We start from the raw sequence: 70872 nt of genomic DNA, 5'->3' as shown, positions 1-70872 counted from the left end.
TATAATCTGCAACAAGTGGGCCCTTATTCAGCAAGGCTGTAAGGGACTCATTTTAAGAAAGATTCCTGCTATTAATATGCTTTTGCTATTATTATTAAACATGTGTAACAATCACTAAGTAATAGCACACCCCTTTGGAGCAGATCTCTGCAGATCCACAAAGATGTACTGTCTTGTAGTGATGCTATATAGACAATTAGATTGCTTCTTAAGTCTTCGTGATGATCCTATAAGAATTTCTAAAATCATATCAATGATTATTAAGCTCTTTTATAGTGGGACTGCTATTAGGTCTCTTCTGATAATCAAAACTGCAATAACTCTGCCATTTTCCCAAGTGTCACCAGTTAATTGCTCTTAGATGGTAACCAGACTTTCTCCTACTCAGAGCACATCCCAAGAGGTTGTAAAACAATTAACCAAAGGTTATAAAAATGGAACTAACTATTTATTATAGGTGCTAGGACAGAAGATAAAATATTGACTGGGTTTACAAAACTTCACTAATAACTCAGTTATGGTTTTAAACCTTCACTGAACCTGTGGAGCTGAGACAGGTGATAGATGTTTAGCCAGATAATTACTCCCAATGGATATGCATGTAAACATTCTCTGTTGTAAACTTCTATTTCAATTTATGATTTGATTTTTGGTGTGAACTTGTGATGAACTTTGTAACGTGTGATCATGTATTCTGAAGGATGTATAAGTACTGAGGACAAAGAGATGAGAGGCAGATAGAATAGAGAGATACAATGGAGAGGTAGAATAGAATTTTTTACCTTTCCCCACTTAGGATCCTTCTGATTTTTCCCTTAGAAAGCTTTCATAGGAAACTTTTTCCAACTTAGTAATAAACTCTAACCACTTCTCTAAGTGTGCCTTTTTCTTCCTGCAACTTCTGACTAGCAGGTTGAAAGTTAGATCTGCCAAGTTCCTGCTGAGATAGAACAAAGGCTATTTACTTAATCCTTTGCTGTTTTTAGGATGAGGTGCTAAGTGCCAGAAACTGCAGTTTCTGGCCTCAGAGGATCACAGAAGGCAGGTCAGCCACAGTAGCATAGTAACTTAGATAAGTAAACCTTTTATTATACAGCAACCCTAAATATCTCATAAGACAAAGTCTTATTACCCCTCTGCTGATGCTCTTCCCCTTCCGCTGCCTCAAAAAGAACGGACAAGAAAGAAGAATCCCCCACACCTGGGATGCCCCCCTCCCACACTTCTCCCCCTGCATGGAATGAACTCTGAACAGCATTTGTGAGACTCTGGGAAGCATGCCAGGTCTCTAATGGTGTATCATCATGACCTTATTCTGATGATCTGGCTACTGCGTACTTCCCTACCCTCTTTACAAATGCCGTGCATATGAATTAAAGGGGAAGACCACGGTGCAGGGTGAGGAAAGCCTGAATAAGCACACAGAAAGTATATTCTTATAAATATCCTATCAGTACGCTTAGGCTGGGGAAGTGGCTCGGCTGAGAGACTTCTTGTCTGGTTATTTGTGAAGCCTTGAGTTGGATCCCCACAGTCCACAAAGCCAGGCCTCTTTTTCATTCATTGCTGTTACATACGCATACCTTTATGTATATACATATATACTCCTAAGAGATCAAGGAGGGGTATGTGGCAGATTTTGAAGGGAGGAGAAGGAGTGATGTAATTATATTATAATCTGAATACATAAAAGAAATAACAAAAATAAATAAATAAACAAATAAAACCAGGCCTTATAGCATATGCCTGTAATCACAGTCCTTTGGAGGCAGAGGCAGGAGGGTCATAAGTTCAAAGTTGCTCTCCATTACTTAAGTTCAGAGACAGCCTGGTATACTTGGGACCATCTCAAAAAAAAAAAAAAAAAAAAAAAAAAAAAAAAAAGAAGAAGAAGAAGAAGAAGCATGAAGTATTAGATGGCACTAATGTTTCTTCCATGCTTGTGGCTGCAGGACAGTAAACATGGAAGAATATCCCTATGACGCAGAATACTGAAGCTGAATCAGTCCATGAGGCTTCCTCTCTGATGATGCACACCTCACTCCAGGAGTCCTGTTTAAGCCCAGCCTGCCTGACATCGTGAAGTAGGCAAGGCTGTGTTTAAATCCCCACGCTGGACCAGGGACAGACTGTTGCAAGCCAATGTGCCTCGGAGAAGTGAATGGGTATCTCTCCTTCACTTATTTGATCTGACCAAATGTTTGTCAAAAAAAACATCTGGGAACTCTGGTAACATTTGAGGGTATAAAGATAAAACAATAAAGAATCGTAACATTAACAAACATATCCAACACGTTCTGAAGTGATTTTTGAATGAGTGAGCTCACTGGGTCCAACTCTTACCATTCACACTTGGCATGAGAGGAAACCGAGGCATGGTGAAGCCAAGAAGAACTTGCTTGCTTGAGATCTCTTTGCAGGGTGCCTAACCCTAAGTCTCAAAGGAAGGTGCTCTGAGGGGGAGCTCAAGGCAATCTGATGCCCACCTCCTCCTCCCAAGTCTTCTTACCTCTTCTATCACCCTGTGGCTTCCTTGGTCCCTTTTGTTGCTCTCCAACCCTTCCTTGAATTCCCTGTCATGCCAGAGAGTCAGTGCTCATCGGGGAAGAGTCAGAAATCCACAAAGGTCATCTCTGGGAATATTGGGTGGTAAGTGGGGAGTCTGGACAAGAAAAATAATCTATTGTCATTAGCCTGGGACATGTCCCCCTCCCTTTTTTTAAATAATAATTCTTGGAAACATTGCAATCATCTAGAAAGGCATAGAAAAGAATATAAAGGACATCTGGCCACCGCTTTACAAATTTAAAATGCTCACATTTGACCATATTTGCTCCAAATGTTTTGGAAAAAAAGACATTCAAGCACTGTGGTAACCATAGGGTAGAAAACCACGATAGCTTTCCCCTTCCCTGTTACCCACGGTCAGTGTCATGACAGATTGCTGAGTTGTCTTGTCTACTGCTTAGGCGCCTGCTTGCTCTCAGCTCCTGCCTTTCCTCTAGTCGACATGGTGGTAAGTGATTGGAGGACACCTACATCTCCAGGATTCCTGGTCACATGACCTCCTCTGGGATTGCTCAGTGGGAATTCTGTTAGGAAGTCGAAGGGCTGGAGAAGCAAGATGTTCGGGTTTCAGATCCATTTCCTGTAGGAGTCACATTTGCTGTAGAACATCCTCTCTTTCTTGCATCCTCGTCCTGGATTCTGTCTTACCAGTTCACACAGCTTCTGAGATTAGGACACACCACTCTGGCCATTCCTTAGTCTGTCCTTCCATCAAGTTATCGGAATGATTGGGGGGGTGGGGTACTTCTTTTTGAGGCTCTAGTGTTTTCCTCATTGATTCTCCCTACTTTGTAGTTACTTCTTCAAAAGTACTGACTTCTCTCTCTGACTTCCCATATTGCTCTTAGAGGGAAATGAGCCATTAGATTCATGACCCACCCTCACCAAACATGCCAGCGACACAAAAGCCAACAGTGAACCTAGCTGGCTACATTAGTTACTTTTCTGTTGATGTGATAAGACATCATGACCAAAGCAATGGCTAGAACACAATCATCACCACCACCACTACCACCATCATCACCATCACCATCTCATCATCACTATCGTCAATCACCATGTAGCCCTGGCTGCCCCAAAACTACATAGATCAGACTGACTTAAAACTTAAAGAGATCTACCTGCCTCTGCTTTCTGAGTGCTGGGATTAAAGGTGTGTACCATCATACCTAGAAATGTATCTTAATGTGATTAATTCTGTTGGCTAAGACCATTCCTTCAATTAAGGTCGTATTCTGAGGTCTGGGCAGATGTGGGCTTTTGGCTCACTATTCAAGCAATGTCTGGAACGTTATTATACCTTTATTTGACTGCTCAGTATTTGTCACAAACCAGCAGAGTTTAGGTATGAGATCATTGGGGAGGTCATGACTTATCTGTGTCACTTCTGTTCATGAGACAAATGCCCACGTGGAATGTGACAGAGAACAAGTGGAACGCCAGAGTCAGCCATAGTTCCTTTTCATGTCAGTTCACCCAGATTCATCAGTGATCAGAGGCTGAGCTTGTTAGCAGACCAGCTGTCTACCCAGAATCGAGATGAAAACACTGGTGCTGATTCTGAGCAGTATTTCTACTGCTCAGCCTAGACAAGACTCGTTTGCAAGTGTGTGCGCACAAAAATATGACTTTCACAGTGTGTGTGACCCCGCACGTGAGTTAAACATTTTATATTATACTTTATTTGTTAGTTTTTTGAGACAGGGTTTCTCTGTGTAACCCTGGCTGTCCTAGAACTCCCTATGTAGACCAGGCTGGCCTTGAACTCACAGAGATCTGCCTGTGACCTTAGCTGAGCTCTCATACCATTTTTGCTAGATCCTGTGATGTCATTCTGACTCTGTGTGTCTTTAGTTTCTTGTCTATAAGAGCCTGCTCCCCGACGAGGCAAGGGCTATAGAATCTCACAGGAGAGCTCAGAAGAATCAACTTCTCCATACGGCTACCCCATTCTCTCAGGACCACTTTTCTGGGTGTTAGCTGTAAAACACTGTGAGTGATAATGAGCTGGCATGGTGTTGCAAGTGTTTACTCCCAGCACCTAGGAGGCTGAGGCAGGAAAATTGCAGCAAGATCCAGGTTGACTCCGGCAACCTTTGGCTATAGCAACCTAGTCTTTTTCTCTCAATTCCTCTTTTTTGTACACACACATACACACACACACACACACACACACACACACACACACTCGTACAAAAGCGCCATGCACATCACTCACATGGTTCTTAGAACACGTTGTCAGTCAAGTGTCCTCTCAGAGGTACAGAGATAGGAGAGACCTGTAAGTTGGAAGTCACAACTCCCCTGAAGTACATCTTCCAAACTAAGTTTCACTCCTGCCTGCTGCTACTCTAGAGACAGGTTCTTTCTGAACACACACCCTCTACTGTTGAACTAATTACAAGAGTTCCTAAAGGCCCTGGGTCCCTTAGGTGACCATTTCCTTCATTTTTGCCTGAGCTCTGACAGAGAAAAGTGACCTCAGGAAAACGAACCTTCCTGCTCCTCCTCTGATCCCTTCACTAAGGTGCAGCATCTCAGTTCAGCTTCATCTGCTCATGAATGAACAGCACCGGAAGGCCCTGTCTCTGTGGTAGCTCTCAGGTTCCGGAGTCTTGAAACTTACCGCTGTTCTCCCAGGAAGCTGGAAGCCAAGCTTTGGGACAACCATGTAAACACTGACTGCATCCTAGTTGTCAGCTGGCAACACCATCCCTTAAGAATTCACCAGACAAGGAGGTGCACACTCGAAACTGCAAACTCTACCAGATCCGATAAGCTGAAGGGTTTGCTTTACCCCAGGGGAGGCGTAACCTGCTTCCAGCATTGGGATGAGCCTGGGCTGGCAGCAAAGCCATGCATGTCTAACTGCAAGGGCAGGTCTAACTGTGGGCTTTGGGTTGCAGAAGAGAGGATGGGGATGGTTAGGGAGCTGCAGCCTGGGTCAGCCAGCCTGGACTCAGGGATTAGGATGTATTGAAGTTCTCCCAGGTCTTCAGCATTATAGTCTAGCTAAGATCCCAAAACTACTGCCCAGGAATCCTGTTCCCAATAGACCCTTAGGAAATGCTGTGTTTATAAAAGCCAGCCCCATGTGCTTTCTTTCTGTACATCTCAATTCTGCACGCGGCGACACAAAAGCCAACACCATGACTCTAGCTACTTTTCTGTTGCTGTGATAAGACATCACGACCAAAGCCACAGCTGAACACCTCCTTTGGGCTTAAATTCCAGAGGTTTAGAGCCCATAATGGCAAGGCTGAGAGAGCAGGGAGACATAATGGCTGGAGGCACAAGCAGAAAGGGGGAGGGGGGAGAAGAGAGAGGGAGAGAGGGAGGGAGGGAGGGAGGGAAGGAGAAAGAGTGAGAGCAGGAGAGGAGGGGGAAAGGGGAAAGGGGAGAGGGGAAGAGAGGAGAGAGAGAGAGAGAGAGACAGACAGACAGACAGACAGACAGACAGAAAGAGAGAGAGCGCAATGGGTAGGTTAGGAATTTTAACCTCAAAGTCTGCCCCCCCCCCCCCAATTGTGTACTTCCCCTAGCAAGGCTTCACCATTTAAACCTCTAAACAGCATCACCCTGGAGTCCAGTGCTCCAGTGCTCGGTCTATGGAGCATTCTCATTCAAACGCCCCTCTGGCATGTGTCTGTGTTAGACTCAATACTTTTTTTTGTGTGAAATATGTACAGTTAATGGAAGCCGTTGAATATAGCCCATTGATTTCAATTTTATTGATTTATTAGTGAACTATCTTACTAATTTAACAGTTAGCTGACAGATTAAATTAAAGCAATTTAAAAGGTTGGCGTCCTTAAGCTAATTCTGGTGGCTTTCAAGAGCCAAGAAAAGCCGAGTCTTACAGAACTTTAACATGCTGACAGGGTTGCTCTGATACCAGCGTACGGTGTTGCAAATTCAGAATTAATTTTTAAAACTTTCATTTTGCTTGTCTAATCATGAATGACCTTGGAGATAATTCATTATAGTCTAGTTCATAAAAAAATCACTATGATAAAATTCTAATTTATGTCACTATTTTGAGACCGTCCATCAAGCTAGCTAGGACATATGTACACCTGCTTGTCTTAAATTATGTTACTGGTAGGTGGGAAGCTTTTGAAAACCAAGTTTGAAGTTTAGGCACAGAATGAGAACCCAAATATTTAGGAGGCTGAAGCAGTGTTGCAATAATTTCGAGGTCACCTAGACTATGTAGTAAATGCCAAGCATTCAAGGCTAATACAGTAAGAACGGGTCTCAAAAAACAAGCCAACAAGGCACCAAGGCCAATGAGGTCGCACAGTTGGTAAGGGTGCTTGCTGCCAAGTTTGAGGACATGAGTTCAACTCCTGAGACCCACATGGCAGAGGGGAGGATGATTCCCACGGGTTGTCTTATGAGCACACAGCAGCTGTGGCATTGCACACTCATGCGAATGCACACACACACACCAATAAATAAGTAAGTAAATAAATGTAGGAAGATATTCTGTATAAACAAATAATTTTTCAGACTTTAATGCCAGAAGATTAAGAATAATGACGCCTGAGTCAATTACTAATCTCACTGACCAGGACAGTGGAGGACATAGGCTTGTCTGTTCTGGCCAGTGAGTGTCTTTTCTCTTCATAGTGCTTTATAAAGGGACACCTGCCAATTTCACTTGCAGGTTTCCCTGTTGTCAGTATAGGATACCTGCCATACAAATCATCCTTTATCTAACTTCTATATTCAGCACACTGTACAGCGGCTCAGTATCTTGGCTCTACAGTCAGCAAATATGTATTAAATGTCTGACTATATGAACCATGGGTCATTGGAATAGAATACTGTTAAAGTTGTAAGCTTCTCTGTATATATTGTGAATGTACCATCTTTCTGGGGGAACTCTGTAGACGCTGCTACCCCACACCTCTTCCTACAATTTAGGAAAAATTCCAGTCACCAGCAATTGTGGTTCTCCCGAAAGAAAGAGTAAATTGATCCAGAGATTCCCATTGGAGGAGTGTGGGTATCTTCTCCATCTAACTCTGTGGATGTGCCCAGAGGCTGGAGCCCAGCTTGCTCCATCTGCAGTGGAGAAGGGTTTCAGAGGAAGCAGGGCAGATGGCCCCAGACCTGCAGAGAGATGAAGCCATAAGGTCATCTGTGTTGCCTGGGTTGCTGAACTCTGGGAAAGAGGTTTTGGGGAACAGAGAAGATGAACTTCCTCTGTGAGGCCAGAAGGAGCCCAACAGAGAAAATTGGGGGGGGGGGGATGTACAACTTTCATTTTTGAGCATTTTAGAGTTGATTTTAATGCACAGGGTTTTGTAACTCTGCAAAACACTTGGCTGCCGAGGATTGAGATGGGGTTCATCTCTACCATGGGGGATTAGCCAAAATGCAGCTGAGAGCAAATGGGGCTGGAGGCTTGGTATAGAAAAGTGGTTCTTAAACAGAGAAACGGTCCTTCAGTCACCGGCAAGAAATGTGTCAAAGCAGAGGGAAGACACCCCCCCCCCCATGAACGGCTACAGTGAGCAGAGAGCACCTGCCATCTCCCATTGCTTGGGTGTACATGCTCTGCTTTATACTTATAAGGGAAGGGCTCAGTATCTTTTTAACCTCAGCACACAGGTCTCCTTAGTCTCATGGCTTTCTGGTTTTTCTTTATTTCTTGCTCAGTCATCAACACCCATGATACAGTTTCCCAGGCTAGTCTTAAACTCCTGGGCTCAAGATTTCTACCTGTCTACCCGTCACCCTGTACCAGTGCCAGGACTGTAGGCACAAGTACTTTTCCTTTTTTTTTTTTTTTTTTTTAACTTGTTTTGAGCCAGATTTTGCTGTTTGGCTTTGGCTGGCGTATGACTCACTATATAGATCAGATTGACCTTTAGGTCCCTGGGATATGCCTGCCTTTCCCCCTCGTATGTTACCACTCCCAGGAGGTCCATCTTTCTCATCCTTTAGTTGACTGGCTTCCCCTTTGTACTTGGGGCCATTACAAGTATCAACTGGGACATGAGACTTTGTCGCCACCTAGTGGCACTTTGTGACATTACATATCAGTGATGGCTAGTCTAAGAAGGGAAGCATGTGAAACCAGGTTCGGGTGTAAGCATTAGCAGAGTCTGAAGTGCCGGGCCTTGTGCTGTAGGGCCATAGTCCTTACTGTACAGGAGGCCTAGACAAACAGAGTACAAATTCATGGTGAGGGGCTAAGGAGCAAGCTCCAGGCCTTCTCTAGTTACTTAGGGAGAGCTTTCTCAAGGAGTAAAGAAAAGGAAGGCTGTGGCTTTAAGGGAATAGAGCACGTGCCCGGCATGCTCTTGCGATAACTGAACTGTTAGTTGAAGGTTAAGAAACATTTTGGAGTTTGATGAGTTCATATGACTATTGTTTCCTTCAAAGTAGAATTTTCGTAGCCCTGCACTGAGAACGGAGAAAGGGAGGGAGGGAGGGAGAGGAGAAATGGGAATATGAATGTAGACTTGCCAAGTCATACCTAATTATATGTGATCCCCAAACTCTAATTGTTCCCCACCTTTGCACTGGTATGTTACAAATATATTTTTGTATACAGTATACTGGCAGTGAGACACATAAGGGACAACTTTATTTTCAGTTCTGGACATTGAAATTAGGACTGTATACCTGCTAAGCAAGCACACTAACCATGATTGCCTGCAGCCCTTTCAAAATGATTTGTGTATATGTTGCCTGTGTGGGACTTACAGGTGTCTGTGAGTGTATTTATCCATGTGTGTGGCCAAATGTGGAGGCCGGAAGTCTACTGCAGAGATCTTTCTACTGCAGAAATCTTTACTCTGTCTTATTTTCTGAGACAGGGTCTCTCATTGAGCCTGCAGTTTAATGATTCAGCTATAGTGGCTGGGCAGTGAGTTCCTGGGATCTGCCTGTCTCTGTCTCCCAAGCACTGAAATTACAGACATGTTGTTGGTCCTGACTACTTACATGGACGTTTGGGATCAGAAATTCGGGTCCCCGTGCTTGTGGGATAAGTGCACTACTGAATGAGCCGTCTGTCCGGTTATTTTCTCTTTTTCTTTTCCTTTATTCTTTTTCCTTTCTTCCCCCCTGAGTTAAGAAACAGAGAAATATCATCAAGTATGTGTTTCTGGAACATGTCTGTGTAGCTTTGGCTCTGAGACTATAAGGTTTAGCAATGAAAATTACAATGTTTTGGGGTTTGGTGTTCACACTTGTAATCCAGACATTCAGGAGATCAGGGCAGGAGGATCTTGAGCTTGAGGCATAAGCTTTCCATAGTGAGCTTTAGGCTAGACTAGAATATATAATAAGACCCTTAATTTAAAAAAAATAATAATTAAAGCAAGGAAAAGTATAAAATGTGAAGGAAGACTTACCAACAGTTGTCTATATTTTCCTCTTGCCCAATTCCACAACAAAAGCACAACGAAATGCAATGGAGACTCATGTTAATATGAGTGAACTTCTAAAATATTAGTTGAATGTTGTAGCTACATTTTTAAAAAATTCGTTCAAAGCAGGTAGTTTAGCTGTTCGTGGTAACTTTCCACAGGGTCATTATTACTCTGAGGATGATACATAGAAATAAGACAAAGGTAAATCTCCGAAGTGTCTATCCAGGCCACTTGGTCTGGCCAAGATGACTCTTGTGTGAGTCTTCTGTCTTAAAGTACACGGCTCTTCTCTTCATCTTTCTCCAGAGCCTTTGTGTTGAGGCCTGTCCCCCACCCCAGCATAGCTGTAGCCATTTTGTCCCATGCTTGCCAGCTATTTCATATTGTTGCTATGATTTGCCTGCCAGTCATTGACACAGAAAAATAACTTGACTTAGAGCAAAGTCATGCTGATCACATATCCTGTTATGTTCTGTATGTTCTGAGGTTTGTTAGTCTTAAGAATTTCACCAAAGTTTTACATAGGACCCATCAAATGAAAGGTCAATATGAACTATTGTGTCTAAAATGGCTTGGGTCAGAGCTGACCACCGGGCAGCACTTCCAGCACCTATGTATGAGCTCACTGTGGTTTTTGTGGTTGTAATATTTATATTGTGGTTGTAATATTATATAATATTATAAGAGAAAGTTGTTCAGGGTCATAGCTTAGCCCCCAAATTCTGAACTACAGCCCTGATTAATCAATCTTAGGGTGTGAGTTCAATAAACCATCCCTGTCTGACTGAGATTGGTATTCAAGTGGTTTATGGGGTGACTCCTGGATTTCAACGTTATATATATACATATATATATATATATATATATATATTCACACACACACACACACACACTCACACACACACCAGAAGTTCTACACATACCTCCTCAATCCTCCGTTCCTAGAACTTTCCCCTGCCCCTCCCTCTGGCTCCAATACAAACTTCTGAAAGGCAGAAACTGCATCCCAGCATAGAGTGCAGTGGCTGGCACATGATGGACACTGAGAGTGAGAGTCAGGGCTTTGGTTATGATCTGAGCCCTCACTCACTAGCTGCGCTGGGAAAGCCAAGAGGTAAGAAGCTAGAGACAAGGGCAGAGTGGCAGAGGAGCAGAAAGAAGCTCCTGTCATTGGAATCTGCTCGCCACCCAGTGTTATGATGAAGTAACTTCCTTTTTGAAGCCAAGTCAGACTTAATAGAATACCCCAGTGAAGTCTGGAAGGAATCCAGGGGCAGGGTTGAGGGGTTGGAGAGGAGCAAGTGGCGGGATGGTCAAGTCATCTAACCTGAAAGAAAAGCAAAGAAGAATGGAGAAACTTTTCTTGTTGAAAGAAAAGAAGGGAAGGGAGGAGGGGAGCAGGGGAGAGGGGGAGCAGAGAGACAGGGAGAGGGAGGAGGAGGGAAAGGAAGAGAGGAGGGGGAGGAGGGGAAGAGAGAGCAGGGGAGAGGAAAGAACAGGGGAGGGAGGGGAGAAGGGAAGAGTGACCCCTTAGGAAGACCAGCAAACTCAACTAACCCAGACCCCAGGGAGCACCCAGAGACTGAGGCACCAACCAGCATACCCTGGTTGGTCCAAAGCCCCTGGCACGGATGTAGCAGAGGTCTGCCTGGTTTGGCTGCAGTGTGAGAAGATGCACCTAATCCTTGAGGCCCTAGGAAGGGGGAGGTCTGGTGGGGGTGGGGAGCACCCTCTGGAGGGCAAGGGAGAGGAGGAATGGGATGAGGAACCTTGGGAGGGAGGACTGAGATGGGGCCAATTACGGGAATGTAAATAAATAATAAAAATTGAAAGAAAAAAAAACCTGCAAGGACATCAGCCAATTGTTTGATCTCACGCCAATTTCTCTTGTTATTAATATTGTAGCTAATGAAATATTGGTTTCAAAATCAATTGATGTGGCTGGTCTGACAGTAGTGGGCTATCAGTACTAATCAAAATGATTGCTATAATTCTCTTTGTTTGCATTGGATCTTTTTTTCCTAGCTGGAAACTTGTTGGACACCCACAGGGTTCACTAGAGTGTGTCCACTCTCATGGCAATGACCTTCCTTAAATAAACTTACACATTCATCTTTCACAGCCTGTTACTTTTGTCCACACACATGTATGGGCACTGCTGCAGGAGCCTTGCTGCAGCAGGGAAACTTTGTATTCTGCAGTGTTTACACTGATCAGGCCTATGAAAAACCGAAATTCACTTCCTGTGCCAGTGCCCGCCCCTAGGCTGTGGCTGCTTGCCAGTAGGAAGAAGAGCCTGTCTCCTCAAGGACAAGAAACTGGTTGCCAGACTCCTAATTTAGGCTAGAGGCGCCTGTCTGCTCCCTCTGAACCGTTTCTGCAGCAACCATGGCCGCCTTCGTGAAGCTCAGTACCAAAGCCAAGATGCCCATTGTAGGCTTGGGCACCTGGAAGGTGAGTGCACAATCTTTAGACAGCTGCTTCTTTCAAGTGGGGACAGGTCTTGCCATTTCTTCCTCTTTGCACAGCATCTGCTGGGTGGGGGCGGGAATGGGGGTGGGGAAGGCTGGAACTCTACAGCCAGGACCCAAGTTGCTTTCAGCTTTTGTGCTGTGTCAGGCCTCAAAGCTGGCTTATAACTTCCCTAACAAGTGTCTGGTTCCCAGCTGTCCCTGGATTTTTTACAAAGAACAACAAACAGTCCTCTCCAGGCAGTTATTCTCTTTGCAAGCTTTTCCTCAGAATTACTTTACAATTTACAGGTTTGGGCTGTGTATTTATTTCTGGTTGAATTATTTAGAATGAGAACACTGAGCTCCAAATGACCCAGCTTCCCTTGCTACCCATGGTGAAGAACTCCACTACCTACTTCAGAGAAGCCTGGGAGCCTGTGAAAGCGAAGTCTCAGACCCCAGCTCAGGCACCTTCTCTTTACAAGGATCTCCAATAGTTCCCACATATTAAAGCCTGAACAGGATCAGGGTGACAGAGAGATGGGGTGGGAGTCAGCTCAGGTCCCACCCTGGCTGTGTTCATCTTTCCTGGCAAGCTGCTCCGAGGCTCAACCCAATGTTTAATAAAGCAGTTTTGCACCCAAACCAGACATTTCACATCCATCAAAACGACAGCTAATCACTTGCCGATCTCCAGGGAACCTACTCACATGGAAAAACCTCACAGAGATGAACTTAGAGAACTTCACCAGGAGACACAGAGACTGTAAAGGAGTCGGTTCCAGGATGAGGAACTGATGCTGCCAGAAAGAACCACGTGTTCCTCAGTGCGTGTGCAGGAGGGTGGGGCTTTCTGCCTAGACCCCAGTGCTTCTGATGGCTGGCTGGCAGCAACTCCTTGTCCCAGTGATGGTGCCACTGTTGATCTTTGTTTGATGAACTTCTTGATGTTTGACAACTACATAAAGGATCTCTAGACTTTGTGAGAGATGTATGTATGTATGTATGTCTGTATGTATGTCTGTATGTATGTATTGTTGTCTGAGGTAGGCATATGTAACTCTGGCAGACATAGAGCTTAGTGCACAGCTGAAACTGGTCCTGACCTCATACCTCTACCTCCCAAATGCTTGGAATTGCAAGTGTGAGCCACCTCATTGAGAAGTTGAGGTTCCAGTCTGTCCCAAACTCTCTGTCCCCCTGCCTTTACCTCCCTCACACTGTGATTCAGGTTTGCACTATTATGCTTGGCTATCAGTGAGCTTTGAGGTTTTGTTTTTGAGGCAGGGTCTCACTGTGTAGCCTGGCTAGGGTGGAAATTCTTGTGTAGTACAGGCTGCTCTCAAAATCACGGCAGTCAGCCTGCCTCTACGTCTCTACCTCTGGGATTAAAGGCATGTAAAGGTGGTAACCATGCCTGGCCTAATTTTTTTTTTTTTTTTTTTTTTACAGTGGCCTTTGAAAGGATAATTTGCAAGAGTCAGTTCTCTCCTTCTACCATGTGGACTCTGGGACTTGAACTCAGGCCCTAGATTTGGCAGCAAGCCATATTCCATAGATAAAACCAATTATATTATATGCTAACCATATAAATTAATAAAATAAAATTATTTACTCTTTTCTTTTTAAACATTTTCCAAAGTGTGTTTTTCCCCAACTCCAGTTTCCATTGGAACTAGATCTCAGCAAGGCTGTGGTTTAGAGAACCTGGTCCATATGGAGCCTGTCAGAGGAGGACTTGGAAGAATGGCTTCTAATGGTCTTTTCTGTTGCCTTTCAGTCTCCCCCAGGCAAAGTCAAGGAAGCTGTGAAGGTGGCCATTGATGCTGGCTATCGCCATGTTGATTGTGCCTATGTGTATCAGAATGAGAAGGAGGTGGGAGAAGCCATCCAAGAGAAGCTCAAAGAGAAGGCTGTGAGGCGGGAGGACCTCTTCATCGTCAGCAAGGTACAGTGGTCCTCTTGGTGGACATGACCTCAAGGCAGATGGGGGTGTCTGGATGTTCAATAAAGTTCAAGCGCTTTCTTAGCTTTTTCTGCTTGTGTAAGGCCCCCACGAATGGAGGACCTCACCCAAGCCTCGGGAATTCGAGGCCACCCATTAACTGCAAGACACCAAACTTGATGTAATCAGCAAGAGGCATATTTTAATCAGTATACTGAGGTCAAGACCTGTAGCCCACGCAGGGGCAATGGGGTCTGACCCTGGGGCTTTGGAGACAGAGAGAATTTAAAGTCCAAAACCACAACTGGGGGGGGAGGGGAACCACAACCCAGGGGGAGTAAGGGAGGGCTATTGGAGAGCACCTGTGGAAAGTCCCAGCCCATTATTCAGTTTGTGACAGGGTTTAGTTTTGTTCCTGGTATCTAGGATGTATGGGCATGCTGAGAACTCTCAACTCAAACTCTCCTGGTATCCAGGGTGCACAACTCAAACTCTCCTGGTATCCAGGGTACATGGGCACACTAACTTGAACTCTCAGCTCAAACCCTATTCAATCTATCTTATGGTCAGTTTTTAGTTCCTGGTACCCATAGCGCTTGATCACGCTGTCCTGAACTCCCAGCTCTGAACTCTTATCTTATTTATTTTGTCTTGTGGATAGCTAGTTTCCTAGGACCCAGAGCGCAGAACAAGCTGATCTGCACTCTTGACTCCATCTGTGCAAGGTTTAAAAATTTTAACTCTTTCGCTTGTTGTATTCTCTCAGCCCCTCTCTGTCATTAAATCTCTGCATGAATATCCACACCAAGTTAGTACTAGTAAGAAATTACTGACGCTGGTCCCCCTGCCTCATTGGTTCTCTTATAGTTGAGATGGCTCCATTGAACCTCCCTTCCCTGCTTTCTGTTAGTGGAATATACTATCCATGCAGCAGTAAGGGATATAGCTAGGATGGACCCTGAACCCAATTGCTTAACACTGTGGTCTCAGTGACTCTGGTCCTGACATTCTCAGACATGTGTATTTTGGAAATGGTAGGGACATTATTTATTGTCATGTAGGAACTTCCTCTTGTTTCAATTCAGTAAAATGTGTGGATTATAAAGTGTTAGTAAAAACCAGAGGTGTTGAGTGTGAGGTATTTGAGGATCTCTGGCTCTGTAGCAGACACAGCATGCTAAGACACTCTTGTTTCAGGACATTGTAACCAGTGTGACAGATAGCCCCCCTGTTGGAGTGGCATGCCTGATGGGCTTGGAGATCAGAGAGTACTGAAAGGGTTAACTGCTCCCAGGGGCATCAGGATGCTTGAACTTTAAGGGTCACCCAGTTCCTGCTCCCTGATAGCTGACAGCCAAGGAAGAGAATAACACAGGAGTATCAGCTGTCAATCAGTTATCAAATGTACTAACACCAAGAGCAGGAAAAATACCCATGCATAACTTGCTGAGTGCTGGTGACCTACTGTGTACCTTTCTTAACTAACCTTATCTGTGAATGGTTTGTCCCTGGGTTAGAGCAGCTGCAAATCTCAAAGCAGGGAAAGTGACTGTGGTGTGTGTGGCCTTTCTCTCCCTAGTTCTAATGCTCCCTTGTCACAACCTGCAGCTGTGGCCCACCTTCTTTGAGAAAAGCCTGGTGAAGAAAGCCTTCCAGAAAACCCTCTCGGATCTGAAGCTGGACTATCTGGACCTGTATCTAGTTCACTGGCCGCAGGGGTTTCAGGTTTGAGCTGCTCAGATGCCAGAAAACAGCAATTGTGTTGGAGCTGGGGGTGGGGGGTGGGGTGGGGGGGGAGATGGGCTGTAGCAACACAGCTGGGGCAGGGGATGGGCCACATCAGGAGTTTTGGAGTTTTGTGCACAACAGAAAGCCAATGGCCTGTAAAACAATCTAGGGTTGTATGTGTGGAACACGACGTGCTTATGTTTTCTTACAGTTGGCTTGAGAGAAACTGATTCTGGCCAGATCAGACAAACTGTAAACTGGCCTGTCATGTCAGGGTCCAGCTTCAACACAGGATCTGAGTTCTCAACTGGAAGCAGGGATATCTGGAAGGCACATAATAAATATACACAAACTACTCTTTAGGTACAAGCTGACAGGCAAGTTTTCAAGGTTTAAGTTTTTCTCTCTCTTTTCTCTCACTCACTGCTTTCTTTCTCTCTCTCTCTCTCTCTCTCTCTCTCTCTCTCTCTCTCTCTCTCTCATTCGCTTGCAGCTTGAGGCTGCACACACTCTGTATTCTCTTGTGCACTCTGTTTTTCTCCTGTGTGCCCTTCTTTTCTTGAACTCTCACACACCTCTGTGTGTTCCCCTTTCATTCTCACACACACTCTTCACACACATCTCACACACACCTCACACACACCACATGCACTCTCCTTTCACTCACACACACCCACTCTCCATACACACCTCACATTCTCTCTTCACTCTCTCTTCACATGCTCTTCTCATGCTCTCTCACTTGCTCGATCATTTGCTCACTAGCCTTTCTCTTGCTCCAGTCTTTTATTGATACTCTAAGAGCAGATAGAAAAAAAAAGACATTGTACAATCATTGCCATATCAAATTCAAAAGAATAACCATGTCCCACAAAGAATTAAGAATTATAATTGTTTCCCAAAGTTTCAAGCTTTCCCTATTCCCAGGCTTGTAACCAAAATAATAATAATTGCAAATTTATCATATTTAAACTTTAACTTTTGACTTGTTATACTTCATAGCTCAGGGTTCTGGCCGGGGTCAGCTACTTGCATTTTCTTGTGAAACTCTAATGATAAATGACATGGGCAAAGCTGCCAGGCAGTGGCCAGAAAGAATCAAGTTAACCCTTAACTCAGTCGTTCAGCTAGCTTTCTGCTTCTGTACACAATGACTCTAAGAGTCCCAGTGTTTTGACTTAGTTTTACTAGTTTAAGATCTTACATATTTTATACTTGTTTATCCAGAACCACTCTTAAATGTTGTGTAGAACTTCTTTCGTAACTTCAGGAATTGAGCTTTAGTTCTTCAACCCCTGGGGCCCTGCTCCTTCCTGTTCCTCAGAGTTGAAAGGGGTTAGCCAGGGTCTGGAGAGGTGACTGTGCAGTTGAGAACACTGACTGCTCTTCTAGAGGATTCAGTTTGACTCCTAGTACCCACATGAAGGTTCATAACAGTCTGTAATTCCAGTTCCAAAGGATCCAACATCCTCTTCTTGGCCTCCACAGGAACTAGACAAGCATGTGGTACATACAAGCAAAACACCCATTCAAATTAAAAAAAAAAAAAAAAAAGAACTGAAGGGATGTGAATTCTCTGCTGCCAGAGTGACCAGTTTTGGTGACAATAGCATACTCCAAACCTCAGCTAGAAGCTGGGTAGGGTCTCCTGCTACTACTTTGATGGAATCTTTGAATCTTTGTCTAATAACTTTGAAACCAAAATGCCCCCCACATTTCTATGGATTTGGGTGTGTTGGGTTAATTTTCATGATGATGATAATGGATTTTTACAACATATTTAAGGACAGATGGTGAAACAGTGCCCATCAGTGTCAGACACATAGTGGTTATAGCCCACAATGGATTGACACATGCATTTTATTGAAGGTTGCTGTCTAAAGTGTGCTCCCCAGAGTATGATGCAGGTGTATCTTTTTGGTATGCCATTGCCCTCAAACCTTGCTCCAGAGAACCAGGTATCCAGGCTAGATCCTAATGAGCGTTTTGTTTTGCATTTACAGTCTGGAAATGTCTTTTTACCCACAGATGATAAAGGCAATGTTCTCACCAGTAAATATACATTCTTGGATGCTTGGGAGGTAAGTTTCAGCATCTCCAAGTGTGCTCAGAAAAAAAAAATTCTGGTAGGTCCCCTTGCAATTTATAAGTTTTCTCTCTTTAATGGCATTTATCCATTTTGGGGAGGACGGCACTTGTGGAGGTCAGAGAACACTTGTGGGAGTAGGTTCTCTGCTTCAACTATGTGGGCTTTCGGAAATTAACTTCAGTCATTAGTCTTGGCCTCAAACACTGCTATCCATAGAGCCATCCCCACAAAACACTTTAAAGAAATGAGCAGATATAGTGCTGAGATGGGCATGTGGGTACATGTCTTAAATTCCAGTACTCAGAAGGTAGAGACAGGCAGATCTCTGTGAGTTCCATGTCAGCCTGTTCTACATAGCAAATCCCAGGCCAGCTAGAATTATAACTACACAGTGATAACTCTGGATAGATAGATAGATAGATAGATAGATAGATAGATAGATAGATAGTCTTGGTCAATGTTCTATTGCCGTGAAGAGACACCATGACTAAGACAACTACTATAAAGAAAGCATTTAATCGAGGGCTTGCTTACAGTTTAAGGGGTTTAATCTATTATCATGGCAAGCAAGCATGGCTTCACACTGGCGGAAATGGTGCTGGGAAAGTAGCAGAGAGAGACATCCATTGGTCAAGAGAGATTCTAAGCTGGTCATGGGCGTTTGACATCTCGGATACGTCCTCAGAGACACACTTCCTCCAGCAAGGCCACATCCAGTGCAACAAGCACACACCTCCTAATTTTTCTCAAGGAGTGTCACTCCCTGACGAGTAAACATTCAAGTATATGGGGACTGTTCTTATTCATATCATCACAGATACTTAGGTAAGTAGCTAGAGGTGGGTGGGGAAGACAGATGATATAACACTGTAGGTCAGAGGCTTTGGTTAGATACCAGCATGACCAGATATGTCAACATGGGGTGGTGCTGTGGACCTACAGCTAATCCAGTAGAATCTTCACTGACCACAATTAATAATAGAGAAAGAATTTTTTAAAAAAAAAAAAAAAGAAAGAAAACATAAATAGGGGGTGGAGAGATGGCTTAGCGGTTAAGAGCACTGACTGCTCTTCCAGAGGTCATGAGTTCAATTCCCAGCAACCACATGGTGACTCACAACCATTTGTAATGCAATCTGATGCCCCCTTCTGGTGTGTCTGAAGAGAGCAACAATGTACTCACATAAAATAAATGAATAAATCTTTTTTTTTTTTTTTTTAAAGAAAGCATAAGTAGATCAAGATGAATCATAAACCTACTCAGACCTGACCCAGGTCACAGAGTACCATTTATCTTGCTTCCTGCTGAGAAGATGCCGGGACCCTTAGATCTCATCGGTGCTGACTGTCTTGCCTAGTAAAGTCCTTCCTCACTCACCCTGGTGCTTCACACCTTGGTACTAAAATCTCCATTTGAACATCCTAATGTCCATGCTGCATCCCAGAGGAAATCAACAGGATACCCTGGGAGTAGAGTCGGGACATCCATTTCTTTTAGAGCCTTCAGAGGGTGCAGGATACACCCAAGATTGGGAAACACTACACAGTGTCAGCTGAACACACCCTGCTTGCCCCTGCCTCTAAGTCCTTGCTCCTCTATCCTCCCAATTTTACTGCCTTTCTTCATGCTACTTTTCCAGGCCCAACTTAAACTCCCCCTCTAATGTCTATCCAGGGATCGGACAATTCCTTCCTGATGCCTATGCTATTCAAGCTGTCAAGGAATATATATATATATATATATATATATATATATATATATATATATATATATATAATTTTTTAATTGGGTTCTTATACCTCCCTTCTAACCTTTATTCCACCCTGATACCTTCCAAGCCCCCAACATTAGGTAGGAGGGAAAGAACATTAGAGGGCAAAGGGGGTGTAAGTTTCTTTACACTACTGTCTACTGATTAGGGATGTTGGATTCCTTGGGGCAAGTCCAATCTTCGTCAGGTCAGGATATCTTTTTGTCTCCTTGCTATGACCACTTGACAAACTGCAACAAGGAACCAGGAGCATCAGGGGTGAGCAGCAACCACCTCCACAGTCCCTCTGGGGATGCTATCATTTATACCCACTCCAGAGTCCCCCAAATTAAACTACCTGTAGGTGGCAAAAATCACACCCCTGCTAGTGCATGAAGCAAATCATAATCACCTGCGGTGAAGCAGCCTCTTATCCTAGACCTGGGATTAAAATAAAAATATATTCACACAACATAACTGTGTTTTTAAAGAAATCAAAGCTCTCACTACAAAAAGTTCACAATTCAAAGTCCACCTGGCCTGCAGATTAAGGTCAAAACCAGGGCTGGAGAGGTGGCTCAGTGGTTAAGAGCACTGATTGCTCTTCCAGAGGTCCTGAGTTCAATTCCCAGTAACCACATGGTGGCTCACAACCATTTGTAATGGGATCTGATGCCCTCTTCTGGTGTGTCAGAAGACAGCAACAGTGTACTCATATAGGCAATAAATAAATAAATAAATAAATAAGGTCAAAACCAATCTGTTTGACTTAGAGAGATTCCTATCTGAAAATTGACAAATGAAATGTAGAAGGTCTGAAGCTATGAAGTGCTTGTCTAGCTCATGAGAAACTCTAGGTTCAATCTGCAATATCACGAAATAAAACCCCCAAAAGAGCCAATAGGAGTGATTCTTGGCACAGGGCCTATTTCCTGGATAACCAGGTTAGGATGAGTTGAGAACGGAAAGTACGTGAAACCTGCCTTCTCCTTTCTCATTACGTGTGAGCTAGGGAGGAGTAGGAGGGCTGGAAACAGCCATGAGTCCACTGAAGTCTAGACCAAAGTTCTCTTTTAGTGCTTCACTTAACCAGGAGCCATTCCTCCTACCAAGGACTAAGCACACCAGCATCCCTGTATCGTCTTATAAACAGCTAAATCATCAGTTCTCAACTTGTGGGTTGAGACTCCTTGAGGGGAGGGGGGATTTGAACATCCCTTTTACTGGGATAACGTATCAGATATTTACATTACAATTCATAACTGTAGCAAAATTTAAAAGTAGCAACAAAAATAATTTTATGGTTGGGTGTCATCAAAACATGAGGAAGTGTACAAAGGGTTGCAGTGTTAGGAAGGTTGAGAACTAAACAATGTTCTTTCCCATGACAGGGTATGGAGGAACTGGTGGACCAGGGGCTGGTGAAAGCTCTGGGCGTCTCCAACTTCAACCACTTCCAGATTGAAAGACTCCTGAACAAGCCTGGACTGAAACATAAGCCAGTGACCAACCAGGTAAGTTCTGTTTGGTGCAGGGTCCTGCTCCAGGCCTGCTTCAACACTGGGAGGCAAGTTCAATCCTGTCTGCAGAGTCTCATCTCTGAGGTCTGTGTTCAGGATGCTTAGTGAGGTGAGAGGCAGGTCTCTGGGTCTGGATTGTAGCACATCTATCAGTGGGTTGTGTTTGGCCTTTGTGTTGGTCCTTTCTTGTGCCTGGAGTTCCCGCTGAGCCACTCAGGAAGGCCTCCTTCCCTAGTAATGGAGATGTTTTCTCTTACAGGTCGAATGCCACCCTTATCTCACCCAGGAAAAACTGATCCAGTACTGTCACTCCAAGGGTATCACTGTCACAGCCTACAGTCCCCTGGGCTCCCCAGACAGGCCTAGGTGAGGCTTCAGAGTGCTGGCTCTTTCTTTTTATCACTCTTAAAATTGGCATTTCATAATTTGTTGATATTGGTATGTAATTTCCAAGGCACAGGGAAGAATGTGTCTATCTCTGTCAGTGTGTTTGTTGGGTCACCCAAAAGGGAAGGCAACTGAAATAATGTTTGGAAAAGACAAACAATGGTCATGGCTGATGCTCAGAGAACATGCCATTTCTGTCCTGCAGTTCTGGGTCAAGCTTTCCAACCTGTAAAGCTCCTGGTCCTATAGATGGACTCATGGGATAGACACAAAGCTTTCCATTTTTCTGTTTGTCTCACAGATGGAGGGGGCTATGGTGCTCAGCTTTGACACTGCCCTGGCAGTGATGCTCACAGGCATGTAGTAGCCATGGTGATTGTAGTAGCCATGGTGACTTTCACTCCATCCATCTTTCTGCCTCTAGTGCCAAGCCAGGGGACCCTGTATTACTGGAGATTCCTAAGATCAAAGAAATTGCTGCAAAGCACAAGAAAACTGCAGCACAGGTAAAATTGAGTATTTCCTCCTTTCCCCTTTAATCTAGACATCTAGTAATCATGTTTTTTTTTTTTTTAAACAAAATGTCAATCATTTGATTTTACCACTGAAAACTCAGGAGCCAGGTGCTGGGGTGAAAGCCTGCTAGCTCAGAGAGGCAGAGAGAGCATCCGGTTGACCTTTCTTCTCAGCTGATGTACCAAAAGGCAGTCCTCTGCATGTCTCAAAAACCCTTCAAACTGAATGCCCCCCTTTCTACTTCCTGTGTGTCTCTCTACCCATCCTCCCGAAAACTCCTCAAAGTGAATGTCCCTCCCTTCTATTTCCTGTATGTTTCTCTATCCTCCTGACTTCCTCTTACTCTCTCTGTTTTTTTTTTTTCCTATGTTCACTCTCTGTCAACTGGTTGCTTGTTCCTCCTTTTGACCTATGGTTGGCCTTATTTAAACTGTTTACAGTAAACAGAAAACTGAATTAAAGGTGTATGTAAGGTTGAGCCAGACCACAAATAGAAACAGTTGTTTCCAGAAAATAACACAATCTCAGGGTTTACAGTGTGATCAAATACCTGGCAACAGTCTTGCGTTTTGTTTGTATTGCCTTCTTTTAATCTGCTGGAGGCAAAGACAAGAAATATAAGCCTGTTGGGATCTCAAGTAAGTATAGCTGGCATCAGAGAAACACTCTGTCCATCAGTTGCCTGTCACTGACCACAGGCTACCCTCCTCTGTATCTAGAGAAATTGTACTGTTGCTCTCAGAATCAGGGGGCATAAGTTGAGGACTTCTATGTGTCTCTTAATAATAGTTAAAGCCACAAAGAAGTATAGATATATTTTATTATTTGTCTCACTAGTAAGGGTTCTGCATAGGTAAGTGAAAGCTTGCTCTCTCCTCTTTGTGCACAGGTTCTGATTCGATTCCATATAGAGAGGAATGTGGTCGTGATCCCCAAGTCTGTGACGCCCTCTCGAATACAGGAGAACATTCAGGTAAGACCTGGGCTGTTTATCTGATATTCCTCAGTTCAGTAGGTTTAGAGACGATCCTGTCCTTAAGCTTTAATCCCACTCTGTCATTGCCAGTATGTCTTCCCTTCTTCCAACTACTTTATCAACTCCTCGGCTTGGAGGCTGGCCTCAACAGAGATGCAGTGGTTGCTTGTGGGTCAAGGACAGGTTGGAGGCAGGCACACCTGTCAGGTAGATTACAAGTGTGCTTTATTCCACTAAAAAGATTTCTGCCTACCCTCCTTAGACCACAGGCCACACACTGTTCTGGTCAACTGTGGGCTGTCTTGGTCCACTCGCCCACCTTTGTGCAGAAGAGGATAGAATGGATTGAAAGAACACATCTCTGACAGGCCCCTCAGGGATTTCAGTCATTGCACACATTTGCATACCTACAAACCCTGCTTGTGTAACATCAATCTCTCTTAAATAACCCAGTTGTAATTTACATAATAATTTGGATGCAATGTATACATAATGGGAGAAATGCCTAGAACCTCCGATCCCACCAGCCCTTTCCTTGCTAAGGATGGTTTTGGAATTCTTGTCTTTCTAGGTCTTTGACTTCCAGTTGAGTGAGGAGGACATGGCTGCCATTCTCAGCTTCAACAGGAACTGGAGGGCCTGTGGCCTGTTTGCGTAAGTGGTACCAGGTTAAGTAGGAATTTGGTCAAGCCTTTTCTAAAGTTGAAGGGTTAGTAGGAAGGAATGGAAGGCATGTGTGGATTATGGGATGGTTTTGTCTTCAAATACTATGTTTCTGGCAGTTGTGAAAGGTTAAAAACAGGTTGAGTCCTTGGGAATCACTAAGAGCAGAGGCGCTGTCATTTGATGCTCAGTTTCTGGGTCTTACACACAGAGTGAGGATTTTAAAGAAAGGAGCTGTCACCACTGTGTGCATGTCAAGTTCTCCTTCCCTCACTCATTCACCCAGTGACTTCCTGCAGTGTGCTATGGCCAGGAATGGTCTAGGTATTTGGGACATCACACTACAAACTTCCTGTTCCCAGTCTCCAGTCTTATATTTTATAGAGGGGAGATACACACACACACACACACACACACACACACACACATGTCAATGACAAATATCATAGAGAAAAGTGAAGTAGGGCAAAAGGTATAGGAAGTAGCGAACTCTGTGTAATACATACAAGACTATCCAAGGGAAGATGTGCTGACAAAGCCACAGTTGAAGGAAGTAAAGGATGAGCCATGTGCATCTTTAGGGGGACTGTATCTATGCCAATGAGAGCAAGTGTGAATGGCTTGATGTGAGAGGTTTAGAGCACATGAGCAAGGAAGCCAACAATGCTGGGGCCGAGTGAGTGAGGGCACTGTAGGTAGAAGGCAAACCAGGGTTAAGGATGCACAGTGAGTGGCATAGACCATGAAAACGACACTGCTTTTATTTAAGGAGAAACTGAGAAGCCAGGAGAGGATTTTGAGCAGAGGCTGGCATGGGTTAACATGTCTTAAAATGTCACACTGACTTCTGCATTGAGAGCAACAGGAAAGCAGTATAATAATCTAAGGAGGACGACAGTCACTGGACTTGGGTCACAGTGGCAGAGATGAGGAAAATCAGATTCAGGATAAATGGAAAACAGCTACTTGAGTTTGCCATTTTTTTTTTTTTTTAAAAATATGGTTTCGTTTGCTTTTTTCTTGGTTATTGTTAGAGAAACTTCTTCATGTAAGAGAAGTCAGGACTGTGCTTGAGATGGATTTATGATGTTTGTTTGGTGTGAAGTAGGATTGCCACATTGAGTTAGATATGTGAGTGACGTCATAGACTGAAGGACTCATACGTAAAACTAGCTGGCTTGTACTTGAAACTCTTCCCTTTATTCATTAGTGATGGGGCCTTGGGTAGTTTGGGTGATGTCACCAAGTTGCTTTATCTACAAAGAGATGATCTTCAATATTAGTTACAGCCGACCTTCGCTGAATACTCGTTTAGCATACAGCAGACACTTTAAGCTCTTTGCTTCTGTTAGTGTCATATTTACTACTCATAGCCAATCTGTCAATCTCAATAGTATTTCCCGCTTCACAGCAATCTGAGAATAAATTGAGAGAATGGTTCTGAGGCCCGCAGCTGTGTGTCTGCCTGCTTATGATCCCTCATGACGACAATTTACTAGTGACCGCATCACCGATTGCTTGTAGGCCCTCCTTCAAATATCTGTCTCACACTTTAGGGGGAGGATCATGGTCTATGTACCACCATCTAATTTTCTCATGGGTTTATGGGAGAAGAGGCAAAGAGAACACAAGTATGGCTGACTAGACCACCCAAGAGTGCATCTGAGATCATATCTGTTGTCTTGGTGGAAAAATGTCTTCTTCATGCTTGTCGCTGCAGGGCAAGTCATAACGAGGACTTCCCTTTCCATGCGGAATATTGAAGCTGAGTCACCTGGTACACTTGCCTGGAGGACACTCTTCACTGGTTTGCAACCCAGTCCTCCTGACTTCTAGTTTTTTTTTTTTTTTTTTTTTTTTTTTTGCCAAGCCTATTGAATATCATACCAGGCCAGTCACTATAAGGCAATTCTGCATTTAAATTCTCGTGTTCAACTAGAAGTAAACTGTCACAGGAAAATGCAACTCAGCAAAGAACAATGTTTCTCACTAATTTGACCTGGCTGAATGTTTGTCAGATACCAGGAGCACTAGTAACACTGAAGATTAAAAAGATAAAATAATAAAAATAGCAATAGTCATAGACATTTTTAACAGTCAAAGTGCTTTTCTTTCTTTCTTTCTTTTTTTTAAGATTTATTTATTTTATGTATGAGTGCTTTATCTGCCTGTATATCTGCATGCCAGAAGAGGGCATCAGATCTCATTACAGATGGTTGTGAGCCACCCTGTGGTTGCTGGGAATTGAACTCAGGACCTCTGGAAAAGCAGTCAGTGTTCTTAACCACTGAGCCATCTCACCAGCCCCCAGAGTTCTTTGTGAATAATGACCTCATTGGGTTCAACTCTCATTAGTCATATTTTGCAGTGAGAATACAGAGGCATGGGGGAGCCGAAGATCTGCTGAAGCTCTCAGGTAGTCCACAGCTAAAGCAAGTTTCAAAGGAAGGTGCTCTCAGGAGACCTCAGGGCAGTTTGAGGCCCTCATCTTTCTCCTGTGACTCTCTTGACTCTTCCATCTTGCCTTTAATATGCTATCATTTGAAAGGGTCAAAGCTGTTGGTTGGTTTAATAGCCCTTAAAATTCACAAGATGCCTATTCCTTGAGAGAAGTAGGGCAGAAAATGAGGACATCTGCACATGAAAACATTTACTATTGCCATAAATCTGGGACATGACCTTTTTTTTTTTTTTATAGAAAGCTACTTTAGAAACTATTTTTAGAAAAAGAATTTAGGAACTATTCCAATCATCTAGAACTGTCCAAAAGAGAGCATAACGAGTGACCGGCCACTCAGTTTACAAACTAAACTATACTAACAAATTTTTTTTTAATTTTTTATTAATTTATTTTTTTACTTTTCAAGACAGGGTTTCTTTGTGTAGTCTTGGCTGTCCTGGAACTCACTTTGTAGACCAGGCTGGCCTCAAACTCACAGAGATCGGCCTGCCTCTGCTTCCTGAGTGCTGGGATTAAAGATGTGAGCCACCATACCCAGCCCCAAGTGTTTTTGTTTTTTTTTTTTTTTTTTTTTTTTTTTTTAAGAAATTTATTCAAAGAACTAAGTGGTAGCCAGGACAGTGGGTGACTACTCTGTAGAGCCCCATGCCTGTTTCCCATAATCAGTGTCCACTGAAGAACATGATGTCACTCCATTCTCTGCTGACCATAGGCCAAGTTATGGTCATATAACTTGGCTTTTCTCCAGGGCCCATGGTGCTAGGGCATGTGTGCACACTTGCAATCCAGCCTTCCTAGTCAGATGGCTCCCTCTGCAATTGCTCAGTGGGGGCTTCTGGTAGGAAGTTGAAGGCCTGCAGAAAGAGAAAGGCAGGTGGTACATCTATCTTCTCTAGTGGTATTTCTCCAGAAGTGACATTTCCTGAGTAACTGCAGCTCTTCCTTCATGCCTGCACATAGATTCTCATCCTACAGTTGACACCATTTCTGGGGTGAGGGCATCCCTTTTCCTCCTGGATCCTCTCATTCTTAGGTCTGGCAGTCTCTTCCTGCTGCTGCCAACCTTGGAATGACCTCATACCCTCCTGATTGACATCCCTGCTCTTCCATCAAGGTTTCAGATGGGTGGTGCTCCTACTGAAGCTCTGATGGGTTTTTCCTTGACCTTTTCTGACTTGTGGTAGTCACCAGAATCCCCAAGGCCCTTGGCTTTGTAGCTGCTCCCCTTTCATGTCTCCATCTGACTTCTCATGACATTCTCATGCCAGTCAGTGGACTTATGAGCCACTCTCACCGTTCTTCTGTCCCACCAAGACAAGAGCTGTGATGTCTTAGAGGGAAGCAGGTTTGTGAGAATAAAGCTACCCTCAAGGCTAGCCCCTTCTCTCTTTAAGAACCTTGTTTCCATTGGGCGATGGTGGCACACACCTTTAATCTCATTAAATATTAATCTCATTAAATATTAACCTTTAATATTTACTTGAAGTATTATTTCTTTGTCCTGTTGTAATTTAACTTTATATTTCTTCTCAAATGTTGCCAATAAAATTATAGAAAAACTGACGTGGAGCTGAGAAAAAAAAACTGAATACAACTTGTAAATTAAAATTCTTCCAGGCATAGAGGCACACGCCTTTAATCCCAGCACCTGGGAGGCAGAGGCAAGTGGATCTCTGTGAGTTTGAGGCCAGTCTGGTCTATGTAGTGAGTTCCAAGATAGCCAGAGCTATGTAGAGAGACCGGTCTCAAAAGTAAATTCTTACTTTAGAATTCTTGGTTTATGAATCAAGGACTCTTTGGACAATCTGGAATCTCAACTTCATCATAGATAGATCTACTTTGATGAGTCCATTTTAACATTTTCAAGGGAGTTTCTTTGTAGTCGAATCATTCAAATTGATAATAGCCAATCTTGAGATTGTGTAATTTCAAGATTATGGAACTTCTGGGGGCCAGCCTGGTCTACACACTGAGTTCTAGGATAGCCAGAGCTACATAGAAAAACCTTATTTTAGATAACAATGGCAACTATAGTTATTGAACTTCTAGTTGAAGGTTAAGAAATCCTGCTGGGCAGTGGTGGTGCATGCCTTTAATCCCAGCACTTGGGAGGAGGAGGCAGGCAGATTTCTGAGTTCGAGGCCAGCCTGGGCTACAGAGTGAGTTCCAGGACAGCCAGGACTATACAGAGAAACCCTGTCTTGAAAAAAAAAATAATAATAAAATAAAATAAAAAATAAAAAAAAAACCCAAAACCCAAAACCAAAACAAAAAACCCAACAACAACAACAACAAAGAAATCCTAGTTACATCCCAAATAAAACCTTTCTGGATTTTGAAGAATTTACATGACTACTCCTTCTCCTAGAGTAGAACTCTCTCATCTCCACACCAACCCTGGTAGAATCTGTGAACAATTAAACAGACTAAGGCAAAAACTTCAAAAGAAGGAGGCCTCCTGGAACTGATCGTGGAACTCTCGCCCAGAGCAAAATATTGAGCTGTAGTTCTCATGGCAATTTATCTGTTTTATTTTCTTTTTATTCCCTTTCTTATTTACTGCATGTTCCTGATAGCCTCGGCCAAGATCTCAAGCGAGAAAAATGGGTAAGAAACCGTCCCTTGAGATGGGGTCACTAACCATGGCCTTATCTCTGGGGAAACCAGTGCTTTACTATATAAATCATTTACAAAATTGCATAATAGTAGTATGATAGATAAAAACTTTCCCAACAATAAAATTTCATATGGCTACACGTGTGCCATCAGAGGTGGGCTTTGGTATATGGTAAAGAAAGCCTTAAATAAAAAGAATTAAAATAGTTTAAATTTATACATTAAAGATTTATAAAAAAAAAAAGGCATTAGAGGTTAAATAATAATTAACCACAAATATTTGTTAACCTGTTCTTGGAAATTTGGCAGTAGCCTTGGATACTGCCCTACTGAATACACCCTTTGAGAGTGTATTCACTATTTGAGAGCCAGATAACAATGATGTCACCTGTTCTATTTGTGATTTGCTGAATACATCTTTTCAGAGTTGTAATGTTTGGATGATTTTTTGTGCTTTACTGTGCCAAATGATAATGACGGTGTTTGTGACTGCTTCACTGAACACATCTTCTAAGAGTTGTAACACTTTTTTTTTTTTTTTTTTTTTTTATGTATAAAACCCCTTGCTTGAGAGCTGCAAAATACACTCAGACCCAAACTGCCTCTGTGTTTGTTTCTGTTTGTCACCACTGAATCCTTCGAGGACTCTCATCCCAGAGACCCCCATACCCCGGCTGGGGTGGTCCGTGGCACTTATCCCTGCACTGAATGAGGCATAAGAGAGCATGGCTTACCTATTTAGTGTTTTAGATGCAGCTAATTTATGTTTTTAGACTCTGAAGACTTGTAGTGCCTGGGGTCTGCATGGTGCTTTCAGGGATTTTATGAAGCTGAAATGTTTTCTGAAGCTATGGCAGCATTTTCTTTTATTCTTATTCTCCCGGAAGTGAATAACAGAGTTTCTAGTCAGAGCCAAGAGAGTTCCTAGCCACCCATAGCTAGTGAGTTCCTGGCCATCCACAGCTACATACTACTGTTGGGTTTAAAAATATATAGAGAGGCACAGCTTTCCTATTAGACTTGTCTGATGAGCTCCCCAGAACCTCACTTGCTAGCTCACCCCAGTCCTAGATCCAGTCCTATAGCTCCTACACTGCCTTCTCTGGTAAGCATAGCTTTCACCCTCCTCATAGAAACTTCATTTTGCAACAGACAAAACCATTACAAAAATCTACAAGTGATCAAAACAAAGTGAAAAACTGACCATGGGGTACCCAACCCCAGTAGATACATCTACAACTCAGCTGCCCCAGTGAAGGCTCAGGGAAGATGATGGGGAAAGATTGTGAGAGTCAGAGGAACAGGACTTCTGCTGCAATGTAGTATCTTCTAGACATGGCACGGAAGCTGCACCCATGAAATCTTAGCAACATGGTCGTCTAAGTAAGACCTGCATAATGACACCACCAGTCGACATGTCAACCCGAGTAGGGGCAATCTCACAAGGCCTTACCCCTTAGACAAAATGCTATAAGCCATCAATGGTTGCTGAGAAAGGGAGAATCAGTCTTCTTCAGGGATGAACCCTCTAGTAGGTTATCCACTTCCAAGTGGTCAGCCCTACACACACACATATGTATATATGAGCAATGCTAAGTGGACTTAGTAAGTTTTGTGTATAGGCATATGTATGTGTACACACAGACACACACACACACACACACACACACATAAACAAAAATAATTAAACAAAAAGAGGCCATGAATTTGAGAGGAAATGGAAGATGGGAGGAGTTATAGGGGTGAGAAAGGAGGGGTAAGAATGATATAAATATAGAACTCGGGTGAAATTCTCAGAAAAAAATTAAGAATAAATGGAGTTAGGGTATGCGGAGATCTAGGTTGTAGCCGTACTTAATCAAGCTGGATATATTCAGAAGTAATACATAATGTTCTTCCAAAAGGCTGGAGTTCCTAGCACCCATGTCAGGCAACTCACCATCCTTTGTAGCTCCAGCTCTGGTTCCTTCAGGCACTTGTGCTCATGTGAACATGTCTCCCCACACAGGTACATAGCTAAAAATATTAAATTAAGAAAATCAAATATTAAGCATTTTTCTAACTGTAAACTGATGCCAGTCTTACTGAGTTTTGTTTTGGAAACATTAAAGTTTTATGTGAAAATCTTACATGTAAGGATGATCTTCTGATTCTTAGCAGTATTGGTCCACCATGTTATAATTGATGTCCTATGTCAGGGACCCAAGAGTCCTGTGTGTGCCTTCACCTCATCATTAATGTCTCACATAGCTCTTTTTTTTTTTTTTTTTTTTTTTTTTTTTTTTTTTTTTTTTTGAGACAGGGTTTGCTTTAAAAACAAAACAAAACAAAACAAATATACTGGTGGATGGAACACAGAAACAACTTTTTTTCAGTTCTAGGAATGAAAATCACACAATTTCCTATTGTGTAACAAAACCTTTGCTGGAGAGATGCAACACACACGTCTACTCAACCCCAGTGAAGGCACTCACGACAGACAGACCAAAGTCCGATTTGGTGAATCAGTGAGTTTTATTAGGGTAACTTACGGAGATATAATTTAGGGGTTATTTGCAAGAGCAGAAATGACTCAAAGACAGCTGCATCACAGTTACCACCTTAGCATGGGTAACAACTCACAAAGCTGGGAACTAGGAACACACTGCACAGCCTGCAGGCAGTTCAACAGTTTGGAGAGTGCCCTTTTCAGGTGGTTGCTTGGCCTAAACTTCTCTCAGGCAGCTCAGCTGGTTTCTGCTTCTTCCAGGCAGGTCTGGTCTCAGTCTTCTTTATAATTTGGATTCTCTGAGCGTCTTACTGGCTGCTCTGTTCTTACTGCTTACTCTGGTAAGGAGGGGTCCAGTGAGTTTGGTCAGTTTTTAGGAACTGAAGCTGTTGTGAGTTTTCTTTTTGACTTTTTTTTTTTTTTTTTTTTTTTTTTTCCCTTCTTGCTGAAGGAGCTTCCCTGCAGAATGGAATGCTTCAATCTCAGAGGAAAGTAACACAACATTTCCTTGCCAGGCCAGTCCCCTAACACAAAGCTTCTGCAACTTTTTCAAAATGATTTTTAAAATTTCGAGGCAGGTTCTCACTTCATTGCTATGTCTGGCCTACAGCTATCTTTTCCCACAGACCAGTATGGCCTTGATCTTTATTCTTTTGAGCAAAAGACTTTATCTCAGGCTGACCTTACACTCCCTATGTAGCAAACAATGACCTTGACTCTAATCCTCTTTGATCAGCCTTCTAAGTACATAGCATCATATGAGCCAACATATGTGATAGAATGTCATTTGCTTTTTTGGCAAAAGCAAAAAGTAAATTTCTACTGTAGCCGTGGTCATTCCTAGACCGCCACTAATTACAGGTCATTCAGACTTGGCTCAGAATAAAATCTTATTTCCTTTAAAGCAGAACTGTTATTTCATCAGCTCTACAGATGAACAGCCAGAAACGTAGCAGAAAAGTTTCTAAAGTATACACTACCTGGCAAAAACGGTTACACCGTTTCTTCATGCAACAAATGCCTTCAGTTTTACTTACAAAAAAAAAATGATTTCCATGCTGAAGTGAGACTTGGAATGTGTCTCACTGTGTCTCCTTAGCTTGGAATGTGTCTCTGGGAAAGTAGAAGGTTTACTCTGACTACAGGAAGTGATCCGAAGGCCTAGGTGAGACGAGAAGGCTGCTTCCTGTTAAAGTGAGAGGGAAATAGCAGTGGCTGTTGGGAAAAGAGCTGGCACATAATTACTCTCCAGGAATTGTCTTTATTCAGAGAAAGGGCCCGGAGGCTGTAATCCAGCCTTGAGCAAGGAGGGCACTGGAAAGAAAGGATGACATATCAAAAGCAGCGTAACAGGGACCTATGCTAAGCTGCTCTTTACAACCTGGAGAGGAGCTTCATTACAAGAAAAAGTTTAAACTGAGAATAGAAGACTAAGACAGAGATGTCTCCCACAAAAGCAAGGGTGGGGGTGAGGGCAGAGGGGCTATGTTGGTCTGAATGAAAATGGCCCCATAGACTCATAGGGAGTGGCATTGTTGTAGGTGTGGCCTTCTTGGAGAAAGTGTGTCACTAGGGGCTTTGAGGTTTCAGAAGCTCAAGCCAAGCCTAATAGTTTATTCTCTGAAAGGAAAAGTATCAGCTTAGGATGACCAAGACCAAGTTCTCAGCACAAAGAGATTTATTTGCAGAGGGCCCGAGAGCTGGGAATAAGAGACAAAGACAGGAGATAGAGGATGAGGGAGAAGAGGAAAGGAATAAGGGAGAGGAAGGAGGGATATTTGCCTTGGAAGAACAAAGGACTACCTCTTGCTGGGGAGCCAAACCCATGAAATTACCTGCTGTTCTAAGAGAACCTCATGAAATTACCTGCTGTTCTGGAAAACCTAGCCAGCTAAAGTACAAGGTTAAGAAAGGACGTTCTCGAGTCTCAGGTCCCAGGAACTTAAAGAACTGTCTGGCATTTCCTGGGAGCCAGTTACGGCCCTGGGATGGTCTTGGGCAATGAGGATAGTGGGATAGCCTTAAGCAATGACCCTTGCCTAAACTTCCCGTTCCGCTGTGTCTTTTATAACCTGCCGCCTGAAATTAAAGTTTGAGAGCTTGATCAAAACCTTCTACTTGCTCTCCTTCTTTGTGTCCCTTGTCCCTTCATTCTTTCGCTCCCTTCCCTAGAGTCTCGTCGAATCCCCCAAGGGCCAGGGCAGCCTCTGAATACAGAGAGGAGACAGACATGGCATATAGGCAAATGACAGTTTATAAAGGTGAAATGGGAAACTCCGTGTTAGGATGAAGTGTTTAATTTTAATTGGGCTCGTTAATGAGATGAGCCAAAGAGGGCTTTTGATTGCGGGACTGCAATACTTTGATAGCTGGGCTTTGGTAGTCAGCGTTAGGAGGAAGTGACTAAATAAGGGAAGGGACCTTGGTGGCTAGCTTTAGAATGTCATCTATTGATTGTTAACAAGGCAGAGGAGCTGGGGGAAAAGTAAAGGCCTGCCAGAGCCGTGCTGGAGCTGGCCAGAGTCCCTTCACTCTCTTTCTTGTTGCTTTTGGATCCAGATGTAGAACTCCCAGCTGCCTCTCCAGCACCATGTCTGCCTGCAGGCTGCCATGCTTCCTGCCATGACAATAGTGGACTGAACTTCTGAACTGTAAGCCAGTCCCAATTAAATGTTTTCTTTATAAGAGTTGCCATGGTTGTGGTGTCTCTTTATGGCAAAAAGCAACTCTAGCTAAGACAGAAGTATCAGAAAGAAATCTGTGGTAAAAGTGCTAACGCCAGGGGCAGAGATGAATAGCACATGATTTAGTTTAGCACAGTATATGTGACCAAGAACATTGAGGTGCCGGGTACTATAAATTAAAAGCTGTTAGTCACAGCTCTGTAGCAGACTTCTAAAGGGAATGATAATGGTAGTGATAATGATAAAAATGTATGCTTTCACGCAGTTAGAAACTTTGCTCTTGGTCATCATTAATTTTGAAAACTTGATACAAGAATAGACACAACTTAAGGATTTTAATAACAGTTTTTGACTTGTGTCAGTGTTCTATTGCAATGAAAAGACACCACAATCATAGCAACTCTTATTATTATTATTTTATAAAAAAAACATTTTATTTGGGCTGGCTTACAGTTTCAGAGGTTTAGTCCTTTATCACTGTGGTGGGAAGCATGGCAGCACACAGGCAGACATGGTGATGAAGAGGTGGCTGAGAGTTCTAGATCCAGATTCACAAGCAGCAGGAAGAGAGATACTAGGCCTGTCTTGGGCCTTGAAAATGTCAAAGCTGACCGAATCCCAGTGATACATTTCCTCCAACAAAGTCACACCTCCTAATCCTTCCCAAGTAGTGCCACTCCCTGATGACCAAGTGTTCACACCTGTGAGCCTATGGGGGTCATTCTTATTCAAACCACCACATCATGAAAGCACTTTCTTGTATTGTCTGTTTTGGGGGCTGACAAGATATTTCATTTACTGGTTCAAAAAAAAGAGGCAAGGACTGATCTAAGCCAAAGCGACTCATTTTTGTCAGTGTGGAAACAAACACGTGCAAGAGGAGACTGTCTGCCAGGAATGCCTGGCAGAGCCTCTCCCCTGGCATCCCACATCTTAGGAAGCATCACCCGTCTTTCTTTCCTTTGGTCCCAGCTTTCAGTAATATATTTATTGTGCTGCCTAAGTATTCCCTGTGGAGTGAATACCCTTAGTCCCTCTCCTCCCAGCTTCCCACCCAAATTAGAAAACAAACTAATGCAATTCCTACTTTGGTTTTTTAACTATCCTTACTGCTTTAACTTACTCTGAGACAATGTAATTCAGACCTATTTTCTCTTAACAGGTCAGATTTTATTAATTCCACTGGAGAGAATAAGACCACTACCACAATTTTGAGCCAAATTTGAAGCAAGTTTTAAGAAATACTGGTCAGGATGATAGACTTTGGCCAGTTCCATCCCAGAGTTCCCCCAAAATGGCCATGAGTTTCACTCTGGAGGCTATGTGCTTCCCACCTTTATCCAGTCAGGAGCAAGCATACATCCTGATGTACTTCCAGCCTACATATGATCAAGTGCATCCAGTGCAGTTGGGTCAACCAAACTTTTCACGGGAGTGAAAATATAGGCTTGTCACCTTATATGAACAGTCTCCAGCATCTCAGGAAGTATTGTTCTTGGGCAAGGGAATTGCAGGTTAGAGCATTTTTGTTTTATGGATCTCTTAGGAACAGTAATTAAAATTTAAAACATAACTTTGGCTTTCACAATTCTGTAGGAAGAATGGTCCTTCCCAATACAATTTTAGCCATATAGCAACGTATACTCTAGCTGGCTGGTGTTATGACACCCCCAAACATAGCCAGGATTAGTTTAAGACACCTGGATTCTCTAAAAGATTTTTTTCTTCATGGACTCTCTACAATCTGGATCTAGAATGTTCCTTGAAGGGCCAGATGTTAAAGACTTTGTCTTATATTTTGCTCTGTTGGAGGATAGTGGAAATCTTAAGAGATGGGCATCTCTTAAGATAACATGTACAAAGCTCTAAACTTGTTCTCCAGCATCCCCCAAACCAGTCACGGGGTGCGTGCTTATCCTCTCAGCACTTGAGAAGTGAACATAAGACCATCAAAAACTTCAAGGTCACCCTGAGCTACATGGTAAATTCTAGGTCAGCCTGGTGTACATGAGACCCTGTCTCAAGTAAATAAAAACGTTCAGGAGAGAAGGCTCAGTTGTTAAGAGCAATGCTGTTCTTGTACAGGGCCTATATTTGATTCCTGGTACCCATATTAGGTTCACAACAGCCTATAACTTGAGCTCCAGGGGAGCTGACATCCTCTTGAAGGCTCCACAGGTACCTATACTCATGAACATGTATACACATACACTTAATTTAAAAATAAAAATAAATCTTACAAGTTTAAACAAGAAAGCCAGAAATCAAAGCAACAGCAGTTACATAGGTAAAATAGGTGAGGGAAAAGCAGAGAGTTCTCTCCCATAGGATTCAGATGTTCTTACATAGTCAGGAGATGACTGGAGCCTAACTAGGTGTCCAGTCTAGAGATTCATTCCAGGAGTCTTATCAGAAGTTCATGAAGATGTCAGAGCAGATAACAAGAAGACAGCAATGGGGCTCCGTGTTGTCCAGCATTCCCTCTACCCACAACCATGATGTCCTAGTCAGTCACGGCAAAGCAGTCTGCAGGATCTTTAGTGCTGATGAAGCTTCAACCTAGCTCACTTGCTGACCCTGCCTCCTTCTGAATTTCATTTTATTCCCATTTACTTCTGAATTAAATATATGGCATTTAGGATCTTCTCTCTCCATGTGCAGTGGGATTTCCGGGGAAGGGGAGCGTGTAGAGATATCGCAGAGTGAGACGGATCATGGCTGTGATTTCTACCTGATGTTTAGTTCCTGTCTAGTATGTCTGGTCTTTGATGGGGTGAGCCCTGTGTGTGGGCTTCAGAGATGTTCATATCACTATCCAGTCTCTATCCACAGAGCCTACTCCCCGAGTCCAACTTATCTGACCATGACAAGTGTATGCTAGCACATTATGCTGTTTTACAATTCTATCTGTATTTGGTGGCTAGCTGGTCCTCTTCTTTCAGACAGATTCTAGAACACACATAGACAATCTCGTGTGCGGAGACTTCATGGAACATAGAGGGAACCCTCTGCACATACCTAGGCATCTGTGGCAGTACTTGTCAGTGTCCTGGGATGTGGAACTTCCGTGAAATGCCTACAATGACATACTTAGGAATATTACTTATTCCTATTATAAATCAGTTGAAAACCAACTGAATACCTAAGAATAGTGTGAATAACCAAATAAATGTTCACAAAGCCAAATCTTTTGCTACCATTAAAATGTATGTGGTGAAAGTAATTTGAAATGGTATTTTAGGGCTGGAAAGAAGGCTCAGCAGTTAAGAGAACAAGCTGCTCTAACCAAGGACCCAAGTTCAATTCCCAGAACCCACATTCAGTGGCTCACAACCACCTGTAAACCTCCAGGAGATTTGGTGTCCTATTGTGGCCTATACAGGAACCTGCACACATCTGCATGGACACATGCAAAAGTTAAAATAAAAAACAAAACATTAAGTCAAAATGGCTTGTTGTAGATGCTTAGAAAGTTTGTTTTATGAAATTAACTTCCAAAAAATATATAGTATGTAAGAACTAAGACGTATCTACTCAGAGACATTATTAATAATACACATATGCAAAGACAGAAGAAAATAGCACTGTCAATTTAAGTGCTGGGAATAGTCTGCTTTATGTTCTCACCTTTATAAACCATCTTTGCTTTTCATACTTGAGTACATGACATTTCATAATCACAAAAGATTTTTTTCAAATCAGGCACAGTTTTTAAAAACGTTATAAACACGATTGGTCAAATCCCCAAATCTGAAAGAAAAGAAAAGGAGGAAGAAGAAAAGTAGGTAATGAGGAAAGGAGGAAAAACAAAAGAAGGAGAAAGAGAATTTTATTAGAACAGATTCTGTCCAAATGGCTAGCAGGTAATTTTCATCCTCAGGGAATTTTCTTGCCCAACAATTGGACAGAAAATGCATAAATACAAATTAAATTACAGGCATTTCCAGAGAGGTGTGAGTGACCAACATTAAAACAAAAACAATCTTTCCATAAGGTCATCTGCCAGTTTCCTCTGTAACATAAATCCCCTTGTTCTTAATTCTGTGGCCAATGACAGTTATTGCAAAGTAGTTACGGCAAGACTGAAATGTCTCATTTTTCCTTGACATTTTCCCTTGCCTCAAACTGTTTGAACGCACACTCAGTTCACTAGAGTTAGATCCACTCCCAGGGCAATGACCCTTCCCAAATAAACTTACCAATTTACTTTGGATAACTTTTTGACCCTGTTATTTAGATTCACAAATTTCTGAGCTGCATTCCCAATAAAACATGCATTCTGCACGAGGGAGACTTTGCACTGTACTGAGTTTAATCTTTGCTCAATCTAATCAAAGTGACAAAAGATTGGAATGGAGTTCCTGTTCTCGTGCCCCAACCCGTGGCTATGGCTGCTTGCCAATGTGGTAAGAGCCCGCCTCCTTTATCCAGGACATAAAAAAACTTCACCAGCCTTCTTATAGAGAAAGCAGGCATTTCATCTACTCACTCAGAGAAGTCCCTACAGCAACCATGGCCACCTTTGTGGAGCTCAGTACCAAAGCCAAGATGCCCCTTGTGGGCCTGGGCACTTGGAAGGTGAGTGTGCAATCTTGAGACACCTGCTGCCTTTGAGGGGGGGTCTTGGGGCATTTTTTCTTCTTTGCAGAGCAGCTGCCTTGGGTTTGAAACCCCAGAATTATCACCCAATATCCGTTCATTTGGAGCTGCTTTGGGTTGCAGAGCTCCAAGATGAGCATTTCGCAGAAATGATGATAGCTGCCTTGGCAGGTATCAATCAGGTTTAAACTGGTACTTCAGGGAGAAAGCTGTTTTCGGGGGAAGTTATTCTCTTAGAAAGCTTTTCCTTGGGACTCTGAGGGTCTGTGTTGGTTTGTTATTCCTGGCTGAGTGACTGAGAGAGGATAGAGTTCTGAATGACCCTGCTCCCACTCCTGCTCATGATGTGAGACTATGCCAACATCTGAGTGGCCTGGGAGCCTGTGGGAGAGGCAGAATCTCAGGCCCCAGCCTAGGCTATTGGACTGGCCCCTGCAGTTTACAGACTCCACGTGATTCCCTCACACATTAAGACCTGAGCAGCGTGGGGGCAACAGAACAGGGAGTCAGCTCAGAGTCTGCCCTTAATCTCTGCTGTGTTAATCTCTGCTGACAAGTTGCTCCATGGCTCATCCCAGCGCCCAGTGAAATAAATTTCCCACGAAATCTTGGGACAAGTCTGACATTGGTCCATTTTCTTCTAACTCTGCCTTCTTTGCTGTTTATGTTACTGACGACATGACAGTAACCAGCTTGTTACCAGGAGCCGTTTTTAGTTTTGATTTTGATTTCCTGAGACAGGGTCTCTCTATATAACCTAAAATGACCTTGATCAAACTTGGAGTAATCCTCCTGCCTCAGCTTCTTGGATGCTAGGATTACAGGTGTGAACCTTCATCCTTGAATCAGGAGTGGTTTGGGAACCCATCTGTCCTGTGTTCGAGCCTTATTTCCAATCTTCCTGTTTCTCTTTTCTTTTTTACACAGAAGGTAGGTTCCCTCTTTGTTTCTGTACTAGCTTGGGATCTTACTAGAATAGCGAGACTTGCAACCAGAGTAGAAATTTCACATTCCGTCAGGATACTCACCCTGACTAAATTTAGAAGAAATGCACTTTCAGACTTTCAAAAGCAGTTGTAAATATTGCGAGGAGTCATTTTCAAGGTAAGGAGGCAGTGCTGCCGTAAGGACTCTCTGCTCCTCAGTGAACATGCAGGAGGGTGATACTTTGACCCTGGGCCCCAGTGTCTTTGAGTTTCTGGAAATTCCTTCTCCTCATGATGGCATAGCTGTTGATCTCCGCCTTATGTGCTTCTCAAGGTTTGGTGCTTAAAAACAGAAGTTTTAGATTTTTGTGATAGCGGAAGAGTTATTTATTTGCTGTTCTTTGAGAGTGTCTTCCGTAGCCCAGGTTGGCTTGTAATAAATAATTCATTATGTGACTAAGACTGGCCCTGAACCCCTGATTCTCCTATTCTATGTCCCAAATGCTGGAATTAAAACATGGGCCACCACACCCAGCAAGATGTTGGTTTGTTTTGAATGAGATGGTAATGTAGCCCAGGCTGGTCTCAAAGTCATGACCCTCCTGCCTTTGTGCCTCTCATGGTGGGGATTACAGCCATGTAGCTCCATACTCTGCAGAGAAAGAAGTTATGAGTACTTATTTCCTTAAGCTAATACCTAGCTTGGTTAGGTCAGGACAGAAGGCGATATTTCAAATGTTTCTTCTCTTGGTTTGTTTTCTTTTTTCTTTTCTTTCTCTCTCTGTCTCTCTGTCTCTCTTTCTTTCTTTCTTTCTTTCTTTCTTTCTTTCTTTCTTTCTTTCTTTCTTTCTTCCTCTCTCTCTCTCTCTCTCTCTCTCTCTCTCTCTCTCTCTCTCTCTCTCTCTTTCTCCCTAGGGGGAAGATTCGTTGTTATAAAGTTTCTGTTAGGTTTAAAACCCAGGACAAAAGTACCTATTTAACAGTTTCCTAGTTGTTCTTTTCTGGAAACAGTGATTACACATTGTATCACATCTACTCAGCCTTGCCAAGTGCCAGGTTATGTGCTAAGATCATCACAATCATGTGGCAAGGAAGCAACACAAAGACCTCACGAGACAGGGCCATAACTTGCTGCTTCGCTGTCAAGGTTTAGGGAAATTGAGGAATCTGCTCAGCCTCATACTGCACCACAGCAGAGTTCAAATCACGTTGCTATAATGGTTTTTAAGATCCTTCTAACTGTTTGGAGTCTGAGAAATCCTCCTCAGAATCTCGTTCTCAGGCTGGCCGTCAAGTTGCTAGGGGAGCCATTTGTCACTCTCAGAAACTGGAGGCACTTCAAGACGAACCTGAATTAGAGGAGTAGAATAGGGCATGAGTCGTTACCATGACAATGACATGTGTATTAAGACACCATAATGAAACCCATCACTTTGTATGATAACCTAAAACTTTCATGAAATAATAAAAAAAAATTTACATTTCCTTTTCTGGTGAAAAGCTCCCCAGTGTATGTTTTCCTCTCCCATGTCCACTTGGAAACAGGACTCCAGCAAGGCGGTGTGGTTTTGAGAATCTGGTCTATGTGGAGCCCTTAAGAGGGGGCCTTGGGAGCATCCAATGGCCTTTCTGTTGCCTTTCAGTCTTCCCGAGGCAAAGTCAAGGAAGCTGTGAAGGTGGCCATTGATGCTGGCTATCGCCATGTTGACTGTGCCTATGTGTATGGGAATGAGAAGGAGGTGGGAGAAGCCATCCAAGAGAAAATCAAAGAGAAGGCTGTGAGGCGGGAGGATCTCTTCATCGTCAGCAAGGTACAATGGTCCACTTAGTGGACATGACCTCAAGGCAGGTAGAAGTGTCTGGGATTGGCAGCGTTAACAGCTTTATTAGCCTTTTCTTACGTTCCTGCATGCCTCCTGGCCCTTCGCTCCCTCCCTTCATTATATCTCTTGGTAGATTTCCACACATAAGCACACCCAGGTGGAGTATGTGTATATCTGTATGTGTATACTCATTGTCATTTGTCACAGGGCCTAATGGGCACAGGGGTAAGTGAGGACTAAAAAGGACCAGCCCTCTTATTGCATCATAACACTTCAACTTTAAGAGGCATAAACAACTCCTGCCTTCTGAGAAATGAGGGCCACAGAAAGGCATGTAACAAAGGAGCAATTTTAGTCAATGGCCTACTAAGTTAAATGACTAAGAAACAAAACCAATACAGGCATAGAGAAACACTTCGGAAGTGATGTTGACTTGCTAAGAGCTGATGACCTACTAAGTTGCATTTCTTAACTGATTTCTTATAAATGAATGGCTTGTCCTGGGGTGTACACATCTCAAAGCGGGGGGGGGGGGGTGACTAAGGTGTGGTCTTTCTAATGCTCCCTTGTCACACCCTGCAGCTGTGGCCCACCTTCTTTGAGAAAAGCCTGGTGAAGAAAGCCTTCCAGAAAACCCTCTCAGATCTGAAGCTGGACTATCTGGACCTGTATCTAGTTCACTGGCCACAGGGGTTTCAGGTTTGAGCTGCTCTTTGCCTTATCTCTATTTTCAGGGAGATGCTACAGAGTATCTACTGTGTCAAGACTGTGACACTGGAGCAGGAGGTTGGGTTTAAGTTTTATTCTATTATCTGTGTATGATGTATCTATATCTATATCTATCTCTATCTCTATGTATTTATATCTATATCTATATCTATATCTATATCTATATCTATATCTATATCTATATCTATATCTATATCTATCTATATATACCATGCCCATGCTTGGTGCCTGTGGAGATCAGAAGAGGGCATGGAATCCCTGGGAATTGGAGTTATGGATGGTTGCAAAACACCACCTGGGTTCTAGGAACCGAACCTGGGTCTTCTGCAAGAGCAACAAGTGCACTCATCTTCTGACCCATCCCTCTAGTCTCCAGAAGATCTTGTTCAGGGCCAAAAAGACACTGGTGTAGAATAGAGGCTGAGGCAATAGGTGGTACCTGGTGAGACTCATGCTTGGTTTTCTGCAACTGTGTTTGAAACAAATAGTAATTTCTGCTACCAGCTTAGATAAGCTGCAACTGGCCAGCTATCCTCCTGTTGGATGCATGCCCATGAGTGCCCTGGGTAGGATGGCTTGGGATAATCTTGCATAAGTTCCTATTAATTAAAGTATGCCAAGGGAGTGACCTCCATGTGAGGTGACATTGGCAGTTACCCAGTTCAACCTGATGAAATACTGTACAGTGTCTGGGGCTCTGTTCCCACAAATTGGAGGGATGTAAATTCTCATTCTGTTGCCCTCATGAACAACCTTGGAGACTGTGGCCTGGTCTCCAAAACTCAAGCTTTCTCCAGGCTGTAAGATTAGAAGAAGCTGGCTACTCTTCCCCAGATAGCCATACTCTTCTCATATAACACGTCTGTCTAGTGACCTTGAAATTGAAGTGTCCTCCAAGTTTACATTGGTTAATTTCCATGTTGATAATAATGATGGCTTTAATAAGATACTAGTAGATTTGGAGCCAGTTGAGTATTGCCAGAAATAGAGGGAGGACTAACATCCCATGGTAGACTGACACGGGGATTTTTTTGAGTATTATGTTTTTATGTGAGTTCTCTGGAGTTTGACATGGGTAATTCTTATTTCACTGTCCTGAGACATCCCTTCACAGGACCAGGTATCTAAATGCAGATTGCAGTGAGATTTTTGTTTTTCATTTACAGGCTGGGAATGAGTTATTACCCAAAGACAATAAAGGCAAAGTCCTCATGAGTAGATCCACATTCTTGGATGCCTGGGAGGTAGGTTCCAACTTTTTTCAAGTGTGCTCAGAGATTAAAACAAAAACAAAAACAAACAAACAAACTTCTCGCAGGTCCCCGGAAACTCCGAGACCCTGGTATGAAAAGACTCAAGTGCTCTGTATATAATTTCAGGACTACTATTTTCTAGTTCTCCTTCTGTCCTGTAAAGTGGTGTGTGTGGTGCTATCTATGAGAGTCCAAGGACAGCTGCCCAGAGTAGGTTCTTTCTTTCTATTACATAGGCTCCAGGAAGAAACTGAGACCATCTGGCTTGACAGCAAGGACCTTTACCCACTGGCACATTTCCCTAGCCCCATGAAACAGTTTCAGAAAAAAAAAAATCTTGCTGCAAGCTAGATACCAGATAGATAGATACCAGAAGGACTAAGTATGTCAGTGAGTTTAAAAAAAAAAAAAAGATAAAAGGACGGACATGACTGTTCTTAGCTATGGTAGAGGAGAGAGCTTATTCAGAGTATTCAAGTTGTAGTCAAAGACGAGACTCCATGTGTCAGCTAAACACTCCTTGCTTGTCCCTGCCTCTAAGCCCTTGCTGCCCCTCCCCCATCTGTTCATGATTTTACTACATTTCTTCATGTCAATTTTTTTTCAGACTCAATTTAAACTCTTCTCCTAATGATTCTCCTGGGCTAAGATGATTCTTTCCTTCCCTCCCTCATCCCTATCCCTATGCTATCTGATATCCAGTAAGCTGAGGTGGCCTCGCACTGAGGGTGACGGCTCAGTGACAGAAACCTGAGCACTTGAACTTGGCCATCAGAATCTCAAGCAAGAAGCACATTGTATAGGTTTACACACACACACACACACACATGCATGCACACATATGTTGTATATGTAGTATGTGTATATGCATATGTACACATGCATATAAATAAAATGGATGAATAATGATAAATTCATGTTTAATGTGTGGCTTCCACTATCAGGGTGAATAATCATCCTTGGGAAAGTTTAGAACAAGTTCAGTGTATTTAAAGTAATAAATAAATAAACCCCAGATCCTTGGGTGGGTGCAACATGGGTTGGGTTGGACAAGTGACCAGTGGGACAGATGTCAGGTCACCCAGATCTAGGCTGGGGGTCCCTGCCAGGGTCTATATATCTGCAAGGTGATCCTTCTTGTATACCTATAAGCACAACAATCCTAGAGGCTGAGGCGGAAAGATCACATTTCCAATCCTGCCTGGACTTCAGAGTAACTTCAAGGCCAACCTGTATAACTTAAAAGATCCTATTCAAAATTGAAACATGAAAGAGGGTTAGTAACTAGAGATGCAGCTCAATGGCAGATTGCCTGTATAACAACACATGGGAGACCATAGACTCAATCCTTAATAGCACAAAAACAAAACAAAACAAAACAAAACAAAACAAAACAAAACAACAACCACCACCACCACCACAACAACAAAACCCAAAAAAACAAACAAACAAACAAAAAACAAAAACAAAAAAAGAGACCTTACACTGTGGACTGTTTCCTGGATAACCTACATCATTCAGTTTGGGTCACTTTTGCCTAAGAGCAAACAGCAAATAAAACCTTTACTTCTCCTTCCTCATTGCATCTGATCTGGGGAGGAGTAGGAGGCCTGGAAGCAGCCATAAAGGTACCACAGTCCAGACCAAAATTCTCCTTTAGTGCTTCACTTAGCCTACCATGCAAGAGCCATTTCTCCTATCCAAGGACTAAGCATGCCAGCATCCCTGTATCCTTTTAGAGCCATCTAAACGATATTCTTCACTGTGACAGGCCATGGAGGAACTGGTGGACCAGGGGCTGGTGAAAGCTCTGGGTGTCTCCAACTTCAACCACTTCCAGATTGAAAGACTCCTGAACAAGCCTGGACTGAAACATAAGCCAGTGACCAACCAGGTAAGTTCTGTTTAGTGCAGGGTCCTGCTCCAGGCCTGCTTCAACACTGGGAGGCAAGTTCAATCCTGTCTGCAGAGTCATCTCTGAGGTCTGTGTTCAGGATGCTTAGTGAGGTGGGAGGCAGGTCTCTGGGTCTGGATTGTAGCACATCTATCAGTGGGTTGTGTTTGGCCTCTGTGTTGGTCCTTTCTTGTGCCCGGAGTTCCCGCTGAGCCACTCAGGAAGGCCTCTTTCCCAAGTGATGGAGATGTGTTCTCTTGCAGGTCGAGTGCCACCCTTACCTCACCCAGGAAAAACTGATCCAGTACTGTCACTCCAAGGGCATCGCTGTCACGGCCTACAGTCCCCTGGGCTCCCCAGACAGACCTCAGTAAGGCTGCAGAGTATTGGCCTTTTTTTTTCCCTATCATTCTCAAAATTAGCACTTTGTCATTTGATATATTAATATGTAATTTCCAAGGCACAAGATAAAGTATACCAATGGCAATGTGTTTGGCAACCCAAGAGGGATTATGAGGGTAGAGTGTTTTTAGAATGATAGTATGTCTGATCCCCTGAAACACTCCATTTCTGATGTCCAGTGGTGGGACAGTCTTCTCAAACTGCCAAAGTACTAGATCTTATGCATGAATCCAGGGAAAAGATCCTCCTGCCTGCCTTGCAAAGGGAAAAAGCTGCAGTGCTCAGCCTTGACACTGCCCTGGCAGTGATGCTCACTGGCATGTAGTAGCCATGGTGATTTTCACTCCAGACATCTTTCTGCCTCTAGTGCCAAGCCAGAGGATCCCGTAGTATTGGAGATTCCCAAGATCAAAGAGATTGCTGCAAAGCACAAGAAAACAGTAGCTCAGGTAAAATAAAGTATTTCCCCCTTTTATCTAGCAATCCATTCTTGTAGTCATGTGTATAACTGTGTTGCTTGCTTTTAATTCTCTGGAGAGGAATAACTGGGAAGTGTAAGCCTTTGGGAGCTAGTGTGAGTGACGCAAGGATCTGCTTCTGTCCGTCAGCTTTCTGCCAAGCCCTCAGGTTTTGGGTTCAGGTGCCAATTGTATAGGGTCTAAGCCTATGACTGCAGGCTACCATCCTCATTCCTCCTTAGAAATTCCTAGTTGTTTCTTGGATCAAGAGATTTAAGAAGGGAACTGGTAAAGTGTCCCTAACAGTGAAGGGCTTTGCCAATATTAGTTGTTGTTAAGCCATAGGGAGCTACTTAGATGACTGTCATTTTACAAGGAGGAGAAGGTCTTGTAGCTAACTGGACACATGCCTCTGTTCGTTCTACACAGGTTCTGATTCGGTTCCAAGTACAAAGGAATGTGGTGGTGATCCCCAAGTCTGTGACGCCCTCACGCATACAGGAGAACATTCAGGTAAGAGCTGGGCTGTTCATCTGGCATTCCTCAGTGGAATAGATGAAAGGAGGGAAGGAGGAATCTTCTTCCCTGTCCTTCAGCTTCTCACCCCACTCCTTCATTGACAGTGTGTCTTCCCTTCTTCTAAGCACTCTGTCAACTTATAGGCCAGAAAGATGCCCTCAACAGAGCTGAGATGAATTGGCTCACAGATGGTCCCAGCCAAACCTGTCAGGACTGATGACAGCTGTGGCCTATACCACTGAGACGACCACTGTCTACCATTGAGCACTTAGATCATAGGTGGAACATTGTGCTAGCCAACTGCAAACTGTCTTGTAGACATATGGACTGGACTTGACAACTCTGAGATACCTTTTGGGTGTCACAGTCAGTGTACTCACTTAGCACACCTACAACCCAATCTCTCCCCTCTTGGAACACCGACCTCTGTAAATAACTCACTCTTAATTTAGAGAATAATGTGTTTGTCATGGATGTATTAGGGGAAACACCTAGAACCTCAGCTCTCACTAGCATCTTCTTTGCTAAGGATGGTTTTGGAACTCTTGTCTTTCTAGGTCTTTGACTTCCAGTTGAGTGAGGAGGACATGGCTGCCATTCTCAGCTTCAACAGGAACTGGAGGGCCTGTGGCCTGTTTGAGTATGTGGTACCAGGTTAAGTAGGTGGTTGATCAGGCATTTTTCTAAGGTTGAAGGGTTAGTAGGAAGGAATGGAAGGCATGTGTGGATTATGGGATGGTTTTTGTCTTCAAATACTATTTTCTGGCAGTTGTGAAAGGTTAAAAACAGGTTGAGTCCTGGGGAATTACTAAGAACAGAGGCGCTGTCATTTGATGCTCAGTTTCTGGATCTTACACACAGAGTGAGGATTTTTAAAGAAAGAAGCTGTCACCTAGTGACTTCCTGCAGTGTGCTATGGCCAGGAATGGTCTATATGTTTGGAACATAACACTACAAGCTTCCTGTTTCCAAGCTCATAATCTACAGAGGGAAACTGAAGTAACTCTGGTGTGTGTGTGTGTGTGTGTGTGTGTGTGTGTGTGTGTGACAAATACTATAGAGTAAAATAAATAGGGCAAAAGGTATAGATACCTTTCGTAATAGACACTTTAATACATGGCTATCCAGGGGAAGTTTTGTTCCCAAAGTAGCAGATAAGACAGTAAAAGATGAGTAACATGGATATTTAGGGAAATAGCATTCTTCACAATCATAGCAATCATTTCAAATGCTCTGATGTAATAGCTCAGAGCAGTTGGATGGGATTGAGAATACTGTGGAATGAGTGTTATTGTAAGAAAATAAAAGTTGAGGAGATTTAGGTTAAGACTATGGACAGGCCTTTGATTTTTTAGGTCTGAAATAAGCCATGAATAGATGTTGGCATGGTATGATATGTCTTAAAAGATTCACAATGACTTGTGGATTGAGAGACTAATGTAATTACCCGTGGAAAAGATGACAGTCACTGGACCTGGACCATGGTATCAGGGAGGAAACAAGAAAGATCAGAATCTAGATAAATGGGAGCATGCAATCAATTTAATTTCCTCCTCAAAATTAACAGTTCAAGCTGGTTTTGTATTTTTGTTTGTTTGTTTTGCTTTTGTTTGAACAACCCAAATGCAGAGTTAACATTTGATAAAATCAAGGGCTTGACACGTGTTTATTATGCCTGTTGGGTATCAACTAGGAGTATCTGTGAAGCTAGTGGATTTGGTGGTCTCAGAAGTTAACTGACACTGGGTCTTAATCCAAAATCTACTACTTGTTCACTAGCACTGAGGCCTTGGGTAGTTTTGGTGATGTCATAAAAAACACTTTTCTAATCTACAAAGTAGGGATGACAACATTAGTCACAGCTGACCTTCACTGAATACTCGTTTAGCATACAGCAGACACTTTAAGCTCTTCGATTCTGTTAGTGTCATATTTACTACTCATAGCCAATCTGTCAGTCTCAATAGTATTTCCCGCTTCACAGCAATTTGAGAATTTGAGACAATAGTTTTGAGGCCCTCAGCTGTGTGCCAGATTGCTCATGATCCCTCATGGTGACAATTAACTGATGGCCAGGTCACTGATTGCTTGCAGGCCCTCCTTCCTTAATATTCCTCTGATATTTTGGAAGAAAATCATGTTGTGTGCATACCCCCCCCATGTCCCATGTTCACAGTCTTGTTGGGGAAGAGATTGAAAGAGTACAGAGATAGCCGAATATATCATGTGATTATGTCTCATATCACATTTTTACCTTTGTGGACTGTTTTCTTCTTCATATTTGTTGCTGCAGTGCACGTAATGAAGAGGACTTTCCTTTCCACGCAAAATACTGAAGTTGATTCGCTTGATGAGACTCATGCTCAGTAGATTCCTTCTTCCTTGTGTGAAACTCTTTCCTCCTGAACCTGATTTTAGCCAAATCTCTCTAAAATCGACCTGGATGTAGGGTACCATCTGACAATGCAGAATTGAAGTTTTTGTGTCCATCAAGGAGCAGACTCTCACAGGGAACTGTGACTCCAGAGAAACTAAGGACAATGGTTCTCACTAGTGAGGGCTGAGCAAATGTTTGTCATCAGGAACCCGTGGTATGGTAACACTGAAGACACGATGATTAAAAAAATAAAAAGTAATAATAGTAACTCCTGTATGTAGTATGCTGTCCATTGCTGTGATAACCACCATGACCAAAAGCAACTTGAAGAGGAAAGAGCTTATTGGTTTTACATGTTTCAGTCACAATCCATCACAGAAGGAAGCCCCGGCAGAAACAGAGGCAGGAGCTGGGCCCAGAACTGAAGCATAGACCATGGAGGAATGCTGCTCACTGGATTGCACCATGGCCCATCCAGCTTACTTTCTTATACAACCCAGTAACACTTGCCAGAGGTAGCATCACCCACAGAAGACTGGGATCTCCTACACCAATGAATCATTAATCAAGAAAATCCCCATCAGACATGTCCACAAGCTATCTCATGGAGGCAGTTCCTCAGCTGAGGTTCCCTCTTCCTAGGTGACTCCAGTTTGTGTCAAGTTGACAAAAACTAATGAGCATGGTCACTGAAGCATCCCACCCAGTTTGAAGTGCTTTCGAATGAGTGATCTCATTGCATCCAAAATCTCATAATTCCCAGGCAAGGAAATAGATGCATCAGGGAGCCAAGAACTTGCTGATGGTTCCAGGTAGTATGTGGCTAAAGCAAGTTTCAAAGGAAGGTACTTTCAGGGACAGTGCAAGGCAATTTGATGGCCCCTCTCTACAAGCTTTTACCTGACCCCCTCCCTTCCACTTTCCCCAGAGATTTTCTCAGTTACTTTCTCTTGTTTGCCCATCTTGTCCATAATATGCTGTCATGCCAGAGGTTGAGGTGCTGGCAGCAGAGTCTGTGAAATCCACAGAAGTACCTCCATTCATTGAGAGAGAATGGCACCTCTTAGTGTCTTTCAAACCTAATACTGGTGGCCAACCGCTCCCAACATTTGGTTTAAATGCAAAGAAAGAAAGAAAGACAGAAAGACAGAAAAAAAGAAAGAAAGAGAGAGAGAGAGAGAGAGAGAGAGAGAGAGAGAGAGAGAAAGACAGAAAAAAAGAAAGAAAGAAAGAAAGAAAGAAAGAAAGAAAGAAAGAAAGAAAGAAAGGAGAAAGGGAGTGAGGGAAGGAGGAAGGGAGGGAAGAAAGGAAGGAAGGAGAGAGGGAGGGAAGAAAGGAAGGAAGGAAGGAAGGAAGGAAGGAAGGAAATGCTTTAAGAACTAAGTGGTGACCGGTATGAACAAAAGTTCCTGGAAAGAATCACATCTTCATCTGAACCTTCTGCAAGACTGATTAAGGGATCTGAATTTGTATGATATTGAAAGATCAGAATAGTGAATTATCTCAAGCCATCTTTAGTAGCCTTAATAACTTATTACCTACCTCTATATGTGACCAGGAAATTCAAAACAATAAGCAGAAGTCAGAAGTGGGGGCAGGAGGGGGGTGGGAGGCACAGATAATGTGTTTTCAAAACCACAAGAATAGAGAAGGTGGTGAACTGACAAAGAGAGCTATGGCTTCCTAGGACAGGGCAGAACTCCAGCAGCTTTGTGTAACTAGATGTGCCGTACTGGAGAGAATCTAATAGGAGCATCAGGGGAAACACACAGAACAACCACAGCCTGCCAGCTTTCACACCTGCTAACAGTAGAAAGCACATTGCCTATTGCCTGCTGTAGAGAGACCTACCCACTTGTATGGTACAACACGTTCATGTCATAGCTTACTGATAAAATGGTAATTCTAACTGGTAAAGATTGAACCCAGGAGAATGATCCTTTCCTCAACCTTGCCGCACTGCAAACACTCAAACTGGTAGATATTTTACTTGAAAGCTCTTAAGCAAGTTTGTCACAGAATAACAGAGTTGAGATTCGTGTCCTCCTGTGCCACGGTATACTATGAGTCTGTCGAAGACTGTAAGACACCGATACATTCATTTGGTATGGATATGTATGGATAGGTGTGCCCTTTGCATGAGAAAGTGGGCTAGTAAATCAATTTTCTATGTTAGCCCAATGTCAACTACTTTGCTCTATTCAAAGATCTCAGGTCATCATGCCAAGCTTGCCCCACCTGTGGAAAGTGGTAGAATGTAGCTCTGGTACATTCTCCTTTAGCTCAAAGAAAGAGGGAAATACATCTGAAATAAGAGAGAGCTTATAGCTTCTCTGGGTGTAGTTTTTGTCCAGCCCAAACTCAGAGATTTCAGTAAGAGAAAAATCTCACATCACAACAGACATCATTGGGTTTTCCTTAGTTCCCATGATACCTAACCTTCCTGTGTTCCTCAGTTGGTAGATAATACAGGATCACTTTTAAATGTTTTGAAATTATATTTTCATGCATTGTCATCTCTCTTTTTATATCCCACTGTAATATGCTGTAATTCAGTTGTGCTATGTTGAGGTTCGGGGGGGTGTCCCCTCTGAGGCCCTTTACTTAATCAGTGCATGGCATCCAGCAACTGGGAAGATAGCTTCTCTGTAGAGCTTCTGACACCAAGCTAGAGGCATCACAGAGACAGGAAAGCACGTGGGTTCCCAGTAAGCTGGTGCTTCCTTGTGAATAGTCGCCTGTTTGGAGACAACTCGAGTTTTATTCCTGGGGAAGACAACCTGCTTTCAGATGGCAGCTTGCTACTACAGAGAGTTCTAGTCCATTCCATTTGAGTTGTCACCCTGGAATGATGACCTGTTTTCTCCACTTAAGGTTATTTATCTTGAAATAACAATAAAGTGTCTCCCATTTGAGCCCTTTGCTGTTAGCTCACTTCATTCTTGGGGAGGACAAGACAAGAACCTTGTTGGAGACAGGAGATAGTCTCTGCTGACCACTTCAGCTTCATTCTACAGAGATCTTTCAAAGCCCACTTGAGATGCTATCCCAGTCTGAACAAATGGGACATGGTGCAGCCATCAAAAGACAGCAACTGTTGAACTCCAGAAGCCCAATAAACTCTTGTCATGGTTTGAATTTCAATATGCTCCCAAGAAGTTCCTGTGTTGAACTTATTATTGGCAGGCGGTGTAAAGTTTAGGAGATATTGTCTGGTTATAAGAAATAATTAGGACTATGCCCTAGGAAGCTGTATCTTCTTTCCAGGCTCCTTTCCTATTCTGGTTTTGTTGTTTTTGTTGTTGCTGTTGTGAATAGACTGAACAGCAGGCATCTTAGGACTCTGGGTCAAGCTCAATTGGGCAAGAAGGGTCTTGTCACTCTCAAAAATCCTGCATCAAGACCTTGGCAAAGTAAATAAATAAATAGAATAGACTTCCAGGTCCCAAGTTTGTTGTCTCATGACAATGGGATTTAAAGATAGGGACTCTCCTGGAAGTGAGGCAAGTGAAAGCGGGCTTTGGCACACACACAGGCAAACATTCACTGAACACATAAAATCAACAAGCCTTTTTCAAATTTTAAAAGAAGTATTACAGAATGCCGAGAAGTTACGGAAAAGTGAAAATTAAGTAAAAGCAAGAGAAAGTCCAGAGAGAAGGAAGGATTTCAAACAGAAAAAAGGACATGAGTGTCCTTTGTCCAGGACTCTTACAGTGCAGTTCCTAGAGACAGATATGATACATGAGTGTCATATCATTTCTTCTAATGCAACTAATTGCAACGGATTTACTCGTAAGTAAACTGGCTGTGTAAAAGAGAGCAGATGCTGGACAAAGCCCGAGAGCCTCTCTCCTGACATTGATTCATTCATTCCCTGGGTTATCATGGGTAAAGCCAGTGGAGGGCTCACATCCTGTAGGTGTGGCATCTTTACTCAATCAGGGAGATTATTGTGAATTGTTCATGTGCCGTCTGCCAAGTTAGAGTTGAAGCCTCCCTTCCACAATGTCTTCCCCATTCATCTCTGACTCTAGCTTTAACTTTTGACTGTCTGCTGGCCATTAATCCTTAAGTAGCTTTACTCATACTAAGGTCTCTTGCTTCTCACATTTACATGATCAGCTTGTAGCTTTCCAATTGTGTCAGGAGCCATAATGGGACAAGCTAATAACTAGCAGGTGATCATCCTGAGATGGCTTGCCTTGGATTATTATATAATCTGCAACAAGTGAGCCCTTATTCAGCAAGGCTGTAAGGGACGCATTTTAGGAAAGATTCCTGCTATTAATATGCTTTTCCTATTATTGTTAAACAAATATAACAATCATTAAGCAATAGCACACTCCTTTGGAGCAGATCTCTGCAGATCCACAAAGATGTACTGTCTTGTAGTGATACTATATAGACAAATAGATGACTTCCTAAGTCTTAATGATGATCCTATAGAAATTCCTAAAATTATAACAATGATTATTAAGCTCTTTTATAGTGGGACTGCTATTTTGTCCCTTTCTGATCGTCAAAATTGCAATGAGAACTCTGCCAGTCTCCCAAGTGTCATCAACTAATTGCTCTTAGATAGTAACCAGACTTTCTCCTACTCAGAGCACATTCCAAGAAGTTGTAAAACAATTAACCAAAGGTCATAAAAAATGGAACTAACCATTTATTATAGGTGCTAGGACAGAAGATTGACTGGGTTTACAAAACTTCACTAATAACTTAGTTATAGTTTTAAACCTTCACTGAACCTGTGGAGCTGAGACAGGTGATAGATGTTTAGCCAGATAATTACTCCCAATGGATATGCATGTAAACATTCTCTGTTGTAAACTTCTATTTCAATTTATAATTTGATTTTTGGTGTGAACTTGTGATGAACTTTGTAACATGTGATCATCAATTCTGAAAGATGTATATGTACTGAGGACAAAGAGATGAGAGGCAGACAGAATAGAGAGATAAAATAAAGAGATACAATGGAGAGATAGAATAGAATTTTTTACCTTTCCCCATTTAGAGTAGTATATAGAATAGAATTTTTTCTTTTTACCATATAGAATAGAAGTTTTCCTTTTTCTCACTTAGGAACTTTCTGCGTTTCCCCTTAGCTTTCATAGGAAACTTTTAACAACTTAGTAATAAATGCTATAACCACATCTCTAAGTGTCTTCTTCCTGTGACTTCAGACTAGCAGGGTAAAAGTTAGAGCCCAGCAGTTCCTGCAGAGATAGTACAAAGGCTATTTACTTAATCCTTTGCTGTTTTTAGGATGAGGTGGTAAGTGCCAGAAACTGCAGTTTCTGGCCTCAGAGGACCACAGAAGGCCGGTCAGCTACAGTAGCATAGTAACGTAGATAAGTAAACTTTTATTATACAGCAACCCTAAATATCTTGTAAGACTGTCTTATTACCCCTCTGCTGATGCTCAATGACTGAGTTCCTGTTTACATTCAGGTTTCCAAAGTCAGCTTTGCTGAATTTTCTTACTCATGGCGAGGCAACAGAAAAATTATAATGCTTCTTTTGAATAAGTCCACAAACACAGAAGAGATACCTCTGCTTTCCCAGAAGGAAATGGACATGTGATGCACGCAGGCAACGGAAGAGCAATTCCAAGAAAGCAGAAATAAGCAGAGTGCTGAGTGGATACGTTCAGGTTATGGACACAATTCCAGGAAGGCTAATCGATTACAGCTGTGGGGCACCCTAGGAAAAAATTACAAAGACAGGAGATGGAACCTGGTGGGGTCCATGTCTACACTGCCAGTACTCAGAAGGTAGAGGCAGGAGGATCAGGGGATCAATGCCAAATTTGGCTACACAGTGAATTCTAAGACTGCCTTGGCTACAGCTTAGGGGATATTGCTGTGTAGGTGACGGTCGGACTGGGGGTGTACTTCAGATCGTAGAGTGTTTACGAAGTGTTGCCAGGGAATCTAGCATTACCTTTAGATCCTTAGATTTATTAAAAACATTATTTTTAAATTGTCTCAAAGGAAGCTCAAGGGTAATTTTATTATATTTAAAGAGAAAAACCATAGGACAGGCAAGATGTAAGTGTAGGGACTGATATTGGCTCAGGACCCCCAAGACCAAGTTACCAGCACAAAGGACATTTATTTGCCCCAGAGGGACAAAAGCTAGGAAATAAGAGATAAAAACAACAGGAAATAGAGGACAAGGGAGAGGGGGAAGAGGCATTTGTCCTAGGAGGGGGTCAAAGGACTGCTTTTGGTTAGAGAGGAGACATGGCCCAGAGGCAAATGGTACTTTATAAAGGTAAAATGGGAAACCCCAGTTTAGGATGAGGTGATTAATTTTAATTGGAAATGTTAATTAGGTGAGCCAAAGGGGGCTTTTGATTGTTGGACTTCAATTCTTTCTTTCTTTCTTTCTTTCTTTCTTTCTTTCTTTCTTTTTTTTCTTTCTTTCTTTTTTTGGTTTTTCGAGACAGGGTTTCTCTGTGTAGCCCTGGCTGTCCTGGAACTCACTCTGTAGACCAGGCTGGCCTCAAACTCAGAGATCCACCTGCCTCTGACTTCAATACTTTAAAAGCTGGACCTTGGTAGTCAGCCTCAGGAGGAGAAAGTGGCCAAATAAAGACATAGACCTTGGTGGCTAGCTTTAGGAATGTAATCTAATGGTTTTCAGCAAGGCAGAGGGAATAGGAAAGAAGGGCAAGGCCTACCAGAGCCTTGTATGCAGTGCCCGGGCTGACTAGAGTCCTTTCAGTAGGCCTTGGCAGGTGCTGGAAGGAGGGAGGGAAGGAGAGAGAAAGCCCTGCCTTTTAAACTGGTCATAGGACTTCCCCAGTGCCTGTAGAAAGTATGTGAGCTGGGCAAGTGTCTTCAGAGAAATGTTGAGAAAGTTCAGAGTTTCCTAGAAAGCATGTTTAGACTTTGGGGAAATACTTGAAAAGGAGATAAAGAAAAGGAAAGGAAAAAGCAACACCATGCTTAGTGCCAGGCCGTGAATCTGGATTCAGGGAGCACTTGAGTCTAAGTTCTTGTGACTCAGGACAAAGGGCTGCACCAGGAACACACAATTAGAAACAGAAATAGAGACTATTTGTTAAGGAAGAATAGCCTTTCCAAGAATGGGAGCAGAATAGTAAGCAAAGAGAAAAAAATGTTTGGCCACAGGATGTGTAGCCCCTTTAAAGAACACAAAGGTTGGACCCACCTCTCTCTGCATGTTCTGTCCAATACAAGGAGCCTGGGTAAGGAAGGACTTGCAGTCTCTGCAAATTGACTTCTTTTGTGTGTTAATCTTGATGCTTCAGTTTACAGTCCGACTTTTCTATAAGCAAAGTCCTGGATTTGATCCCCAGCACCACAGTGACTTCGTGTGATGACACACACCTTTAACCCTAGCACTTAAGGGGTAGAGATAGGAGGATCCGGAATTGAAGGCCATGCTCAGTTATATAGAGAGTTGGAGATTAACCTGGGTAAAAGAGGTTCCAGGAAATAGAATGGTTGTTGTCAAGTTCAGTTGGAGAGAGGAACAAACAGATGAAGAAGGGGTCAAAGGGATTTCTAGGGGCAGTGAAACTATTCTGAGACTGTAGGGGTAAATACATATTATTAGACAATTTTCACTGGTCACCGGCTAGCTATACCAAAGAGTGGTCCCTAATGCCAACAGCAGATTTTTAATTGACTATACTGAGTACTTTCTGTAAATTACAAACAGCTCTTCAGAACAAAGACATACCACACACACACACACACACACACACACACACACACACACACACACACACACCACAAACACACTCTGCCACTTCTCATCATAAGAAATGAATGACCCTCCCCCAGATGCTCTGTAATAGAACATGCCTGTAATTTCAGGACTTGTAAGTCCAAGTAGGGAAGACAGACTGAGGTCAGGAATTAGACATCAGTTTAGGCGATGTGGTGGGATTTTGACTCAAGAAGATAATGAGAGCAGAGAATGGTGGAGCTATGCCATCTGGGAAAGGCCAAGGTTTAGAGTTCACATTTCCCCAAAGCCCAGAAGACAGAGTCTGAAGTCTAGGAGACTCTTAGGGATCCACGAAAATTCTATAAATTTTAATTTATTTTAAAAGAAAAACCAAGTATAATGCTAATAATGGGGGTACAACAAACCAGTTTTTCTATCAACACACTCTTAAAATACACCTCATTTTTTCAAATTCAGGAAAGAGTGTGTGTTGTCACATTTGGGGTTGTAACAGAATACCTGTGATAATTAATTTTTAAAAGGATAGGCTTATTTTGCTTCAATATCTTGGAAGTTTCTACCCATGGTCAGTTGGCTGATCATTTCATTTTTGTGGACAAAGCATAATATCATTGTAAGAGCAGGAGGTGAGTGAAGCTGCTTACCTCATGGAGGCCAGGAAGCAAAACAGAAGAAAAATGACCAGAGGCCCAACCTCTCCTTCAAGAGCACACCCCTACATGGCCTAGAATTTTTCAATACATACTACCTCTTAAAGTGCTGGTTCCTAACCTTCCTAATACTGTGACCATTTAACACAGTTCCTCATGTTGAGGTGACCCTCAACCATAAAATTATTTATAACCATAAAATTATTTCACTAGGTTCCTCTCTTCTTCGAGCAATACAAGCTATAAGGACTGCTGAGAGACACTTCCAGACAAGCTGCGCTCCTGGAAGACTCAGAGACCAACTTAAGTGACTGAAAGAGACAGGGATCAGTCAAGCTTCCTGGAAGAGGCTAATAAGAGCTGAGCAAGCTGGAAAGGACACTCTGCAATCTGTTGGTCTGCCTGTAGGCTGTGCTCCAGGTTGCCCACTCTCCTGAGCTGCCACTCATGCTGAAGTAGGATTTTGGTGCAGCGCCTGCTTTGAGTCAGTGTTGTCCTGGTAAGTGACCCCACTGTGACTTCTTAGTTCATCATTGTGGACTTTGGTGGTTGCTGTACTTTGGTCTGCTGTTGAGCAAACACTTGTCCACATCTCTCTAGGAACAGTGTTATGCAACAGGCGTTTAGAGGATGTCTTATTCAAACTACCATATTGCATTTTCTGGCCCCCCATAGACATGTGGTCGTATTATAATGCAAAACTGCATTGAGTCTAACTTCAAAAGTCCCCATAGCCTGTAACAGTCTCAACATCATTTAAAAGTTCAAAGTTCAGAGCCTCTTCTTAGACTCAAGGCAATCTCTTAACTGTAACTCCCTGTAAGATCAAAATAAAAAGAGCGGATCACATACAGCCAACATCCAATGGCACAGGATACACATTGCCATTCTAAATGGGAGGGAAGGGGAGCAGGGTGAGGAAATGCTGGACCAAAGCAAGACAGAAAAACAGCTGGACAAACTCCAAACAGTTCCTAATGTTGTGGATGGCATCTCTTATGCCTAGTGCCAAGTCCTTTCAGCTTTGTTAATTGCAACATACTTCTCTCTCTTGAGCTGGTTCCACTCTCTGTTAGCAGCTCTCTTTGGCAGATAGCCCCTGACCCTGGTATCTTCAACATCTTAGGGTCTCCAAGGACATCCAGACTTCACCTTTCTTTCTTTTCTTTGCCCACAAAGGTCTGTCTCTCTGGGCCTCCATGCAGGGACACCCCTGACACATGCCTGGTCTCAGTGGCTTTCCTTAGTCATGGAGGGAGATTCCATAACCTCTTCCTAGCACCCTTTACTCTAAAGCCAGAACCACTGGTGGCTGAAGCTTCCCAGTTCTTCTCCTTGCTGGGGCTTGAACATGGGTTCCCTTTTCAATTCCATCTTCCAGCTTTCTGTCTTTTGATGATTTCCTTCACTCCCTAAGTTTGGCTGTCCTGTTAATGGCTCTGTAGCTGGAGCTGGATCTACATGCCTCTGCCTCAGGAGTGCTGGATTGATTAAAGGTGTGTGCTACCAAACCCAGCCCCTAAACTATTCTTTGATCCCTTTTCACAAGTTGGAAACTTAGCTGGGTGGGATCTTGCCCCGAGGTCACTACCTCTGTTCCATTTAGCAGCAGGGTTTTCTTTCAACTTTATATCTCTGTGATATAAAGACTTGAATCCATTACACTGCCTGGTCCTCCTTTTCTCCTCAAACTGTATATTTTATATTTTTTCTTGTTCAGCTTGGTCTTTTTTCATCTTCAGTTACCGTAGCCACTAATAACCAAGCAACACTGTCAATAGCAGGCATTCTAGAAATCTCTGTCAAAGCTTTTAATAACTCTTCAATTTAACCTCAGCCAGATTTTTTTTTTTAGACAATGGCAGAAAGCAGCCACATTCTTTGCCAAAAACATTACCAGAATGGTCTCTTGCCCATAATACTAACATCTTCTCTATTGAAACCTCTTGAGCCAGATCCCCACTGTTCAAATCACCCTCAGCACCACTGTCTTCCATGTTCCTGCTAGTATGACTCATTAAGCTTAAAACCTTCAACTGTTGTGGCATTCAAATCTACTGGGAAAGACCAAACAAAGACTCGGACTCAATTTAAATTTAGATTAAATAAATTTATTCTTACTATTAGCAGAAGGATGGCAGGATTAGAGCCAAACAGCATGCTGTGCCAAAGGGAGTCAAAGGAAGGGTTTATAAAGGTAGACATCAAAGGTGGGCATTACAGTTATCTATGGAATCCATACCTGGGCAATAAAGCTGTTTTACTTCCCTCAGTTGTTTCTCTTTCCTATTGTATGATAATAGAAAGATCACTTCATCCCAGTACCACAGCAAGAAGTGAGTTTACAAAAGCAGAATGCAGGGGCACCACTATCTGATTCTGTAGGCTCCTAGGATCTCACAGGCACTCCAAGGTAAAGCTCAACAATCCTTAAGGGGTGCTGGTACCATACTGAGTTTCTTTAGCCATCACAGGGGAGTTATGTGTAAATTATTTCACAGGGCTGAGTATTCTCAGGAAAGTGTCACTAATTGACTGGAACAGAGCAGCAGTAACACAGTGCCTTGTACTGGTACAGGATAGAATTCAGGTTTAGCTTAGAGTGACCATTTTTGAGGTCTGGAAAATCATCCTTGTCACTTTAGAGTCTAGTTTTTGAGTCTGGCTTTTAGGGAGTTGCAATGGAAGCCATCCATCACTTCCAGAAACTAGAGACCCTTCCAAATAAGTGGCTATTTATATCCAGGGATAACAAAAATCAAGGAAGAAGGAGGTTAGGGGAAACACAGCCACATAAGAAAGATGGATAGGGCTCTGGGTGTGGTCCAGAAACCTCCACCTGCCTTGAAGCTACATTTACCCAGTAGGCCTTGGTAGTACCTTGCTGACAATCAAGAGGTCTTGCTTCACAGCCTTCTCCTGGATCTCCTCTTGAATCCCTTCTCCCACCTCACTCTCATTCTGATGCACACAGGTACAGTCAATGTGGCGATATCCAGCATCTATGGCCACTTTTATAGCTTCCTTGACTTGGTCTACGGGGCACTGAGAAGCAAAAGAAAGAACCATCATTTGTATCCGAGGCCCCCATAAAGGCTCCATATGGATCAGAGAAACTAATAACTTAATACTAGAATAGAACATGAGATGATGATCATGACACTGACGTATGTATTCAGATGCCACGATGAAACCCATCACTTTGTGTGATAAACTAAAAAATTTAGTAAGACAAAAACAGAAAAAAAAAAAAAACCCTAATTCACTTTTTCTTTCCCTGTGAAGAGTTTTCTAGTGTATGTTTTTCTCCCCAGGAAATAGGAGTAAGGCCATGTCTAACTCCAAGGGTAGTGTAGCTGTGGACTTTGGGCTGCAGAAGAGAGGATGGGGATAGGACTGGTTAGGGAGCTGCAGCCTGGGTGAGCCACCAGCCTGGACTCAAGGGATTCTCAAGGATGGTAACACTTAGAGAAACCAAGTGCCTCTATCTTCAGTGTCACTGCTGGCAACCAGGAGCTCATTCCCACAGCAGGATGTAATGCTGTGTCAAGAAAGGTCTTTTGTGCTTTTCTTTACTTCCCTGCATCTCAATTCTGTGTGCAGTGACAGGGCAGCACTGTCGTAGGCCCCAGGAAATCTCTCCAGATGGCCAAATACTGAATCTAGCTTGGCGCACAGATAAACCGTGTCCTCTGTGAGCTTGTAGGAAGATTGCTGTTTTACTGTCTTATGCTTATGTGTGCCTTGCTTGGCAGCAAACAATGAAAACCGAAAATGAGATGAATCATGGGAAAGGAATCTGCAGTAACTCAAGCCTGTTGGTCAAAACAAAAGCCCATTAATTCTCTTCCCCCTTGACAACCAAACTCCTTTTCCTGTATCTGAAAAATATCATTAACTAGCCAGTATGGTAGTGTATATCTATAGTTTTAGGACTCAGAAGGCTGATGCAGGCTGGTATTGAGTTTGTGCCCAGCCTGGCTACATAGCAAATTCCAGGAGAGTCTCAATTATGTATGAGATTGTCTAAAAACGAAAACAAACTCTAATCAATGGGCATAGTTGGAATCCATCTAAATAAGTCAACATATTGATTTATTAATGAGCTTTGTCATTAACTAATATATTAGTAAATCAATCATTGACATCAATGAAAAACAATTCATACAATTGAAGATGAGTGCGTCTTTAAGTTAGTGCCCACCAGTGTAGCAGGAAGGCACGTGCCTGGCGACTAATGAACCACTGCTTTCTTAATAGTATGGGAGAGAATTCTGGTAAGTTCTGGTTGCATGATTGTTTTTGCTATTTGTTACAAGTCATAAAAGCAACCTCCCTCTTGACTCGTTTCTGAACTTGGTGATGCATGCAGCTGAGGTAGGTTATAGCACACCAGTCTGGGATGCCACTTATACAAACACCTCTTCTAACAATGCACTTGGAATAAGACACTCACCTGCAGGTTCTAGGCATACAGACTGTCTTAGGGTTTTATTGCTGTGAAGAGACACCATAGCTGTGGCAACTCTTCTAGAGGAAAACTATTTAATTTGAGGCTGGCTTAAAGTTCAGAGGTTCAGTCCATTGTTGTCACGGAGAGAAGCATGGTGGCACGAAGGCAGCCATGGTGCTGGAGAGGTAGCTGAGAGTTTTATGTCCAGATCAGAAGGCAGCAGGAAGAGCAAGTGAGTCACTAAGCCTGGCTTGAGCTTCTGAGATCCCAGTGACACACTTCCTCCAACAAAGTCATATCTACTCCAATGAGGCCACACCTCCTAATAATGCATCTCCCTATGGGCCTATGGGGGCCATTTTCTTTGAAACCATCAAACAGGTCCCTCTTGTACCAATGTACTTAGCAGTCTGGACTCCCAACTGCACACGCATCCAATTCCAAAAAATGGAGTGAGTGTCTCCTTCCTTAAATGGCCACCAAGGACATAGGGATATTTAGTCACACTTCAAGTATATCATAGTATGGAAGGTAAGGAATCCATCCATCCTGAACTAGTTTTGGATGCATAGTAATACAAATTATATCTTCTGAGTGAACTTTTAGGAAGAATCCTCTGTTTACCATTGTCTTCATTAGGGTTTTATTGCTGTAAAGAGACACCATGACCAAGGTAACTATTATAAAGGAAAACATGTAATTGGGGCTGGCATACAGTCCATTATCATCATGGTGGGAAGCATGGCAGCATACAGGTAGACAAGGTGCTGGAGAAGAAGTTGAGCATTCTACCTCTTGATCTGCAGGCAGCAGAAGTGACTGCCAGTCACACTGGGCATAGCTTGAGCATAGGAGACCTCAAAGCCTGCCCTCCACAGTGACACACATCTTTCAACGAGGCCACACCTACTCTATCAAGGCCACGCCTCCTAATAGTGCTACTTCCCCTTGGGTCAAGCATTCAAACACAGGAGTCTATGGGGCCCATTCCTATTCAAACCACCACAACCCTCTGATGATTATGCATAGTTAGTCGTGTGTTCAATTAAAATTGGATGCATCATAGAAGGGGCATGTTCAGTGAGTGAAGCCTAACGTAATACAAGCCTGTCAATCAAAACAGAGAGCCACATCAATTTTCCCTTAGCAACAAACTCCGTTTCTATTGAATCCCATAAAAGGGAGCACAAACATTGCCGTGCGGCCATCAGTACTTTCTCACGTACACTATACTTTCATAATTCTTCCTCATGTACATTATATTTTCCCATTCACAAAAGGTATCTTGCTATTTCTGCAATACGTGAGTGCCTCCATTTCATTCTTGCATAAGACACCGAGAACCTGGAAGCACCTGGTCTAGATCACATAGTGTTTGGGTAACATAGTAACATAGTGGCCATGAATCTTAGGTCTAAAGGCTGTAAGCGGGTATTAAATGACTGACTGTATGAGTCACGTAGGAATGTGAAGGACTGGCACACACTTTATGTTTGCAGATTCTTTAGTGAATAGTTAAAAAGCACCATTTTTTTTTCCAGACAAGCTTTGAAGTTCATCTCTTCCTGCGATTCAGGAAAACCTCTGGTAATTAGCATTTATAATTTACCTATCAGAGGGGTAAATCGATTCAGAGAATCGGACATTTTTATTATTTCCCATTGAAGAGGCTCCCCAGAGGTGTGAACAGCTCCTGTGCTATTTGAAGTAAAGGGGTTTCAGATGAGGGCAGGGAAGGTGACCCCGTTCTTGTCAAGAGAGCCAAATGTCACTTGCTCTGGATGCTCTGGTGTTGGTAAAGGGTTTGCAGAGAGCAGGGAACAAGCTGACCTGTTGCTACGAGTAATATCCCAGGAGCTACCAAAACAAAGGACAATTGTGAAATCTTGACATCACTCATGAGACTACACTTAAGGAATTCAGAGTTAGGTCAATACGCAGGCTTTTTGTAACTTCCTGTAGGAGCACTCGGCTGTCCAGGATGGGGATACTGTTGACTCAAAGCCCCGAGGATTAGCCACATCGCTGAGAGCAAATGAGTCTTGGATGCTTGCTGGAATCAAGAGAGTGGTTCTTAAGTAGAAAATCCTTCAGGATGGTTGTGCAGGAAATGTGTCAAGGCAGAAATAAGACCACCTTCATGCATAGTTATGACTGGTTACAAACAAGGAGCTGGGAACACCTGTCTTTTGCTATTGTATGGGTGTGGCCACTGGTTCACCCTTGTGTGGAAACCAAGCTTTCCTTGTCTTTAGCCAACTGATCTATCTCTCTGTAGTGTCAAGCCTTTGAGGGTATTTTGTTATTTGGCTTGGTTTCGTTTTTTGGTTGTTGGTCTTCTTGCATTCTCAAACCTTTGTTGCTTGTGTTTTGGTTTTGTTTCTATGGGGTTTCCCTAGGCAGACCACGCTAATTTCAAATTTTTGGGTGTATATGATCCTCCTGCCTCAGCCTCTGGAATGTTGAGACTAAAAGTATGCCCAGTTTTAAAGCCTTTGTTTAATGAAGCCTTTGTTTAATTATCATTCCTTCAAACTTTAGGTTCTCTTACAAATATTGACTTCCTTACCAAACTAGATGCCCAGGGACTTGAATAGCTCAGGGCTCTGCTGCCACCTAGTGGTCCTTGGCCAACTCATGTATCCATCCATGGTCTCCAGGCTAGGATGTAGTCATGGGAACCAAGACAGAGCTGGAAGATTTGGTTATTAGCACACAAAATATCTGGAGTTCACCATAAAGAAAAGGAGAAAGTTGTGTTTGTCTTGAGCCATGTTTCAATGCTACTGTTTAAATCTACACTGTCCAGTTCACTGTCTCTAAAGTGTCGGCCGAACTGACTTGAATGTCTGAAATTAACGGTGACCACGAGGATGCATGCAGTCAAGAGGACAATTTTGAACTGGGTGGTTTAGCTTTTACACGATACGGTTTCAAATTCATGGTTTTCTCAAGTCAAGCATCTGTTTCCAACCTTGCAAAGACTGTTCCTGGGTATCTCCACTAAGAAATTTCCTGCACCTGGTACTCAGTGGCCTGTATATGCTTGTAGGCCAGGAAAACACTTGCTGCCTAAAACTGACACATTGAAGCAATGTGTCAGCTTCCCACTGTTTAGTCCCCTGAGAACTTTGTCCATTTGAGATTTCCATTTGAGAATTGGAATCTGTGGTTAACGCACTCCACACCACAGAGAATCCCCTGAAATCGTTTGGAAAAAATTGCTGTCTTTTTTCACCCACTTTAAAAAAGCAACATCTTAAAAGGGTTGTGTCCCATGAATATAGAGACCTTGCTCTGGGCAAGGGACTCCATTTGCGTCCAGGCCTGTCCCTTCCAGAGTCACCCCTCCTTTCTGAGCTCCTAAGTCACTGTGAGCTATTCTTCTTCCTCAGACTTCTCTCAGGAAATTCGGAATTGATAAATATTTGCTTCCTGGCTACCTCATCATTGACCTCATAAGTCTTTGGTCAGCTTGGAGGAATTCCCTTCTTTACTTCCAAAAGGCAAGATGATTTCTAGAGACTTCTATCAATCCTTGGGCTATATTTCTGCCAACTGTGGGTGTCAGTGGGCATGAGAAACCCAGCACCACAGTGTTGCCTAGCAGCCCAGGAATTCTCCCAGAGATTTCTATTCAGATGAGGCTACAGGACATTAAAGTCACCCCTTTGATACTATTCCCAGTTAATACTCCTCCATTGTTGAGATTTCTAAGTAAAAATTTCTTTCAGCTCCCCAGATCTGTATTTCTTGTACTAAGTAAATTTCCTCCTTTCCTGTCGAGTTTGCTGCAGAAAATAATTTCAGGTGAGTCCGTGAAAAGCAGAATTGGACTTTACTGAGAATTTGGGACTGAGCACGTAGTTAAGTTGGTAGGTTGTTTGCCTGTGCCATGGCCTTGCCTGGCTCCAGGGACAGACCTAATTGGGGACAGCAAGGGAACGAATAAAGATAACACAAAATCTGAGGTTCTGTGCTGGAGAAACAGCAACACCCCCAGAAGTTCAGAGTGTGTATACTATACAGCTAAACAAGGAGGCAGTTTGTATTACATTCGAATTAGCAAGGAGGCAGGGGTTGTGGTATACATCTGGAACAAGGAGACAGGTTTAGCTAATCTTAGTAGGAGCAGGCTGTGTAGGGGGCAGGATTGAGGATGTAAACATCTGGGAGGGGTGGGAGGATAAAGCAGTGGTGGGCATTTCCTGCACACACTGTCAGCATCCACACATGGACCAGAAAGGATGGCTTTTCTTTTTCCCATTCGTATCCTGTGGCTGTGCCCATGTTAACAACACACGATCACTAAGGACTTCACACACTCAGGGCTTCCTCCACTCTGAACAGCCTAGAAAGCATGCAAGAAACTCTGGATTTGATCCCCAGCACTGCATGGACTGGGTATATGGTACATGCCTGTAATCCTAGTGTTCAGAAAGTGGAGGTAGTAATATTAGAAGTCCGATGTCATATTTAGGTACACAACCTGTATGCTAGCCTGGGCTAAAAACCCAGTTTCAAAAGAAAAGGGGGAGTTTTAACATAAATTTAAGCATAGGCCTATTAAGGCCTAAGAGGTGCTTCAGAAAAGGCCAGTACACACGTATGATGGTTATGTACCTTTACAGTAAGTTATATCATCTATGTACATTCTCTCTCTCTCTCTCTCTCTCTCTCTCTCTCTCACACACACACACACACACACACACTCACATATATATAATTTCGTGGCTTCTGAAATTAAATTTCAAGTGGCTGTCAAGAAACTTTTTCAGTAAATCATCTCATAGGTGAATACACATATGATATGCCGTTGACAAGGCATATACTGTTGTTGGTGAGAGTCTTGGAGAATTGCAGGTTTACAGCTGGGAAGGCAGTGAGGCTTTATTCATCAAGGCTTCAGGCATGGATCACTGAAATTTTAGTATTCTTATTGAAATATCTCTCTATAAAAGGAATAGTGTCTTCTTGTAGTGAGCTTTCAGAGCAGTTTAGTCTGTCGCCAGAACAAACACGTGCCACCTCCCTGGCTTTGTACAATCTTGGGGATTGAACCATTGGTGTGTCTAGACAAGCTCTCTCTAAACGAGCTACAACCCCAGGCCGACAGTTCTGCTCTTTCAGGCAACATTTCTTTGGGGTTTTGTTTGCTTTGCTTGGTCTGCTTTGGGTTAGCAGCCACAGCTTGCCGTTAACTTGTTTTTATCTTCAAGCCAAAGGAAACTCTGAGTGGCTTTTTTTCCCGTGTGTGTGTGTGTGTGTGTGTGTGTGTGTGTGTGTGTGTGTGTGTGTGTTTAAATAGACCAACGTAAAGGACTTTTCACAATCATTAAATTTCATCTTGTTGGATTCATTGCTTCCATGATAGACATTAGCACATTACTAACCTGCCCGGTGACCACGCTTTGTATCTTCTTTCAATCAGCTCTATTTTCTAGTTATGGCCTTTATTGAACATACTGCTAAAATGTTTAAAAATGTTTAAGTATAATACACAGTAACACAGAGGCCTGTGATTTGTCTCCAGAAGAGGTTTTTTTGTTTTGTTTTGTTGGTTTTTTTTTTTTTTTGGTTTTTCGAGACAGGGTTTCTCTGTGTAGTCCTGGCTGTCCTGGAACTCACTCTGTAGACCAGGCTGGCCTCGAACTCAGAAATCCGCCTGCCTCTGCCTCCCAAGTGCTGGGATTAAAGTTGTGCGCCACCACCGCCTGGCGCCTCCAGAAGAGTTTATTATTACTTCTTGGGGATGGTCATTCAGTTGGTGTGAAGTCACCTAATCTATAGTCTAGGGCTTGTTATTAGGTATTTTTATCATAAAGCATGAAGGATCTTTCCAAATGCCTGTCCAAGTCCACACACTAAGTTTATGCTACCTCTACTCCATCTTCCAGACCAGAAACCCTGTCAGAAACCTTCCAGTAGAAAACCTATTGACTGTAGGATGGTATACCCTATCTACTGTAGGATGGTATACCCTATCTACTGTAGGATGGTATTCACAAAGGTGAATACTGTATCCATCAGCAATTGAGACACAGGGCCCCTCCACCCACATTAGGAGAACAAAGACACATTCTACAGTTCCCCAAAATTCTCTTCTGAAGTGTTATGATATCTGGTAATTGCGAAGGATGAACTTCTGGAAAACTGAGGAGACAGAAGACAACCATCAAAGACTAGGATAGGGGGAATATGGGGAACAATGACCAAGAAGCACCAAAGGCTCCTTTGAGGTCAGTTGTTCTAAGTTTAAAGTAAGAGCAGTCATGATGGGTATTTCTTTCTCCATCTTTGGCTTAGAACAAAAGTGAATTCAATTTATCCTACACTGTATATATTTTACAATGTAGCTCCCGGCATGAAATTTTTCTTCAGAAAGATATATAGGAATCTGGTAAGAAGTATTTTCCAAAGATCATAATCTCAAATTCCAAGTCTTAAGAACGGGTCTGAATGTAAACTTATTTGGGAATAAGGGCACTGAAGATTGACTAAGTTAAATATTGGGGGATTAGGTGATCCTAGATTGAGGGTAGGTCTTAGCCCACTGACTGGGCTGTTTATTTATTTATTTATTTTTTTAAAAAAAGCAGATTTATGGCCACCAAAGGTGACCTGAAGATAGAGGTAGAGATTATAGTGCTGTTTCTGCAAGGGCCAAGTTTGTTACTCCAGAGGCTAAGCAACTGGCTCTACCCCAAAAAACAACCCTGCTGACTGCTTGATTGCAGATTGTGTCTTGTTCAACTGAGAATAAACTTCTGTCGATGTGAGTCATGTGTTTGTGGTAATTTACTATGGTAGCCCTAGAAGCTGAGGCAGAGAGGGGACTCATACTTCAGTGAAGTGTAAAGAAAGTGGTCGGGGGAATAGACTAGGAAGTTTTCTTAAGGTTAAGAAAGGAGACTGGCACCATCTGAGTTTCCTGAGACCTTATGACATTTCCCTAGGGTCCCTCAAGAACACCATGACTCCTCCAGAAACCATATACAGAGACAGCCTGGGAACCCTGTGGTTATTTTGAGTCCATTGTCCAATTTCCATGAAAGTATTTACAAATATTTTGTTCTCCAGGAAGTCTTATCCCTATGGCTTACTCAGCCTGGCTCTGCAGCCCCGACACCTAGCTTACAGTAAGTCTGTGCTAATTCTGTCCTGGAGGAAAGCAACCTCCCACACATCTGGATGTCTGTGTTCTTGACTTGTCTCATCTGGGATGAGAAGAGTGAGCAGCCAACGCCACACTTTCTGCTTCTATTTATGGATGCTTTACTTGAGTCTAGTTTCTGCCTTGGTGTCCTCGACCTCCCCAGGGAGTCCCTGCTTATCCTTCAAGACTTGTCTCAAGATCTTCTGCTTTGTTCATGCAAGCAAGGCATTAATTATAGTTTCCTTTTTTCCTAACAGAATTGTGAATTTCTATTAAAGAATTTACTAAATTCTATCATGGCTTACTTCTACCTGAAACACTAGAGGAACTAACCTGACTTATGAATCACTAGCCCTTAGCTTAGAATTCAGCTCAACACTTTTCATATGACAAGGGAAGTTTTATATCAAGAATCTACAACAAGCACCTTTGAATTTTTTTATTAAACATGCAATGGTGGTGATTGAGTTTCTTCTATTTGAGATTACATATTTGAGATTACTCCCAGATGTGTGGGAGGTTGCTTTCCTCCAGGACAGAATTAGCACAGACTTACTGTAAGATTATTAAGATTTGACAAAGAAACAAAATGGTATAGAAACGAGTGCAGCTTCCATCAAAAGAGTTCATCAGAGAACTCTTGGGAGTTTAATGCTTTGCCACTATGGTAAGAAGAGTTTCTTCCCTGCAGAAGGAAATGGCAATGTCATCCCTGAGATCACCAACTCCTTGACACATGGCAGATGAGTACTCCCTATTTGAAATCAGCTTAGCAAAAGCTTCCCAGAATTCATCACCAGAGAAACACACTGAGCCACACTCCCCCTAACCGGTCGATGAAGAGAGCTGAAGCTTCCACAGCAGATGGTGATCCCCTGGATGCTCTCATTCTGCACTTTATCCAAAAGCCCTTTTTCACCATGTTTCACTGGGGTTACATCAGGAGTATTTTGTATTTAGAAATATTCCATATGAATCTTGAGCTGTATTCAAACAAAATGAGATTTCTGGTCCAAGCAGCTGGTGTAAAAACTTCCAGTAAACAGGAGCTGTGGGCAGGAACATTAAAAGAAGTTTGGGGAAGGTAAAGCCATGTGTTCCCACGGGGCTAAAACCATGGGAAAGAGCTTGGGACCCCTTTTGTGATTCAGGCTAACCTCAGACTTATAAACGAGTAAGAAACACACGAGTCATCCTCCCACTCAGCACTGTCACTGTCTCTACATCAAAAGCTGCCCAAGACTCACAGTGCAAACCAGACTGCTGTGCAGCTCAGATGTTTGTACTAAACAATCTTCCCAGCAAATAGTGATATTTTTGACTTCTTCCTTTCCAATTTGTATCCCTTTAACTTTCTTTTGTTGTCTAATTGCTCTCACTAGAACTTCAAGTACTATATTTGAAAAGATAGGGAGAGAGTAGGTAGCCTTGTCTAGTCCTTGATTTTAATGGGATTGCTTCAAGTTTCTCTCCATTTAGTTTGATGTCAGCTACTGGTTTGTTGTATATTGCTTTTACTGTGTTTAGGTACAGGCTTTAAATTCCTGATCTTTCCAAGACTTTTAACATGAAGGGATGTTGAATTTTGTCAAATGCTTTTTTTTTTTTTTTCAGCATCTAATGAAACGATCATGTGGTTTTTGTCTTTGAGTTTGTTTATGTA

General features: G+C 42.8%; 3 protein-coding genes and 1 long non-coding RNA gene across 7 annotated transcripts in view; 3 read left to right on the top strand and 1 right to left on the bottom strand.

The window, feature by feature from the left end:
• Window positions 1–2286, top strand: part of LOC117721061 (aldose reductase-related protein 2) — a 12996-nt gene extending 10710 nt beyond the window's left edge. The window contains exon 10 of the mRNA XM_034519752.2: window positions 1953–2286. Coding sequence (XP_034375643.1) covers window positions 1953–1995 — 43 coding nt within the window. The 3' untranslated portion in view covers window positions 1996–2286. The remainder of the gene's footprint in view (window positions 1–1952) is intronic.
• A 9890-nt stretch (window positions 2287–12176) lies between these two features.
• On the top strand, window positions 12177–29713 carry LOC117720604 (aldo-keto reductase family 1 member B7-like). 2 transcript variants are annotated; one of them, XM_076913569.1, is made up of 10 exons: window positions 12177–12413; window positions 14193–14360; window positions 15966–16082; window positions 18089–18166; window positions 21317–21439; window positions 21705–21811; window positions 22257–22338; window positions 23238–23321; window positions 23896–23978; window positions 29025–29684. In XM_076913569.1, the coding sequence occupies exons 1-10, from the start codon at window positions 12348–12350 to the stop codon at window positions 29086–29088; spliced, it is 972 nt and encodes a 323-aa protein (XP_076769684.1). In that variant the 5' UTR covers window positions 12177–12347; the 3' UTR covers window positions 29089–29684. The 2 variants fall into 2 exon arrangements, with proteins under 2 accessions (XP_076769684.1, XP_034375072.1); XM_034519181.2 differs by having other exon boundaries at window positions 12179–12413; window positions 25708–29713.
• An 8749-nt stretch (window positions 29714–38462) lies between these two features.
• LOC117720583 (aldo-keto reductase family 1 member B7) lies at window positions 38463–49492 on the top strand. Of its 3 annotated transcripts, none has more exons than XM_034519127.2 (10): window positions 38463–38814; window positions 41405–41572; window positions 42167–42283; window positions 43480–43557; window positions 45338–45460; window positions 45724–45830; window positions 46230–46311; window positions 46750–46833; window positions 47397–47493; window positions 49133–49492. In XM_034519127.2, exons 1-10 carry the CDS (start codon window positions 38749–38751, stop codon window positions 49207–49209), a joined length of 999 nt encoding a protein of 332 aa, XP_034375018.1. In that variant the 5' UTR covers window positions 38463–38748; the 3' UTR covers window positions 49210–49492. The 3 variants fall into 3 exon arrangements, with proteins under 3 accessions (XP_034375018.1, XP_034375020.1, XP_034375019.1); XM_034519129.2 differs by having other exon boundaries at window positions 38468–38814; window positions 47397–47498; XM_034519128.2 differs by having other exon boundaries at window positions 38474–38814; window positions 47397–47479.
• Window positions 49493–69650: 20158 nt separating this feature from the next.
• The window catches only part of LOC143434537 (uncharacterized), a 5256-nt gene continuing 4034 nt past the window's right edge, over window positions 69651–70872 (bottom strand). The window contains exon 3 of the long non-coding RNA XR_013104098.1: window positions 69651–70258. This is a non-coding gene — a long non-coding RNA (uncharacterized LOC143434537). The remainder of the gene's footprint in view (window positions 70259–70872) is intronic.

The sequence above is a fragment of the Arvicanthis niloticus genome, chromosome 15, assembly GCF_011762505.2.
Source record: "Arvicanthis niloticus isolate mArvNil1 chromosome 15, mArvNil1.pat.X, whole genome shotgun sequence".
Lineage (NCBI taxonomy): Eukaryota > Metazoa > Chordata > Mammalia > Rodentia > Muridae > Arvicanthis > Arvicanthis niloticus.
The sequence above is the reverse complement of the archived record's forward strand: the minus strand, read 5'-3'. Positions and strand labels throughout refer to the sequence as shown.

What these genes read in the sequence shown, in the direction of transcription:
- LOC117720604 (XM_076913569.1), top strand. Translation starts at nt 12,348, where the DNA reads ATGGCCGCCTTCGTGAAGCTCAGTACCAAAGCCAAGATGCCCATTGTA. An exon ending in CATTCTTGGATGCTTGGGAG is followed by an intron (nt 18,167 to 21,316) that starts GTAAGTTTCAGC and finishes TTCCCATGACAG; the next exon opens with GGTATGGAGGAACTGGTGGA. An exon ending in ATAAGCCAGTGACCAACCAG is followed by an intron (nt 21,440 to 21,704) that starts GTAAGTTCTGTT and finishes TTTCTCTTACAG; the next exon opens with GTCGAATGCCACCCTTATCT.
- LOC117720583 (XM_034519127.2), top strand. Translation starts at nt 38,749, where the DNA reads ATGGCCACCTTTGTGGAGCTCAGTACCAAAGCCAAGATGCCCCTTGTG. An exon ending in ATCTCTTCATCGTCAGCAAG is followed by an intron (nt 41,573 to 42,166) that starts GTACAATGGTCC and finishes CACACCCTGCAG; the next exon opens with CTGTGGCCCACCTTCTTTGA. An exon ending in CATTCTTGGATGCCTGGGAG is followed by an intron (nt 43,558 to 45,337) that starts GTAGGTTCCAAC and finishes TCACTGTGACAG; the next exon opens with GCCATGGAGGAACTGGTGGA.